Source organism: Beta vulgaris, chromosome 2 (assembly GCF_026745355.1).
Source record: "Beta vulgaris subsp. vulgaris cultivar EL10 chromosome 2, EL10.2, whole genome shotgun sequence".
Classification (NCBI taxonomy): domain Eukaryota; kingdom Viridiplantae; phylum Streptophyta; class Magnoliopsida; order Caryophyllales; family Amaranthaceae; genus Beta; species Beta vulgaris.
This window is the reverse complement of record NC_079203.1, coordinates 21815549-21887637: the sequence shown is the minus strand read 5'-3', so window position 1 is coordinate 21887637 and position 72089 is coordinate 21815549. Positions and strand designations below refer to the sequence as shown.

Sequence of the window (72089 nt, the reverse complement as noted above, 5' to 3'; positions counted from 1 at the left end):
TATTGGGAGAATTTGGCGGAACATGAGAGAAAAATGTCTTATCAAATGAACCCAATGAGCTTGCAACAAATTTATAGAGATCAACTGAAAGATTGATATACCTGGGGCGACTAGGTAAGTATGAAAAATTATATTTTCCTATAATCGTCCCAAGTCCTAAAGAACTATAAGCGGTCTATATGATGCCGAAAGAATCACATATATTCATGATCACCATCTGCTCATCTCCAAAGCTTAACTAAGAAAACCATACCTAAAAGAATGATGCAAAATACAAATCAACAGAGCTTATAAGCAGTAAAAATAATGTGCCTCAGTTCATGTTCTGGAGGGTACTCTTGCTACCACAGGTACTATCTGTGAGAAAAGCTGGAAAAGAAAGACGATAACAACATACCCTAAAATTGCAGTAAACTAATACTACATAGGCATGCATATCTCTACCCAACCTCAGCCATCCCCATCAGTCTGTCTGAGCGTGTGAGTTAAGGTACAATAACACAAATTATGTAAGCTAAATTGGTGTGCTCTTCCTCGCAACTTATATAACTTGGTTGTACTCTATGAAGTGGTTGCACAATCCTTTGCAATCTAATCGTTAATTATTGAGCAAACATTTACTAAGATTGTGGAAAACATTTTACTAATTAAACTAAATTAAGGACTTATAATCACAAATCTTTTCCGAAACCAACTTTACACCAACTTAATTTATCACTTAAGTAAAGGGCTTTCTCCAATCTAAATTCACCACCAACAATTTAGAATAATTCAGTAGTGCCCTATTTATGAAATCAACCAACACAAAGACAAGTCATTTCTTAACATATTAATTCATAATCAATGATAATTCAACATCATCAATATCACACAACTAGCAAACACATTCCACAATCAATAATTTATTAACCAATTCTTCATCAACATTTGAATTTAGAAAAGACCGAAGCAAGATGAAGAAAGGAGAAAAAAGGAGGTATATTATCTTTAATAGTTTTCCGGAATCAATGAGAGGAGTGAGAGAAATGTGAGCATGGGACAGAAGGAGGGCAGCATGATAAACAACAACAGAGAACAATGCAAACAACAAACATCACAATAATAAACAGCACGAACCCATCAACGGCAGCAGCACCGGGGGGAGGAAAACGGTGCGATGCCTGGTAGAAGGAGCGACATGATTTCCACAGTTATGAACAAAGACGGGAAGGTGGTGTTGGTAGAAGAAATGGAAGGTTTCCTCTAATTAACGAAGAGGAAGACAAGCTTTGAAGGTATATGTGGAGGCTTTGAGGAGTACTGATTGGAAGACATTAGGAGAACTTAGATCTGAATAAGAAACCGCAAAAATGTTAAAAGTTCCTATAAAAAATGAAAAATAAAATAAAATAAACTGATTATTAGCTAGCAATGATATACGTTAACTGAAAAGAAAACTAAAATTACGGGAAAATGAAAACTTAAAAATGTATTTTAATTTTTTTTTTCAAATAATAGAATAGCAAATATAACAGTTATGCAATATTACAGTTAAGTGGGAGAAAGTAAAGTTTATCGTAAGAAGTAAAGAACTAAAGATAACACATAAATTATGAATTGTCAAGTCTATTTAATGTATGCACCATTTTTCCAACTTAAGATAACAACTCTTTTGATAAAGTGTTAACTTATATCAAAGATAACACTTGTTAATTTACCCGTTATTATACTTATGTTATCTTTTCCCAAATTTGTAGTACTGCAAAGTTCCTTCCCATTCTGGGGAACTCTAATACCATCAGGAGTTCCTTCACAGTTCAGTGGGTTTATTGGCTTTACTCCTTTCTCCTTTGGTTCCACTAGTGAAGGAATTAAAGCAAAAGGTTCAATGCAAGAAGTTCATGGTTCCTAGAGGAGCGTAGATGCTATTAAGTGTAGGTGTGATTTTATTTCGCTTATCTTGTGTGAGCGCTTAATTGACAACCCCATTGTTAAGGTTTTATTAATAGGTTTTCGAAAAGTCCAGAGGAAGACTCATAAACCTAATTGGATATTGGGAAATTGTAGAGACATCTTAGGGACTTATCTAATGTAGATTTCCCCGTCTTGACTCCATATATGGCCAATGAACCATAAATCAAGTTTGGGGTATTAGTATTCATTGGGTACTCAAATGGGGAGACACGATTATGTATCTATAGAAGCCCCTACTTTGACCGAGGTTTGTAAAAATCGAAAGTCAAAGCGTTCGTGTCAGAACAGAGAATGATTATAAATACTTTTTAATATAAAATCACTTTTTTACATCAGAACCTGCAAAACAAGCAAAAGTTGTTGAAACAGACATATATGAAAACATTTGCTAAATAAACATACGATTGCAAAATGAAAGGATATGTGAAAAGCATATCAGGAGCTACTATATTCAACTCATAATAGTATAGAGTTGCATCCCGCTTCATGGGCGATATATGGGCTATTGGCCGATTCACGGCAGTGTATAGCTTTTGTCTTGCTCCAGGGCTATATGTAGGCTATTGGCCGGCTCACGAAGGTGTAGAGCTTTTGTCCTACTCCAGGCTATATGTAGGCTATTGGCCGGCTTAAGACGGTGTAGAGAGTTTTTTCCTGCTCGAACGCTGATATATGACTGAAGACTAGCGGTGGACTTAACCATTGTGTTTGTCTTCAGAAACACGGACCATATTAACGCTGGACATTCCATTATATAGACTCGTAGCTATCCTCGGAACTAGCGCTTGACTGTTACCGCTGTCGATGTTCTTCAAATATTTGGAGCTTCATCCTACTCCAGGCTGGTAACTATGGATTTCCTGTTGTCTCGGACCTTGGATGTCCTCGGAAATAATGTTGGATTTGCTTCTTTCTATATCCTTGGAATCAATGTCCTTGGAACTAACACTGGATTTGCCGATGTCGATGTTCTTTTGAAATAACATTGTCAACGAGATGTGCAAATGATATTCCCGACAATCTTTTCATATAAGGTCCGCACACCTTGGCGGAACATAACTCTTATAGAGTTGTTCCACGCTAGATACATGTAAATTCAAAGGATAAACATATATGAAGATGAACGATTAGGGGACATGCAAATGACTTGACCTATAAAGGGTGACTTCTAATACTCTGAGCTTAAAGGTGCCATAGTGTGTGCATATGGGTGTGCGTACGTGTGTGTGTGTGTGTATGGGTGTGTGATTCCATAACTAATGTTAGGATCCTATGACTAAGGATGAAGGATGCATGCAATGCTTGACACAATATTCAGATGATGCAGATATGTAATGCAAATGCAGAGATATGACATTAATGCAGAGATATGATATTAATGTAGATAATAAGATATGATGCTAATGCAGTGGTACGATGCTTTATCGTTCATTTAGAAGCTCAATGTTTCTTTCAGTAAATAATATTCAAAAAAGAAGAAATGGGAAGCCCCCCAAGGATGATCCATGTAGGTTATGTTTGATCCAAAATGTGTTATAGAACGATTCTTCGATTTTAGTTTGTTACGGGACTAAGTGAGCCCATAAAATAGTTAGGATCTCGTATGGGTCTGGAGACCATAATCTTTTGTATGGAATCGTAATGAAGTCCTTATCAAGGTACACATGGAGCTATGAAATACATTGTAGAAGGAGTCTCTGTAACGATTGAATTTTATATGCTTCATGTTTCTATAAATAGGTGTGATCTTGTGTTCATGCGGGTTTAAAACCCATTCTTTCATGTATGGACTCGTAACGAAGTCCTTATCACAATAGGTCTGGACTTGGAGCCTATAATATTCTGTGTAGATCAGTGATGAAGCCCCCAACAAGATGGAGTTGATGAAGTATCCAATTTGATTGCTTAATTTTGAAGATATCTCGTCATGCTTAATGAACATTTTGACCAAAGATTCCATGTAGGGTTTCTAGGTGAAAAAGAGAAGAGAATATGGCCAAGATAACGGAACACTCAAAGGATGAGGCACAGTCGTAGCGCTGAGTGTTGAAAGGTTATTCTAAGGTTGGCTTATACGGTGATAATGTAGTTAAGAAAACGACAATGGATCAGAATAAGAAAAGGGAGAGTCCTTGTGAATCAACTCGCACAATGAGGTAGGCTAATGATGCAGGTTCGGATCCCAGTCTAGTTCTAAAGGTAGGGATGACCATTTAAAATTCATGATTTGGGTTATCACACTTTTCTCATGAGCCCAGACGAGCCCTTAAAAAAATATGTTTTGGATTAAAATGGTCGGGCCTCAAAAGAGGTTGCCTACATATCCATAATGTAATCAGTCTAGTTTTAGCTCTTAAAAATTTTAATTGGTGGCCCAGCATTTTGCTTGGAGCCATTTGCACAGGATTAGGCATTATTTTGGGAAAGGTCTTTGGCAATGGTGGATAATGATGTTTGGTTTGGTTTTAAAGCGGTCGAACCTCAATTTGAGGTTTCCTACGTATTTTTAGCATAATCAGACCATTTATAGTTCAGGCTAATGAATAAGAAAATGCCCTGACTTTTGCCCTTTTCCCCAAGTCTCCCTCATGGGTTTTCTACCTAGAAAGCTTTGGTTTGTCTTTTTAGGGCTTATTGGGATGTGATATGCATTCTTGTCCGAGAAGGTTTATTACATATGTATGATTTGGCTTGTAATGATTTTTGGTTAAGGAGGTCAAAGCTATTGGTTGAAGTTGGAGTTTTGGGTTGTTCAAAGGTTTTGAAAGAAGTAGATTTGGAATTTTTCGATATTTTGCACCTTTTTTTGTTTTTGCTTTTTTTTCGCTTTAATTTTTTTGCTTTTGTTTTTTTGTTTTTTGCTTTGATTTTTTGCTTTAACTTTTGTTGTTGCTCTCTTTTTTCCGCTTGCCCTTTACATTGAATGATTGTCAAATGTACTTCCCATGAGGTAGGTTAAGAGGAGAGGGAGATTATGTGTTTAGATTACAATGAATGATAAGGATTGGAAAAATGGTTGTGGTTAAAGGAGGAATGCCTCTTTATCTATGTCAATTTGTTCATTGCATTTATTTAGAAAATCATGAGAATGAGAAATTCATTTCTTTTAAGGCGACAATCGTGATTTCCATTGATTCTCATTAATGCAAGGTTAGAAAATAAATAATCATTTATTAGTTGAAAATTATTATTACATGCTAAAAAGAAAAATCCTATATTAAACTGGGCAGATAAATGAAAGGAGACAAAAAAATGAAATCCTAAGTCTAGACTTCCACATCACATAATGAGAGATCTCAAGTCTTGGGCATCTTTGTAGCAGTAGGGACTGTAAGCCTGCCATTGTCTATCATATCTTGGATAAGCTCTTTTAATATGTAGTAGTAAGCAGTCTTATGTTCATTACCTCTATGGTATTTGCAATAGGCGTTTTTGTCTTATTTTGATCCCTTTCGATTTTCCTGGAGATCTGGAGTATGTCCTATAGGATGGAAGAAATTTCTCGAATGAAGGTATTAAAATACAACGTCATAGCTTATATCAAGGGGTGTGAATTCTCTTTTAGGATTTTTCTTTGGCATGATGGTATTAAATGTAGGTCCATGTGAGACAACGACATGAAGGTGCTTTGAAAGTATCCTAATTGGAGTAACAATGGAGTCGGACTTGACTGAAGGCCTTAGAAATGAGCTATGTGGTATGATGTCGTGCAATTTCTAGATTCTTCGTGGGTCAGGTACCATTGCATCGAAAGTATCTAGTGCCTTATAATCAGCACATTGATTCTCTTAAAGAATAGTGTAGTTTGCATGTAGTATGACAACACGTGCTACAAGATCTACTAGATACTCTTCATCTCATCAATATGTTCTTGGAGTGTACTTGACATGTTGCATATTTCCTATAATGAATCATCAAGCAGGAGATTAGAAATGGAATGATGGTGGGGAGAGAGAAATGGAATGAAGGAGTGTATATTTATTTAAAAGTGTAGCTTCGAGGAATGAACTTGAGTATCCTAAATGAATGGCGATTTTTTTAAAAATTTTGTTTTTGGATGCACGTAGACCTAATGCATGAATGCATGACTTTTTTGGATGCACATAAACCCAATGTATGTATGACTCTATCTATGCGTTCGAACATGTAAAGGTTGCCTACATATCCCAAAAGATGGAATCGGATCAGTTGTAGATCGGGATTACTAAATGCGGAATGCATGAAATGAAATGGAGAGTATGGATGCAATCAGACTCATATGTACTCTAGTTATGCATGAACTATATGAAAGATGGACTATGCAATACAGGGGGATTCTAGTATGAATGCAGTCCTAATGGATATGGAATTCTACGACCTTTAGAATCCTAAACATAATAGACATCTAATGACTTTAGAATTCTAAATTTAATAGACTTCTAATGTAATCCCCTTAAATTTATGAGTTTTATAAATGTTTTAAATATGGATTTAAATATAATTAAATATATTTTAATATTCAAAAGATGTATTTCTTCAAAGGTTGACTATTTGAAAGTCAAAGGAACTATCTTAATTAAATAGAGAAGTTAAACATTTTGTCTAGTCATGCTTTGAAAAATATTTGAAAGGCTTAAAACACTTTTGGATTGTGAAAAGGATTTTTAATTGGGTATGGGGAACTCAAACACTCAATTCATCAATCATTAAATTCTAGTTTGAGCACAATCACCTTTTCCTAGCCCATAAGAAAAACCTATGAAAACCCCTAAAAACCCAAATAATTCCCATACAACTTTATTTTCTCTCTCCTTCTCCCAAAGTTTTAGGCCTCTTCTCCTCTTTATCCTCTCTTTCTTTTCTTCTCCTTCAATTCTCTCTTCCTTCGTGCTCGATCGAACCACCGCCACAACCGGACCACCACTAGCAGTAGCAGATCGACGCCGCCCGTCCTTCCCCTTCTTCTCCCTTCTCTCTTTTGTTTGGTTATATTTCTTCCTCCTTAAGTTTTTATTTTAATGGAAAGATTATATTTTTAGGGTTTGTTTTAATATGATTATTAGTGTTGTATTTTTATAAGGGATTGATTGTGAATTTATATTGGTTATTTTAGGCGGAGAATTCTCTTTATGCAACTTTTAAGGTTATGAAAGTGGTCTCTTGTTTTGTCTACACAAGGTACGTACATTCCTATATGTTTATTGGATTAGTATCATGATTCTAAGGATGAGAATTATTGTAGTATCATGTATAAGGAACTATTTTTTAGTTCATATGTGATTTCTATTAAAAATTGGATTGCATGTTTTATGTTGTTGTGTGAAACATGTTGGTTGTGATTTCATATTATGTTTGTATAAATGATGGATGCAAGCATATTAGATTTGGTAACTTTATTTTATTAATTCACATGAGGGATTAATATTTATGTTGGTATTGGATCATGATTGAATCATGTTGTTCCCTTTGGATTATTTAATTACTTCATGAGGACCAAAAGTCTTATTTGGTAAGTTGATTATTATACCTATGAAAGGTTGGTTGGTTGTTGACTTGGTTCGATAAATAAAGGAAGGTTATGGATTAAATATTGGAATTAATCTTGGGTTGTTAAGTTGATGATCACCTTATCTAATCCTAAGATAAAATTGAAAATTTATGATTGTTTGATGATTATATTATTTGTCCTACTTGTGAGTCATAACAACTGAATAATTTATTAATCATGTAAAGTAAACGTGGATAGCAATAACTTTAGACTTGTGCACGTCTGAAGTGTTGGAAAAGTATGAGTTGGAGTATATGGTGGTAGCCCATGGCTTTTCTTGGCACCGAATTGATCACCGTGTCCTATTTTTATTTTAAAAGTTCCTCGATTTCATAGGTTAGAGGAATACAGAGTCGTGCCCGTATTTCTTCTTCTAAATTAAAGGGTGGTTTTGATCTATTAGTTGTTAAGTTTACTTCAGTAGAAGTAGTCTGCAATGTTATTATATTTTTATTTATCACTGCTTATTATTTATTAGTATCATGTTAGGATTGTTTATCTATTTACTATGTAGTACTCAGCTTTCCTGATTACCTGTTTTGTGTGTATATGTTGACTATGGCTATGCCTTGTTGATCATGTGATGACGCATTTGGTGAGTAGTCTTTAGTGATCAAATAGTCCATCATAATTTACAGGTTTGAAGATGATGCATCATGGGTTCGGGATTTGGAGAGTTTGTGTAGATTATTTATCATACTTTAACTTTACACTTTTCTTAGTTGACTTTGAATATTGCCGTTGACTTTGACTTCAGAAGTTGACTTTGACTTTCTTTGGTTTGACTTTTGGAGCTGACTTTTTAGTTGACTAAATTTTATTTCTAAAGTTTATTTATTATGTTTTCCGCTGCAAAATTCTGAATAAGCCGATACGTTATCATACGTGCGATAATACTTTGATAATTCTCTAAGTTTATATTAAAAATATATTTTGGAAAATAGAGAATTTTCGGGGTGTTACAAAGCATGCCAGACTCCTAATATGCATGAGATTCTAGTGGATCTAGACTCCTAAAATGGACGGAATTCAAATGGATTTAGAGTCCTAACATTGGCGGACTCCTAACAGGTTTAGACTCTAATTATGCATGGATTTATATATGAATTATAGACTTCTAATATGAACAAAACTCTAACGAATTTAGACTCCTATTATGCATGGATTTCTATGGATTCTAGACTCTTAAGATGGACAAACCTTTAACGAATTTAGACTTCTTAAATGGATGAACTTAAACGAGGTTAAGACTTCTAACACGAATAAAGTTAGAAGAGGTTAAGAACTCTAAATGGAGTGAAAATGGATGAACCTAAACATATGTGCTAGATGGACTTCTAATAGAGTTGGAATTTCAAAATGGGTGAGATTTCGATAATAAGATCGACAGTAAAAGGAATCCTAAATGATGCACATGAAAAGAAGGAATGGGTGACCCATAACTGTATGACCTCACCTAAATGAGACTCAATGGTGATATGACAAAAAAAAAAGGATTGACTTATAACTTTAGGTTTAGGTGAGATTCATTTTAGACAAATGGACTCCTAAAACGATCATAGCTTTATATGAATGCAAACTGGAAAAAAATATGGAATCGACCACCACATCGACTAAATTGGTAAAAAAAATGAGACGCATAAGAACCATGCCATGCAAAATCGGTACGTGCGACGCGGGACCGTGCGTCTAGCGCGAGGGATGTGCGCCAGGCGCAACCTCATGCGTTTGGGGCACTGCTCGCAGACATACTTTTTTGGCGATTTAGTTGATGTTTTGGCTAATTCCACACAATTTTGGGACGCAACGACTAACATGATGACAGATTTTCGACAGACCATGACAAATTGACGAATCTATTGACATATTGTTTTAAAACTTTAAACAATAGCCGAATTGGCAATACCATGAGACAAATAGACTATGCGCCACATAAAATAGCACGCTGCGCGAAGTCTATGCGTCCAGCGTAAGGGCGATGCGCCAGGTGCAAGTTAATATGTTGAGCACACTACCCCTTGGCATGCATATTGTCAATTCGGCAAAAGTTTGGACTATAAGGAGGATCTTTTTAGATGCAAGTTTTAGGTGCAATGCAAATAAACGTTTTAACAGATTAGCAACAGACAAAAATCAGAATTACAAGCAAATGTCAAGTAATATGGATGCAAAAAGTTCTCAACCTAAAGTCCAGTTCTACGTTTCAACTATGGTCAGTTTTAGGTTAAGGATGAAAATGGTCCATGACTAAGAAATTAATCCCACGCTTCGTACCTTTACTTAAAAAGGTGGCCCTGTATAAGTCGTACTCCAGTTCTCAAGTCAGTAACAAGATAACAATGCGATGGTGGTTAGGTTTGCTTATGACTAAGATCAAACACTATCGCTCACGAAGCTTTTTGAAAGGACAAAGCGCAAATCCTCCCGGGGGTAGCCTCACGCATTACACATGCGCTAATGAGGCAAGGAATATTGTCCTTATGGTGGCCTAAACAAGATCCGTGCATATGCAAAACAATATGTTATTCAAAGGCATAAAAAGAGAGTAAATCGTATTTTTTTATATTTCACCCACTCATTTAAAAAAATAATATTTTTTAAAAAATCTGATCTATTGGAGTAGCCAAATTGTATGCGTGATTTTATTTCGCCAATGAGGTGTGAGCGCGTATTTGACTAACCATTGTTAAGGTTTTATTGAAATACATTTTCGAAGTTGCCAAAAAGTATTTAAAGGAAGACTCATAAACCTAATTGGATATTGAAAAACCGTAGGGACATCTTAGGCACTTATCCAATGTCGGATTTCCTGTCTTGACTTCATAGATGGTCAATGAACCAAAAATTAAGTTCAATGTATTAGTCATCATAGGGTACTCAAATGGGGAGACACGATTATGTGTCTACACTAAGATTCGTAATCTTTGGTCTATTGTGGATGGATTGGTCAAAGTAATCAAAGGACATCAACAAGCAGTCACCACTATTCAGCAGCAAGTAATAGAGAGCCAACAAACTATCCTCAAGCGCATTGAAGAAGCAACGTTTGAAGAAGTTTATGAAACTGATGTTCCTCCATCTCCACCTCCTCAAGCCTAAACCTCATCAGCCCTACCCCCTCCAAAAAATTGTTATTTTTTTTGGAGCAATTTCATTTTTATTTTGGCTTGTATCTTTCATTTTCTTCTAAGATACATTTTTATTGTTTTGCTGTTTTTTGTTCGCTTGTTAATGGGATTTCTGTTTATGAATCACTCTCTTATTTTTTTTGAAATAATTGTGCTTTTTAACCTTTGTGTGTTAACTAAAAAAACTTACTGACTTGCATTCTTACTTCAACCACCTAATTAGAGTGGTGTTGTGATTGGAAACTTCTTATATCTTTAGGTACAAACCTTTTTGTTGATGCCAACAAAGGAAGTAAAGTGTACACTTGTAACTAATTAAAAACTCAAGTTCCTTATCATCAAATTGTTTTCTCTTCGATTTTAAAAAAGGATAAGTCTTTAGATCATGATTTCTTTTTATCTTTAATCTTAATCTAATCTTGATTTTAGTTTAGTAGTTAGTTTTGATCTTAGTTTACTAAGTATTTTTAATTTCTCTGTTTTCTAAATTGTCTTACTTACTAAACTTATAGTTTTAGTATTTTTAGCAAAAATTTATTTAAGTTGGTTTAAATTTTTTTTATTCAAAGTTTGATTATGTTGTCAGCACCAAAAAGGGGGAGTATTGTTGCTGCCCCTTGGTGTTTTGATGATGACAGCATAACAAATAATCTAATGGTTTCATTTAAGTACATTTTAGAAAATAGCAATAGAAAAGATGTTATGAAATTTTTTATTACTTCTGCGCCAAACAAGAATATCACACGGTGCCTTGAGAATCTTTAACAGCACTATAAGAAAAATCGCATACACTACGTTGCCTCTAAAAACAAAAATGTTACCTCTAATTACTTTTTGAACCAAATTAGTGGTTGCCTCTAATTACTTTTTGAACCAAATTAGTGGTTGCCTCTACTAAGTCTGTCAATAATTAATGGGAGCCTTTAAAAGCCCCTTTTTGAGGCAACATTATTTGTTGTTTCCGAAAAACTCTACATTTAGAGGCAACCAAATATCCTTGCCTCAAAATATTATTAGCGGCAATATAAAAAAGATTTACTTCTAAAAACCTCATATATTTAGGGAAACAATATAATTTTGCCTCAAAATATAGTTAGAGGCAATCAAAAAGTTGTTTTTGCAAACCACATATATTTAGGGGCAACCATATGATTTTGCTCAATCAAAATTAGAGCAATATATACTACTATAATGCTAAAATATTTTGTGACGCATAACAACCTGAAATAACTCTAGACGCCTTTTGTTGTCAAGAATTTCATTTGCACCTTATATTATGTCAACGTACATTTATTTTGTGACGCATAACACCACCGAAATTATTATTTTTCCACAAAAAAAAATTGACAAATATATAATGAATAACAATTAAAGTTATAAATTTACGGTAACAAATCCATTGTATACAAATTATTTATACATATTATATAAAATATTTATAGATATTATACAAAAAAATCATAATTTCAAAAAATTGTTGGCAACACGGCTAACATTCTAGATTTGTCTTACAACTCAATTAATTTCACATCTCTTGAATTCAACGAAAATCTCACACTAACATAGAAAATCTAAGAAATGGTAAAATCTAAAAACAAAGGAGAGGTATAGTCACATTACATGTAGTTCCAACAAAGATTGATATTTCACAATGCAAAACAAGAATTATACCTCTAGAATTGAGAAAATATGGACAATCAACCCAAGAAAAAATAGAATATGGACATTACCTAAATTCAGGTTGCCGATCGAAGATATGAACGAGCGAATTCATATCCTCTCAGTCGAACATTATATCTAAATAAACCACAAAAGTCCAATGAATAAATGAAAATTTAATTTAAAAACTATCATAAAACGCTCGTCCTATTAGCATAAATCTAAGATTAGGTGAAAATAATTGTCTAATACTTCAATTTCCAAGCAAAAACTGATACAGAAGTAGTTGGTGCAAGTTTACTAGCTCTTGTTCATAAGAAGGCTTCAGTGGACCTTGGCTCAATTGATGTACAAGGAGGACTCTTCATGGGGATGACCACCAAGGTGGTATCATGTTTGCTAACCAACTTAGGTAGCATGGATTAGGCATGTTCATAACATGTCTATGAAAGTTCTAGTTCTGTTAGGACTCATACGATCTTTATTCCTTTCCTAGTTCTATGTGTATTAGGATTCATGATTTTGCCTACGTTCTTAAAACGATGGATTTTACATGATTCAAAGTATTAGGAGTCTCGGACTTAGGGAATTTTCCTAAGCCTACTAGGGTTAGCATGCACGTTTTCTTATAAATAGCTAAGATGTAGTTCGAATTTTCATTAGGTGATTGAATGAAAGTTTTGTGAATTTTCTTAAAACTTGAGTGTGCAAACACAAACAACCTTTATTGCTGGTGGCTTTGCCTTTACGCATCGAAATCCTTAGTTTGTTCATTGTGGTGGCTTTGCCTTTATCATTGAGCATCTAAGAACTATCTTGTTCTTGTTTCTTGATTAGTGTTTGAACCTACAATTGATTAATACACGTTTGTTGCACAATCATATTTGATCTTAGTAGATTAAACACATAAAAAACCCTAGAACCAAGCTAGTTTATTCATATGATTAGATCAAATGTTAGAGAAATAACGAAAACATAAACCACAGTTAAGTTATACTCATAAAGAATATCATGAATTGAATGTCGAAAAAATGTAGACTTCTATAGAGAAAGGATACGCAGATGAATCAAAATTGCAAAACGTTGCCAGTTTTAGATGAGAAAAACGTATGCTTTTTTCAATTTTCATAGGAGGAAGAAGGAGAGAGATAACAAAACAGGGGCTAGACCTGAGTAGTGGACTCGAATTTTTAAGTGAGATCGGAGAAGAACTATTGGACTAGTGGTGGTCGTGACCGGTTGGTGGCACGGTGTTTGAGTTTTCTGAATTAATTATGTCGATAAGTTTACATAAGTGTTATATACAGGAAAAAAAGGGTAAATACAATATCTAAAATTATGCCTAACTTAACCATGGTTAATTTTAATTTTTTTTAATAATAAAAAATAAATAAATCTCGTACGCAAGGGTGCAACAACGCAGCAAAATAAATTTATCATAAGTACTTGTGCACACAAGCCAACGTGTCACATTTATTTATAAAGTTGGATGCCTTAGGGTTGGGAAAAATTCTAAAATGGGCCTATCGCATTCCTCCTAACATAATAGTCGGCGCCTAAAGTTTTCGTGTCAGGTTATATTATATGTTTGACGCAGTAGGGACATGGCGGGAATTGGGTCATTTATCATAGATGACCCCTTATAGGGGGATCATTTGTCATAAATGACTCGCGTATAAGGGGGTCATTTGTCATATATGACCCCCCAAAGCGGGATCATTTGTCATAGATGACCCCCTGAAAGCGGGTCATTTATCATAGATGACCCACCTTAAAGCAGGTCATTTGTCATAGATGACCCCCCAAAAGGGTAGGTTAGTCTTTTAATATATTTTGCTGGATTTAGCCTTTAATAAGTCAAACTTTAAGCCATCCGCTAAAAATAAGTCAAATCTTTGATTATCCTTGAATAAGCCAACCTTTAATACCAATCGGATTTTAACAAGTCTTTGCCTATTATTAACTTATTTAATCGCTTTATGTGTAACTCTTTACAAGAATGAGAGAGAAAACAAAAATAAATTAAAAATTATAGAAAAAAAAAGAAAAAAGACAGATTATTTGTAATTAACTTGTTTAAAATTGATAAGTATTAAAGGTAGACTTATTCAGAAATTAATCAAAATATGACTTATTTTTAGCGGACGGGACAACGGTTAACTTATTATTGACAATTATTACTTTTTTTTTAAAAAAAAAGGAAAGTTACTTTTTCATGAAAATTTCGGATATTTTTGATATACAAAATGGATAAAATTTGATTCAAATCCAATACGAAAAATCCAATACTTGTAAATACAGAACGATTATTCGTTTTGCATCGACCAAATCACGAACGGAATCATTCACATCAGATTTCTTTGAACAAACTTATGATTCATTACCATAAAACCCCACAAAAATTCACTTCCCCTTATGAAATTAAAGAACCCTCATATAGCATTATAAATTTGGATCATTGATTCGATTTGGGTTGGGTTAAAATAGGTCCGATGAAAACAGGGTTGCCTAACATGTCGGCTTTAATCTAATTAGTTTTTGAAACTAGCACGTTGGTTCATCTTGTTATAAGCAATATCAATTGAAAAAATTGGGTTCCAATTAAACAGGTGTACCATTGGGAATTAATTCAATAACTAATATTGATAATAATGTATAAATGTTTATCATTTTATAAGATTATTAAGATTTCAATTACATTATATTGCACTCGTATAAGGTTACAATTAATTAAAACATTACAAGTTTATAACATATATAAGGGGCCTTCTCTTTAATCTTAAAAAGGAAAGATTTGAAGTATTTTAAAGTTGCTGGAATTTATTAGGAGTATTGATTTTGAGTTATGTATATTGGTTCTTCTAGGCAGAGATTACTCAATAGGCGATTTTTAAGGTGATTAAAGGTGGTCTACCAATTTATTTACACAAGGTACGTACATACCTATGTGCTATGTGATGTAGTATCATGATTTCAGGAAGGAAAAGTTGTAGTATCATATATAGGAACTTTGTAATTTTTTATGTGATTTCTATTATGATTAGATTTTACATGTTTTATGCTTGTATGCAAAGATGTTGATTATGAGGTGAATATCATGTTTGTATGGAATTTTGATACAAGCATGTTGATTGAAAACTTTGTTTATTAATTCACATGGGGGAATTAATATATTTATTGAGTTAGATCTTGTTGAATCATGTGCTCTCTTATATTATTATTTTCACTACTTTATGAGGATTGTGGGCCTTATTTGGTAAGTTGATAAATTAAGTTGGTTGTTGGCTAGGTTCAACAAATAAGAAAGATTGGAACAAAAAGAAAATAAATCTTGGGTTGTAAGTTGTGTGATCACCTATTTAATCCTAAGATAAAAAGAGTTAAGTTGTGAATGATTGATTATATGTGTCTGTATTGCTTGTATGTCATAACAAATAATAATTTGTAAATCATGTAAAGTGTAACTTCGATAGTAATAAACTTTAGTTTGGTGCACATCTGAAGTTGGACAATTAGGAGTTGGCGTACATGGTGAGCGTGCCATGACTCTTTTTCTGGGAATTGGATTGATCACGATTCCTATTTTATTCAAAGGTTCCTCGATATTGCAGGTCATTCTGGAATACGGAGTCGGGCACGTATTTCGTCTTCCTAGGTGAAGGCATGTTTTAGTTAGACAACTCGATCCAATAACTATTCCATTAAAGTAATAAAAGATAGTTAAAGTTTAGTTCAGTAAAAGTAATCCGCATAATGTTAGATTGTTACATTGTTATTAATCCCTCCTTATTATTTATTAGTATCATGTTAGGAATGTTTATTTATTATTATCATATTAAGTAGTACTCAACTTTGCATGTTTTTGTTTGTGTATGTTGATCATGGCTTTGCCTTATTGATCATGTGATGACCCATTTTGGTGAGCAGATTCTTTAGAGCATTGATATCTACAGGTTTGCAGATGTTGCATCATGGGGATCTGGGAATGGAGAGCTTGTGTAACATATTGATTTAATTATCTGTTTTTTTTAGTAGGAACATATTATTTAAGTTTGGTTTGAAGTTAACATTAATAGTGTGTTTGGTTTTAAGTACTTTGATTATTTATTATATTTCAAGTATGAAGTTTAGTTATATATTTTTCGCTGCAAAATTTTGAACAAGTCGATACGTTATCACACGGGCGATAATGCTTTGGTAATTCTCTAAATTTTATATTGAAAAGGTATTTTGTAAGAGAGAGAATTATTGGGGTATTACACTATATGCCTAGTTGCTAGGTTAATTTTTTTTTTGCCCGACCTAATAAGTTTGAGAACGTGCTTTTGTGTCAGGTCGTTTGATGAGTGATAATACCTTATTGTCACATGAGTTAGGGCATGTTCTCTTCGACATAAAATAACTGAACTGAACTGAACTGATCTGAATTGAACTGAACTGAACTGAATTGAACTGAACTGAAATGAACAGTGATATGTGAGAGTAAAAGCATTGTCAAGAGTTGAACTGAACTAAACTGAACTGGTCTGAACTGAACTAAACCGAGCTTAATTAACTGAACTGAATTGAACTGAAAATAAGTCGGGGAGAACAGACCCTTACTTCACTATATTAACCAAAAAAGGAAAGGGGGTAATACCTTTGATGCTGTAAAGATATATATGAGTAAAGCCTACGACAAGGTTCATTGGCTTTTTATTGTTAAGGTATTAAGAGTGTTTGGTTTTCCATAGTTATGGATTAATCTAATCTTTCAATGCATGTCTATTGTATCTTATACAATCCTCGGAAATGGAGGTCTGTCTAAACAGTTCAAACCTGCATGTGGTCTGCGCCAGGGAGATCCCTTATCCTCTTACCTCTTTCTTTTTTGTATGGAAATTTATCCAAGAATGTTACTTTTGGGTCCAGAGCTAAGTTTTTTTAAAAGTGTGAGCATCAATCGTAATTCTCCACAAATTTCACATCTTTTTTTTTTTTTTTCCGGATGACATACTTCTTTTTTCAAAACTAATACTAACTTGTGTCCAGCGATCAATCAAATTACACAACGTTTTTGCTAAATTTCCGGTCAATGTCTAAATCTCACTAAATCTGTCATCAAGTTTAGACCTAATACTTCCTTGGAGGATCAACAAGAGTTTAAAAGTATCCTAGATTTCTCTGTAATACTCCGTATTTTTAGTAGCAATTTCGTACTAATTATGAAAATATAAAGAATTAATGAAAAGGTATTTTAATTTATTTACAAATTAATAGGAATAAATTATTATTAATATGAAATTGTTAGACATTTTCGGAGTTTTAAAAGAGTAACCTAATCTTCACTTGACCTAGGGTTACTACCTTTTGAAGGGAGTATAAAAAGAAAAGGAGAGGGAATTTCAGAAAACCCTAAACCCTTTCTTCTCCCTCTCCTCAGCCGACCTTTCTTCTCCCTCTCTCTCTCCTTGGCCGACCTTCCTTTCTTTCTCTCTCTCAGAATTTTCTCTCTCTCTCTCTCGGATCTCTCTCTCCCTCAGATTTTTTCCCTCTCTCTCGCTGTTCTCTTCATTCCCTTCGTCTCCCTCGCCGTGTTCTTTCTCGGAGATCGTCGAGGGGTGCGAAGGAGGCTGTGGTTCGAGCGCGCGGAGGGTGCGCAGGCGAGGAGGGTCGAGAGATCGTGCGAGGATTGTCGAGGGTTTTGCTCGAGGTTTGTGCGCGAAGGATCGTGCGATTTCGGTGCGAAGGGTCGAAGGTTCGTGCGGGTGTGTCGAGATTTTCGTGCGGCGTGTGTGTGGTTCGGTGTTGCGACGAGGGTCGCGGTGTTCGAGGGTGTCGTGCGAAACCGTGCTGCGACGAGGGTCGCGTGGGTCGTGTGTGTGTTGTTGTGCGAGCGAGCGAAGGGGGTGCGTCGCTGCTGTGCGCGCCAGCGAACCGAAGAGGGCCTCGAGTGTGGCTGTGTGGCGAGCGAAGGCCACCGGAGTTTCATTGCCGGAGTTTGACGCCGGCGAGTCAGTGGTATAAACCTATTATGTACTTGACTTGTTTTATTATTTATATTTACTGTTTTCGTAATTAAGTAAGGTTTGTAATTAATAATTAGTAATTAGAGTGTTTAGTAATTTATTAGATTGTTAACTAGTTAAGTTATTGTTCTGTTTTAAGTAAAAATTCTGGTTAGGTTTGTAATTGGAATAAGTTGAAAGTAGGAAAAGTGTGTCTATTATTAGTTACAGTTATTATCGTTTCATGAGTAACTGTTTCATGAAATCTGACTTGGGACATATGACTTACCCTTTGGACATGGAACTTACCTTTTGGACATGGAACTTACCTTTTTGGACATATGACTTACTTTGGACATATGACTTAACTTCTGGACATAAGACAGGTTGGACTTATGACATTTTTGGATTGGTAAAATAGTGGACTAATGTTACTAACTAACTTAGTTACTCACTAACTCTGACTTCTAAAAGACGTTAAATTCACTAGATTAGAATTATAACGAAAGTTCTGGAATAAGGTTTTAACTATTGTTAATTCGAATCGTTAGATTGTTATGGTCTTAGTACGTAGAGTTGTTAGTGTTATCAAGGACGTAACACTAAAGCTTTGTTTTAACGATTTAGGTCCCAATTTCATAAGCGGCTCGTTCTATTAAGTCAGCGAAAATTCTCCGCTACAAGGTACGTACGCGTACCAGTTTACTTTCAAAGCTTAGTATCATGATTAGGTTGCAGTTCATGTTATTGGAACCTAGTACCATGATAGGGAACATTTGATTGTGATTGTTTGGTTAGACGTTTATAACGTGAAATCAATATGATGCATTGAAATATGTTGCATTGAAATGCGAAGTTCTATCGTAGTGTAACATCAGCATTATTAATCTGATCTATAGAGTAACAAGAGTGTTACCAGAGATAAGATTGAGTTTGGTAATTAAGAGAGCATGTAAATGACTCCTTAAAGTTATAAAAAGAATGATTGGTAGTAAAAGAAGATTATGGCGATACTTGTAGTTGGATTCCCTACAAGTATAGAACAATGGGGGGAGTGTGGGACTTGTCCTACACTCCTACGCAGGCCTACTGTGACGACAGTAGTGTCCTTATATTTTGATAACTCAAGTAGGCGGAAGGTTCCGTTCGATCTTGGGGGTATGCATACTAAGGTGATGGGTGTGAGACGGAACAAAACCGTATTTGCATTTCATCTAATAGACCAAGTTGTCTATTAAGGATTCAGTAGCCCGTATGATTCTAGTAAGATGACGGTGCCCGTTCGATGCCAAATAATGAAAGATTAAAGGATGTGAGATAACGTAGGTTCATATACAGTTGTAATGATGCATCATTTATGTTCATATAGTTTCAATGGTTCATTACGTACTCAGCATAGCTGACCTGTGTGTTATTATGTGTTTGTTGTCCTGTGATGAACTATTGACACTTCAATGGGGAGCAGACTAGGTGAGCTGGTGCTGCTGCATGATATCAAGCATAAGGGGGCTAGTCTGTAGTTTGAAGTTAAACTTTTGGTTTAAGTATTACTGAATTTTATAGAACATTGTTACTGGTTTGAGTTTGAATAAAGAGGGGTCATCTATGATTCCCGAGTTGTATTTACATTTTCTATTCCGCTGCAATTTGGTTTTGAGACAATGAATTTGAGTTACCGTATTTCTAATTATGCCTTGCGTTCCATCGCGGCGGTAACACTCCCAAAGTCGATGCGACGTAGCATTAGACGTGTATGGATTTTGGGGGTGTTACATTCTCTTAGGTACATAATTTTGGTACACATCGAGGAGTTTCCATTGACATAACTAAAAAAAATCTTCCCAAGCCCCCTTGTTGATAACGTGGCAAAAATATCACTTCTTGGAACTCCCTTACTTTGTCTTTTCCTACTAAAGTGATCTTCATAAACTCTATTCTAGTGGCTATGTCTACCTAGATTATGGCCTGTTTTTCCCTTTCCATGGGATTACCAATAAAATAGACTCCATTTTACATTCATTTCTTTGGTTTTGGAAAGGGGAAAAAGAGATACCTTGGGTTTAGAAAAAAATCTCTAGTTTGTCAAAAGGGTTAAGAGGTCTCGGTGTGCATGCGACCATAACCCTTAATACATGTCTTTTAATGAAACAAGTTTGGAGGATGCATAAAAATCCTTCCTTCTTACTAGCTAAAGTTTTCTTCTCCAAGAAGTATAAGTCCATCCTTTCGGATATTCCTTCTACTATAACTCCTTCTTCCTCTTGGGGCATGAAAGGTCTTAGGATGGCTGAACTTTGTCTGAGTAAAAGTTATTCATGGAAGATAGGTAATGGCAAGAAGATTCTTGCTTTTTCTCACAGATGGGTTAATAATGAACTTCCGGAGGTAGGATATGGTCCGACGTTTTTTTAGTTTTAAAGATGCTCATTCCATCCTTGCAATGGAGCTTCCTTCTAATGATGGTCACCATGATTTCTTTTACTAGAGTGCTCATGTGTGGCTAATCTAGATAAAGAGCGTCATGGTTCCACTAATCATATCATCCTGATTGATGGTGCTTGGGATCTTAAAACAACGCATATGGGTGTGGGCAGGTAACACCTCCACAATTCTCTATGTTCCAAAAATACCTTTTTAATGTAAAACTTAGAGAATCATCAAAGCATTATCAGCCGTATGATAGCCAAAGCAAAGGAAAGAGAGACACACGACACTAGGGGAGGACCGACGCAACACAACAGGGGCAAGGTTGGTGGTCGGCAAACGAGGGGAAACAGTCGGCCGGCGAGGAGGAGAGAGAAAAAGAAAATAGAGGAGAAAAGAATGAGGGCCAAAAATATGGGAGGAAGGAGGAGAGAGAAAATAATTGTGTGGGGAAAAATTTGGGTTTATGGGGGTTTGTATAGGTTTCCCCTCGTGGGCTTAGGAAAAGGTGGTCCCCATACCCAACTATGAGTCCTTCTTCGAATCCAATAGTGTTTGGGTTCCTCATACCCTCTTAGAAATCCTTTAAATCCAGAAAGTTTTTTAAGCTTTTCAAATATTTTTCAAAGCATGCCTAAATAAAATATTCTAACTTCTTTAAATCATTAAAATAATTCATTTGGCTTTCAAATAGTCAACTTTTAAAGACATGAATAATTTAAATACTAAATTATATTTAAATATAAATAACTATACATTAAAATATATCTATGAAATTCATAAATTTACGGGGGATTACAGTTGGTGTCTTTTATCTCGCAATCATACTGTCGCGCCAGGCCTACAAGGAGGGGGACTTCTGGTTCTGCTATTTCTGCTTTACAAGCGGAGGCTTTAGCGTGTTTGAAAGCTTTAAAATGGGCTCATCAAAACCATTTGCAACATATTGACCTCTTCACTGACTCAACTATATTGGTTCATGTTATGCAAAGTAGTCTTCCTCCACAGGTACAACTCATTTGGACTTTTTCCAAGATCAGGGAAATTACTGGTGATTTCACTTCATGTTGCCTCACGAAGATGCCCCGCCAGGAGGTAGTAAATACGGACAAAATTGCTAACTATCCGCAATAACTTTTTTTTTTTACTATTATGTCTTAGTTTTCTTTTCTTTCAACTGGTGTAAAAAACAAAAATCACCACGGATCTCATCTCAAGATCAGACCAAAGGATGATTTATGAAAGCTTCCACTACTTCCCAATCTCCACATACTGACTCACCCAATCTCCTAAAAAAAAGTCTCTCAAATATGAAGTGAGTAGACAGTAGGCGCCAACCCAACCATTCTCCCAAAAACGCCTTTGGCGCTCTAAAACAACCCCCCAAAAACTCGAAAAAACCTCCTCCCTCGCTCTCTACTTCCCGTTACCAAAAATCCCTCCACTCTCACCCAAATCCTCCATTAATCTACCCCTCAAAAGAACCCATCCCCCCAAAATTCCCAATGTCGCAACTCCCAATTAATCCACCTCCAGACTCTACTCTTCCTTCGTCGTCAAATGGCGTAATTCTCGGCGGTGTCGCCCCTTGCCAGGTGCGCTGTGCCGGGTGTCGCCTCATTTTAACCGTTGCGGCTGGCGTTGCGGAGTTTGTTTGCCCGACTTGCCGGCTTCCGCAGATGCTCCCTCCTGAGCTGTTGAAGAATTTTAGGCCTAGACCACCTCCGATTCTCCCACCTCTACCACCGCCAAACCCTAACCCTAACCCTAACCCTAATTCGGTGGGGCCTACTCCGCCACCTGTTCAGGCTCAAGGTATTGATCCGTCTAAGATGCAGCTCCCTTGTGCTAACTGTAAGGCTATACTTAATGTCCCTCATGGCCTGTCTCGCTTCAAATGTCCTCAGTGCGATATCGACCTCGCCGTCGATGTATCGAAAATTAAGCAGTTTCTCCCTCTTCCGCCTCCTCCTGTCGAAGAAGTCAATGAGGTTCCATCTATTATCACTTTTTAGTTCTATTTTCCGTCGTTTGAGTGTGTGTTCTATTTTATTCTATTGCTTATTTATGTTTGAATTGGATCACGTCCAAGTTTTCGTATACAATTATGCTTGCTGCAATGTTGGTGGTAATTAATGTTTAGCTGATATGCTAAGTTGAATCCAATTTAATTGTTTTCATCAGTAGGATAGACACAGAGCATAGCTCTGGAGTTTATCTTGTTTCCCATGTTTGGAATTAAGAAGCGGACTCAACATTAAGGTTATATTACCCCATCTTCGAGACTCAAGGTGGGGAAATTTGACATATCTTCTCTCACACATGAATCAAATATTAATGGTTGGATGGATGTATTTTTCATTTAGTTTTGAACTTACAATATAGCGTCGATATAATTTGTTATACTCCCTGAGGGGGTGATGAGCAAAGTTTTACCCATCACCGGAGATGGATGTATGAGTTCTCCTCAACATTTGGACTACTTTTTTCTCATTAAAGCAAATTACTTAGTGTTTTGGTCATCATGGTTTTTTCTTATATTAGAAGGATAGAACGTATTTTTGGAGGTTTTTCTTCCATGTTTGGGAGATCTCTATGGGTAAGGCAAAGAGTTGACTCAATATCCAGATGTCTGTCTCACAAAAGCAAAGTTCGTTAAGAGTTTTGGATATTAAGGTCAGATCTACGGTGTGGCTAAAATAGTAAGTAGTCAGATTAAAGTTGCATACATTGATTTTTGTAGTTTTCAATTTCAAATACCTTACATGCATGGAGACTTATGACTCCACGTGAAATACTCTAAAGTTTCAACGATTATATTGCCAAAAGCCACTCTGTTCCCTCGCTGTAGAAGGATGTCTGCATTATAAATCTGGCATCACAATTGATCAGTGTTCTCAATTGGTATCTCTTGGAAGATCTTTAGTGTAAGCTTTGCCTCTATATTAGGAGAGATTTCCTGCTGCAGTTGGACAAATATCTGTCATGTTCAGCATCTCTGCTAAATTTCCTTTTATATTTTCTCACATAAATTTCTCCTTGGTTTATTTTCTTAGACTTTTTTTTTTGAATTTTGTTTTTGTCTTCTTTGGCTACACATCCTGATCATCTTTGTGTTCTTATTTAGATTTTTAATTGCTCAATTTTGAATATTTTGCTACTGCAACTGGAGATGTTTTGGTAGACTTTCTCTTCTGTGTAAATATATCTCATGTTTTTCCTGGCTGAGGAGACAGCTCACCCTCAAGCTCAATCTGATTTTTACAAGCGAAGCATGCTCTTTTAAGGAGGCTGCAAAGCGTGAATGATCCCTAAGTAGCTTCTAATCTAGGCCCTACAATACCAAAATGACTGAGATTAGTGCCAGATAGATCTTTATGATTAAGAAGAGCAAGTCGTGTTGCATTAGACAACATCTTTGTTATGACTGTATGTGTTGGGGGCCGAAGCTTGAAAAATTGTGGCACAATCGTTCTAAATGGCATGGCAGCTGTGCAAGAGTTGCATGACTACTTTTGCTATTTCACATGGCTCCTCTTGCTGTTTCGTGGGTCTTCTTTGACCATCTCATTTTAAAAATAACTATGTCTCCCTCATTTCTTATTAGTCTTGCACATATGACCGATTGTTAGAAGGCTTTTAGATTCTACTTTCATCCCCCAGTGCTTTCACCTTCAAATTATTCTTAGACTATGATGTTGCTCCTCGAAGTTGGCCCATGAATGGAGATGCAAGCGATTGATTTTAGCTTTAAACTTTTGCATCTACCATGCTATAACTCCATCTACATATTCAAACCTCCAAGCCATTGGAAGATTCATTACTCATTCTAAATCTACTCAAGCAGTCAAGCCACACTATTGATAGAGGAAATAAATCCAATTTACCCTTTTCAATTCTATAATTCACCAAGTCAAAGCTGAGATGAGACTCCTAAATAAGCCTTAGTGGGCATAGATGCTCCCGGCATCGCCATCTTTTTTTAGGATTTTGTATTCCCTTTTTGGGCTTAGGGGAGGCTTGTTGGTGGCTGTGGGGAATTATGTTGTGACTTTAAGTTTATATCCTTTTATTCATTCTTGATCAATTTTTTTTTGGTTGATTAGGTATAAATTTTTTGTTTATTTATTGTTTCAGGTAGCTATTGATGTCGAACAAGAGGAAGGTGAAGGTGGAATGGCGGGGGAGACGTTTACAGACTATGTGAGTTCCTTGTTGAATAACTGACTTCATATCGTGAGTTAGACTTGATCGTTACAATATACAGCATGCAGCTTCTTCTCTAGGCTCTCTCAGGCAGTCTTGTAATTAGAACCTTTGAAAATAATGGTTTAAACTTCAGTGTGTTCAATGTGCAGCGACCTCCTAAATTGTCGATAGGCCCTCCTCACCCTGATCCAATTGTGGAGACATCATCCTTATCTGCGGTTCAACCACCTGAACCTACTTATGATTTGGCAATTAAAGAGGAAATTGTGCAGTCGAAGATGCTGTCTTGCTTGCAGCTTGAAACATTGGTCTATGCTTCTCAGGTTGTTCTTGTCACGTATTCTATATGTATCATGGTTATGTGTTGCTCCTTTGCTGATTAGATACTTCTACTTCATCAACAGAGACACATGCAGCATCTTCCAAATGGTGAAAGGGCAGGATTCTTTGTTGGTGATGGTGCTGGTGTGGGCAAAGGTCGTACTATTGCAGGTTTAATATGGGAGAACTGGCAACATAGAAGAAGAAAAGCATTGTAAGTTTAAGGTTGATTTATAATGTGGTGATTATTGCTTTTTTCAGGCCGTAGGAGAGACATAATTTTTTTTGGGGGATGGGGGTTTGGGAGATGTTGAGCTTTGCATTAATTGTGAAGCCGTACAATATCTACGATAAATGGAATTCTTGGTCATGTAGATGTAAAATATCTCGAGTTTTGCTTTTATGACAGTGGCAAAAGTCATACACAAGCACTGCTCTTAAAATCTTACTCTGGCACTGTTCAATCTTCGCCATCTTTCCCTATTCAAGAAAGATATCAACATGATGTGGTTGACCTTATTGGTGCTGGATCATATCCCTACAGTGTAATCATATTACTAAGAAAAGTATTTCCATCAGCAAGAACAGAACCTGCATGAAAAGCAGAGGACAAATTCTACATAAGGAGAGAGTCCCACATGTCCACATTGGGAAACCCAATGCAAAATATAGAAAGTATTAAAAATCCTAAAACAATGGCCTTAGTTTAAGCAAAATAGAACATGGCAGTCTTTTTAAAAGAAAGGAGAGAAAGAAAAAGGAACTAAAGCTTCATGTGTTTCCTTTAACATTCTCACTTTTAGAAGAACGTGATGTCTTTTTTTATAATTAAATTTAGGGGGGGAGTGGGTGGTCTGGGGGGGGATGGGGACCAGTTACAGTGACTCATAGCTTTCTTCTTGTAAGCTTTTCTGGTCTTGAGTGTTTGCTTCTCAGTTTCAAATATGCTTTCTGGGACAAACTATCATATTCTGCTTATCTCCTGTATTCGTTTCCTCTGGATTGACCAAATGTAGGTGGATATCTGTTGGTTCAGACTTAAAGTTTGATGCACGAAGAGACTTGGATGATGTAGGTGCAACAAGTGTTGAAGGTAAAAAAGTTAAATTTGATGCTGTTGGAGCCTTTTTATTTCTGAATAGTAAAAGGCGTGGCTAAATTAAATTATTGTGCATAGATATAAACATGCAAAAGTACAAAACAGAGCGCATTTATATCTGATGATAAAGAGGATCCAACGTAATGTTTGTCCGTTGTGAAAATGATCAATTATGACCAGGGATCTTTTTAATTAACATAAGCGTTGAGAGTTTATTTTAGTCTGTTGTTGCTCTTCCACATCAGTGTGATATTTGGATTTGTTTACCTAGTTTTACATGTATTTGCATCTTTATCTGAGTGTTAAATTAAATCAAATGATATTTGAATTATTAGAACTTTGATACTAGCAATAAGAACTTGTATCCTATCACAAAAACAAGCCCGCACAACCTTTCGACGGTCTCTGAAGCTGAACCGTGAAAGCCATCTTTTCGTCATTTCATTTAGTAACTCTTTTAGGAATACATGTTAAGATAATCTTTTACTTCTTTGGTTTTCAAATAAGTGCAACATAGAGAAGTGACACACAGACCAAGGCACATAGAGAAGAAAGTTGGGGCCACACTTAAAAGAAGGATTAGGTAACTTAAGTAAATACATTGTTGTTAAAATCCCGATCCGGATCTTACGATTCTACGATTTTACGATCCTGAATGACCTCACCGATCCCGATCCTATGTAAGATCTTAATTTTGTAGGATCTTTCGATCCTGTCCAACCACAAAAAAACCCCTTGGTAGGATCTTAACACGATTCTACGATCCTACGATCCGATCCTACCGTATAAAAATCATAACATGTTACTTCAATCTTATAGAAATTGAAAAACTATCATCATTTGCTAATTAAAAAATTCATTATTAATATGTGTACATTTTTAACATGAGGTTCTCACCATATTTTAGTATAATTATCTCTGTTTCATCAAATTGTAGGATCTTACGATCCTACGATCCGATCCTATCGATTCGATTCTACCAACCCCTACGATCCAAAGTAGGATCCCGATCCTGATAACATTGAGTAAATAAAAAATCTACACTAATTACCAAACAACTTTATCCTCGATACCTTCCACCTGCCATCCACCAAAACACCGCCACCATTGGCCACCACTACCACTTTTCCCGCACCCCTGCCCACCGAAAACCCCCTCTCCTACCCCTAGCCATCAAAAACCACCCCCTTTCCCCTCCCCTTTTGAACCCAACCACAAACAACACTTACCAACAACCACTACCAACCACATTTTCCACCGCAGCAACGCATCTACCATCACCATCACCACCGCCACCACCAACATCGTAGCAATACCCCACAACCACCGACATTTTCGAAAGTTTGCAATCGAAACCCTCCTACACCGCTGGATATTCGAAAGTTTGCAATCGAATGTTGTGATTCAGATTTGCGATACTCTCTCCCACACCGCCAAATTTTTGAAATCGAACGCACACACCTCTCTCATTCCAGATCTACAATTGTTGGAGATGGAGAAGGGAGTGATGAAGGAGGTGAGAGAAGGCGAGGAGGAGGAGATGGAGAAAAAGGAGAAGAGAAACAAAGGAAAGGAGGACAGAGAAGGGCGTGGCATTGTTGGGCTTGTATGGTGTCTTGGCGGTGTCAGACTGGTGGTGGTGTTGAGTTGGTAGTGGTGGTGGTGATGTCGGTTGGTGGGTTGAGTTGAGAAGAGGAGTGGGCTGGGTTGGTTGGTTTGAGGAGATAGGGGTGGGTTGAGGTGAGGAGAGAGAGGGGTGGGTTGGGTTGAGGAGAAGAGAGAGAGGGGTGGGTTAATGTTGTTTAGGCTGGTAGATGATAAATTAATAAGTAATGACATTTCTGTAAATAAAAGGGAAAAACTTTTTATTTTGAGCTATGTTGCGCTTATTATTATATGTCCTAAAATGAAAAATGTTGCACTTATTTAGAAACAGAGGTTAGTATTTGGTGTTTACTTATTGGTGAATCATCTTAAGTCTTGCAAAAGTGGTCAAATTCCTAAACTAATAAGGAAATCGACTGTTTTATTTCGTGGGATGATGAAGTAGCCGTTATGTAGCATGGGTACTTCTTCTAGGTCACGTATGCGTACTCGTATACGTACCCTATATGACAAGTTTCCTATATGGGTATGCGTACCCATTCCTAAAATATTTCGAAATCTTGCCGTTTTTCGTCCCAATGGCCAAATTGAACCCCGTATCCGTCTCTGTGCAACTTACTTACTTACCGTCATGCAAATGATGAGTATTTTTTTAATTTTTTTTTTATCAAAGTCGAATGATGACATTTGTGGATATTGTGAGTTTTCTAGGGTCATGTTGATTTATCTGTGTCATGTCAGTTCTGTTTTCTGCAAATGTATCATGGGTAAATTGTTTTTTAGTGCCAAATTGTTTGTGTGAATAGTGTGGACATTGCATGTGGTGGTTCAGTTGTTTCACTGTATTTTTTAATATAATTTTCAGTAGATTTTAAAGCTTTGTTGACTTGTTGCAAGCCTCATGTTCCTGTTTTTCGTCTGTTTACATACCTATGATGCCTCCTAGATCAAGCTAAGGACAATCTAGAAATATCTTTCTATCAATATCATTAAGAAAAAATTGATTATTTGGCATATTTTGCTTTCATTATGGCATCCCTATGATGCCTCCTTGGTTCAATGAAAGGCCAGTCGAAGAACATCTCAATCTTATTAATTTCAAACTAGAGCTGATCATTTTGTCCCGGCCCGACCCGCTTTTGGGTATATATTTTTGGCCCGCAGTCGGGCCTGGCCCGATTTTTTTTTGCTCTGGGTGGGTTTTGGACAAGCCAAAAATGACTTTTAGTCTATTTTTTTGACCCAGCCTGAAATAGCCCGCTCATTTTGGCTCGAAATAGCGGGCTTTGGGCATAAATTTTGGCCCTGCTTGGTCGATGGGTAAATTTTTAAGGCCCGGCCCGAACACTCCCCGGCCCACCCCATGATCACCTCTATGTCAAACGAAGAATTATTGGGATATCTCATGTCATCAGAAAATGAAAATGTGAATGCACCCCTATTTCCTGCCTCTATAATGGGATATCTCATTACAGTTGTGTATTAATTGTTGTATGTTTTATATCTGAACAAGCTAAGCAATAACCTGTGCATATTTTTGCAGTCCATGCTCTGAATAAGTTGCCTTATGGAAAGCTTGATTCAAAGTCTGTGGGAATTAGAGAGGGTGTTCTGTTTTCGACATATAGCAGTCTTATTGCGTCTTCCGAAAAGGGGAAGTCTCGCTTGAGCCAACTTGTTCAGTGGTGTGGTGGAAGAGATTTTGACGGTCTTGTCATATTTGACGAGGTATCAGTTTGTCACCCTTGCCAAAAATTGAAATGATGTAGGAAATTGATATGACTGCCTTTTAGCTTATAATGCTATCTTTTTCATAACAGTGTCACAAGGCTAAAAATCTGGTTCCTGAAGCTGGGGGGCAGCCTACACGTACGGGTGAAGCAGTTTTAGAACTTCAGGTGCATTCCATAAGTTGAAATTAGATCTCTACTCCAGTAGTTGATTTCTTTTCACTTCGCCTTATTGGGGATTTCTAGCAAAGAGTATCATAGACAAATATTATTTGTATCTTTTCCTCTTAATGTGTTGAAAGAGATATAGAGGCCTAGATGTTGTGTCATGTGTGATTACAATTAGTTGAGTAATAGCTCTTTGTCTCTCCTATCTTTGCTAATATCTTTGTTGATTTGGTCAGAGGTTGATGCTGGGATCTGATTTCACCTAAGTATGACCCTAATTGTTTTGGTTTATTATGTTTGTTCTTTCAATTCTAGTATTGGCCTGGTTCGAATATGTTGCCGCACATTAGTATATTTATTGAATTATGAGGGAAAAGCTTCAATTGTGGAGCAAAGTGCTTCGTTGTGAGCACTAGTTTGCTTGCGTGTTTTAACATTGTCATTTGGAAAAGCCCAAATATACATTTAGTCGTGAGCATGAGGTGCATTATTTGAACTTAATTATCTATTGTGTAAAAACAGCTTGCAGTGATAGGACTCTAGGGAAATTAATGCTGCCACTGCGTCTTAGTGCTCATCTCCAAAAATGAATAGCAAATCTTGCTAGAGCGCTTGAGTAGCAATGCTGAGGCGTGCTTTTCAGACATTGGTGGGCCCTTAGGATAAACTGATTTAAGAAAATTGTGGGGAAACGTACTCACCTACTGCTACTTGTAAAACATACTATGATAACAAAGAGAAATATCACATTTTGGATTCCCCTCCCCCCTAACTTCAAATTTCTCTCTTCCCCTGTCTTTCTTGCCTCAATAAAAGCCGTACCTTTCACATGTTCTTTCTCCTTCTCCAAGTCTCACCACCACAACACATCTTTGTTTTCTTATTTGAATTTGTGAGTTTCTCTTATTTGCAGCATGGTTTGGTTTCCACAGTTTAGGGGATTCAGGATGGATAGTTTGGCTGAATATGGCATTGGGCATTTTAGTTTACAGTAGGATTAGGGCGAGGGTTTCATAGTCTTTTTTCCCCCTTATATTTTGTCTCCCTGATGTTGTATTCTCATCTGTATGGATCATTCAAGTTGAGCTTCGTGGTTTTATTTCTTAATTTGTAAAATAATGGGTATTGATTACTTTTACTTCAATTATATATGCGTTTTTGTAATTTCATTTTTCCTTTTCTAAAAAGATGTTCATGCTATGTGCTTTGCGAGACTAGAAGTCAGCTTATTTCAGCTCTGTGAGCTGGCTATCTTCTCATAGTAGAACCTCTTTGAGAGGCTGTTTGATCAGTGCACTAATTTTGCCTAAGAGATTCCTCAATTGTACATTTCTTTTTCGTGATTTAATGATACTCTTTTCTAAATGAAGTGCATAAGCTTTGCGAATATGTTTAGTGGATTTAGTTTTGTAATGAGCAGCCATTCTGTTGATTCTTTCATAATGTAGGCGGATCTCTTAACTATGGCTGTTATAATTTGCAATTTGAATATAACAGGACAAACTTCCTGAAGCACGAGTAGTCTATTGCTCAGCTACTGGTGCATCTGAGCCACGCAATATGGGTTACATGGTTCGTCTTGGTCTTTGGGGTGATGGTACATCTTTTTTGAATTTCAAGGATTTTCTGGGTTGGTATTCTCACTTTAAACTGTTTTTCATTTCTCTTAATTATTATGGGTTGACGGTACATTCTTTTTGCGTTATTAGTTTGCCTGCGAACATATATGACACCTTCTGAACTCTAATTGGAAGGGTTATCTTACAATTCTATATATACATATGACTCACAACTTTTCTTTATATATACATAAATACATATACATATACATATACATATATATAGAAGTGAGTTCATATGAGAATGCATACTTACATGAGAATGAGAATGAATTTTACGCGTTATAATTCTTATGAATAAGTGATGTAACTCTAATGAAAAAGTGATGTAACTCCAGATCAAAGAATATTAGAAAAAAAATCAAAATTTGAATTTTTATTTTTGGGCTCAAATTTTTTTAGGTGGGTATATGAACAAGTGTTGTAACTCTAATCCAATCGTGTGATTGAGATTCATTCTCATTTCTCATGTAAGGAGAATTATCATGTGATCTTACCCCTATATATATATAATATATTATATATTATATATATATATATATATATATATATATATATATATATATATGTGAGTTAAATTTCAAGTGAGAACAATTCTTATGTGAGATCGTGGAACAGTGGAATAGTAATTATATGGTAATCCTTTCTCTTGAAAATGTATTCCTTTTGGAAAATTGGTCTTGTAAGGGATAAAATGGTTACATTTAACCATAATGGAATACTTATTGGTTAAAAAGAATTAATATAAACCGTTCTTAAATTCTCATACAAAAAATACTTTTATTCTTGAAAATGTAAAAAATGGTTACTTTTTAACCAAAATGGAATACTAATTGGTTAAAAAGGATTAATGCAAATTGGTATCATGTCCTCATATAAAAACTGCTCTCAACGGAACCCAACCGTATATAGATTTAGGGTCAGATGAGAAGGATGCTTAAAATGAAAAGGGTGAGAAGTAATCTTGACCATCTATTTTTAATTTAACAGCTGCGATTGAGATATAAAACTGATAGCTGTATGTGCATATTTTTGGAACTAATGGTGCATAATTTTCCAACTATATGTGCAAATTTCTGAAGTCAATGTGCATGTTTTTTTTATTTTAATATGCATAACTTTTTGATCGAATGTGCATAATATTTGAACTTAATGTGTATAAGATGATTGGAAAGGAAAAAATATACTTTGCTAAGGCAGGTGAACTTCGAGGAGAGAAAATCGGTGTTGCTCTTAGTGCGAAGTTTAACATCGGGAAGCACATAAGTGTTGGAGCATTTTCCGGCGAGGGAGATTCTGTCATAAAGTGCCGTGGAAAGTGAGGAGAGGAGAATAAAGGGAGAGAGAGCGAGTGAGAAGAAGTGGGTTGGCGAGGTGAGATTGGAGAGAGATGAGTTTAGCTTTGATTAACGACCATTTTCCTTTGAAGTGATGGATGTGAGGGAGGTGGTTTTTGAGGAGAGTGGTTTTCGAGGAGAGTGGTTTTCGAGGAGAGTGGTTATTCTTTGAGTTGAGAGATGGAGAAGGTTGTCTATTTGAGGTGGTGTTGAAGCTCCTTTCTTGGCGGAAATGGAGGTTGGGGAGAGAGAAAGAGAGTGGTTGGAGAATTGAGATGAGTAGAGGTTGATTTCTAGCATGCCGAAACAGAGCGGAAATGTTTTGGAAATGGGAAAATCTAATGTTTTAGCCACTTCCAGGCTTCATTAGCATGGTATTAAATGGAGTTCCGGGATAGGAAATGTTTCAGAAACCTCATGCTTCATAGGCAAGTGTTGGGACTTTGGGAGGCATGAGGTATTTTAAATCGAGTCCACACTTTTTATAGAGTTGACACCCCATGGTGCCCCCTTTAATATCATTCTTTGTAATCTGTCTCTCCTCCCATGCCCATGAAAATAAGGTAACAGAATTCCTTATTGCAAGAGTACAGTTTTTCTTATTGGCTTTTCTTTGCTAGAGCTTTTTTTTTGGGGGGATGTTTGTTAAACATGCTTTACTTATTATTGCCGCTTAGCTGGAGTGTATCATATGGTTCTCTATGTTATGCACATGTAGGTGCTCTAGAGAAAGGTGGAGTTGGAGCTCTGGAACTTGTTGCCATGGACATGAAAGCAAGGTAATGTGTCTAACGATTTTGTAGTGTATATATCATGCAAATGATTTTGACACTGCCTCTTTCTACCTTTCAGAGGCATGTTTGTTTGTCGAACACTTAGCTACAAGGGGGCTGAGTTTGAAGTTGTTGAGGCACCGTTGGATCCCAAGATGACGGTATGCAGAATTGTTCTTATTCATCAACTTAATAATTCTAAAATAGTAAAATGCGTATTTTAGATCCCCTCTATTGTAAGAGATTGCTTCTAATATGATTGAATAATACTTATACTTCAGCTCTGTTTTTTTATTTCTTTTCTTTTTCATCTTGGGGGGTGGGGGGTAGTAAACTAACAATTGTTTATGGCAAGGAGAAGATATTGAATCAGTACTTTCTGGTGAGATGACTGATTGACTGCTGTGCTTTTGAGCTAAGAAAGAGTAGAGACCATAGATTATAGGCTGGGGAGTTGTTACACGAGAGTTAATTGTGCTTTATCCTTGCATCCTTTATGTCATGTGAATAATGGTTGAAGCTCTACTGGAGTTTGAATTTTACGAAGATTTATGATAGGGTCAGTTGGGGTTCTTTAGATAGAGTGATGGAAGGGGTTTGGTTGTAGGCAAAAGAGACCATTTTGAGGGTGTTTGTCTTCGGCTTATTTCTCAATGTAGTGGTTGGATGGGCTAGGAGAATGTTGCATGGAAGCAGGGTAGGGGAGCGTAAATAGGCAAGTGAGGGGAATGAAGTTAAAAATTTGAACATATGGGCACGGAAAGGAAAGGAAAGAAAATGACAATATAATTATAAAAACTTAGAAAAATCATAAGAAAAACCAGTATCTTGACATGAAAATGCTGAGATGAAGCTACATGTGCTAATAGCTACAAATGAGAATGAATGAAGAGCTACATTTTAATGACTTGCGTATAGGCCGGTGGTGCCTTTGGAAAGAAAAAAACAACATATTTTTGAGGGTTGAGCTTCCACTCGTCAAGATTTCAGGTTCAAAAATTTAAGGCTTCGGTATATTTGGAGTCAAGAATTAGTCTATGAGCCTCACTCCACCTTTTCTTGATTTTCTTGATGAATTTCTTTATGATTAGCTTGAGGAATGAGCCTTTTTGAGATTAATATTCATGTACGAGGAAAGTGTCACAAGAAACTCAAGTTATGTAATCTCTAGACTTTTAGCCATGGTTTGGTTTTCTTGCATATCGGTGTCTGGGAGGTGAGCCAATCTGTCAAGTTAGAAGAAATTAGTGGCTTGAAGTGGATGGGCTAATTGACTTGGATATCATGGTGAAACTGAAATCCTAGATATGCATTGGAGACCGTGAAAAAGCATATTGCATTTATTTGTGAATAGAGAAAGTAATGTTTAGGTGGTGATTATGGTGTTGCAGAAGGCACAGAACCTTTTCACCTTTTCCCTTCTATCTTCTGTTTGGAGGCATAAATGCGCCAAACCAGGGGGGGGGGGGGGTTGATTGGATTTGAAACTATATTACAGGTGGTGTTGGGTTGCATTTTGATCATCCCGGTATATGTTTCAAACCAGTCCTTCCCTTACATTTTTTTTTTGTTTTAGTTATAGCAAGAGCCAAGATGTATCTTAATTTACATGGAACTTTTTGATGAAATATGTAGCACTCATCAATCAATGATAATCCTTTATTGATTATCATTTGGAAATCTCTTATCCTTCTTTTATTACTATTTCTATCAATCATGTAAATTACTGCCAAAGGAATATTAAGAAAGATATTGATTTGTGGGAAAAAACCCAACTTTGCTAACTCTTGTGACTTGTTTGTATTCTTTGGGAGTTCTCCTCAAGTATCCTACTGTAGCGATCTTTATCCTGTCCATGCTTATAAGGCCATATATGCTGGATAAATTGTTTTTGGCTGATTAGATAACATTCTTGCAGGAAACATATAAGAAGGCAGCAGAGTTTTGGGCTGAACTGCGTGTAGAGTTACTGACAGCAAGTGCATTTCATAATGAAGAGAAACCTACTTCTAGCCAGCTGTGGCGATTGTATTGGGCCAGCCATCAGGTCTCGGTCACAATCTATTATTTGGTGGTTTAATAGTTTTTTATAGGGATCTTTGATTGTAATTCTCACTTTTACTTTCTGCTTATTCGGTGTTTGCTTGGCTACTGTAGCGATTCTTTAGACACCTGTGCATGTCAGCTAAAGTCCCAACAGTTGTAAAACTTGCTAAGCAAGCATTGGGAGAGAGTAAATGTGTGGTTGTTGGCCTTCAGAGTACGGGAGAGGCACGAACAGAGGAAGCTGTTACAAAATATGTGTGTATTTTTGTGTGGCTTTTTCTTCTTTGTAGTGTCATGTGACTCGATTTCCAACTGTCTAATTGTATTCACCTCTCTATTCATTTTGGAATAGGGCCTTGAACTTGATGACTTTGTTTCTGGGCCTCGTGAGCTGCTACTGAAATTTGTTGAAGAAAATTATCCTCTACCTGAAAAGCCTGAACCTATTCCAGGTCTACAAATATATGTTTTTTTTAACTGGTTTGCCTTGTTTTCTTGTCTTCCTCTTAAGTTTCTGAGTGGTCGTATTTGATTATTTAACTGTGAATCATATTTAGCAGATGATGAAGGTGAGAAGGAACTTCCGCGGAAGCGACGCTCAGCAAATCCTGATATTTCATTCAAAGGGCGAGTGAGAAAAGTTGCTAAATGGAAGGCTGAAAGTGATGAAGAAAGCTTTGATGAATCGGAATGTGAGCTTCTTAAACCTAGTACTTGAATTCATTCATGCCAAAATTTGTATGGAATGTTCTTACCTCTTTACACATTGGCCTTGTTTCATACGTTGACAGTTTGGCTTGATTATACCCTTCCTATAAATAGAAAATTTAAATGCAAAACCAGTGTTACCTAATTCCCTAATTCCCCCGCGAATCGCGAATTGAGAAAAGCAAGTTATGGTCGATTTTGGTTTATTTTTTGCTCATTTTGGGCAAATTGGCGAATTCAAAAGGCGAATTAGAATTAGATAGCGAATTTGGTAACACTGTGCAAAACAATAGTTTGCACATTGTATAAACTATAAACTGCTGAGTGATGTCCTTGTTATCCCACATTTGACTCATGAGGCTTTGTAATAAATTTTGTGTGAGGGAGGTGTCGATATTACTTTTAGCTGTAGAACACTTATGGTCAAAGCCTATGGGTAGAATTGCTCTTGGTTTTTTCCCCCTATTTGGGGTGTTGCATCTAGGACTCTTATTGTTTGCTACAACTAAGTTTTAAATAAATTCCTTGTTGATTGTAGGGTGTAGCAATTCATTTCTTTAGCAATTAAACCAAGTTTTTAACTCCACCAATTTTGATCTTCATGCAATGTATCGCATTGGTTGTTATTGTCATATCTTGTGTGAGTAATTTTCAAGTTTTACATTTAACATATGTGGTGATCTCAATCAAGATGATCTCTTCCACATTTTAGTGACTTGTATTAAGATAAGTTTTAATAGTTATCAATCATATACTCCATCCGTAGCCTTTGTTCCGAGTTGCTTTCTCAAAGTTTCCAACGCGTAGCTTTTTTGACCATTAGTATATGTAATTACATATTACTCCCTCCATCCTATAATATAGTGCTTTTATTCCTTTTTGGGTGTCCCAAACTTAGGTTCAAAAAGTGCGCTAGAGGGCCAAGTGAGTAGAGGCGCGGGCCAAAACGCCTCCCAACAAACCAATTGCAGCGCAAAACGAGAGGGAATGAAGGCACACGCCTATTGGAGACGAGGCGAGGGAAAAAGGAGATATGAGCTTAAATCATACAAAAACCTTTTTTTCAAAGTAAATCTTACCGAGTCTTTATCATGCAAAGACAAATAAAACCCCTTAGTTAGCTGCATGAATTTACCTCATTTGAACTCCCAAATTATATAGAACCCTAATTCGTGAATTGGGAAGGAATACCACCAAATTGGTGCTTGTGGATAGGACAAAAGTGGCTGGTGACAAGTCTACTTAAGCACTCTTGCTTAACCTCTCCACGTCTACTTAAGTTTGTGTTGTGCTCTTTCTTTTCTCCTTTCCCTTTGTTCACGTGGCTCACAAAGGTACCCACTACCCACCCTCTATTATATAGCTAGTCACGTGATTCCCCCCCTTCCCTCTTATTCTTTTGATTTTTAAACCTTGTTTATTTTATGCTTATATTTGAGCCCTTTCACCAAAAAATTAATACCAAAAATGAAAATGGAATAAGAATAAATAAGAAACTATGTTTGCTTTTCTTTCTACCTTTTTTTTGTTTGTAGACTTTGTACTTTTCAACTTTTGCGGTAGTTCAGTGATGAATTATACTTTCTTAAGTCCTTTTATGCATCTTTAATAATAGTTATTATGTTTCTTTATAATAGAAATTGTTATATAAATGATTTGTAAGGGTTTTCGCATCAAAGGTGCGCCTCGACTACGAGATGCATGTGCCTTTCACCTTGCGCCGTGGTGTGCCTTGCCCTTTTAAAACTAAGGCCCCAAAATGTTTTTCTTGTTTCCTTTTTTCATTCTATGTTTTCCTTAACTTGCTTGAAAAAACGTGCCAACATCATCTATTTGCTTCTTAGAATTAGTTCTTTTTCTTTCTTAAGGGTTCAATTAGTCATAAATATAATGGTCTTTCATCCATAATTCTCCATTCTCTCTCCTGAAATCAGTTTTTCCCCCCAAATTATTAATTGCTTATTATTTCATGTACCACTTACATTAATTTCCATGCAAAATGAGAAATAAACACTATATAATGGGATGGAGGGAGTAATGATCACCAATTCATAATGTAATTGCGTATATAATGATGATAATTTATAGTCGTTGGTAAAATCTTCCCTCTTCAAACATAAAAAGATAGGGAGTGTTGGTTTTATAAAACTCGGTAGAGTTAATACATTGTGTCTAGTTTAGATGAGACCACTTTACACCTTGCATTTTTGCCTTCGCTAAGTTGTTTGTTAATTTATTATATATATTTAGAATGAAGTTCACATGAGAACAACTCTTAGATGAGAATGTGAGAACAGGGAATTATAATCCATTTTCGTAAAATTTCGATTCTCTTTAAGATATTGTATGGTAATCATTTTTCCTGAAAATTGTATTTCTTTTGAAAGTGATGTAAGTCTAAGACAACTCCAAAGTGTTATCTAAACTTAAGGAGTATAGAACACTCACAAGAGCACTTGAAATCATTCAAAAACAAGGATAGGACCAAATCACAAGGACTAACTCAATGATTTGAGGTTTTAGGCTGGAGGCAAGACCCACTCAACCTCTCCTAAGCTTATCACTCAAGAACTCACTCCAAGTAATAACTAATGAGAGTAAGTTTTTACTTAGACACACTCAAAGCTTAAACTTGAATATTCTAGGTTTTTTTTTTTTATAATCACTCAAAATCTCATCTTTCTCATATCATAAGCTCTCCTTACATATGATATAGGAGCAGCAAGGACAGCAAAAACACTCCAAAAAAACACCCTAAAAATCGTCCAACTTGGACAGCCTTTGGGAGTTACAAAACCCCCTTAAATCATGCTTTAATTGATGCTTAATCAATGTGCTGTTACAAAGCTTGTTAAACCAGCATATGATGAGCCTAAATACCTCCCAATCACACGCCTAACATACTAACACCTGCCTAAATATTACAAGTAATCTCTACGCTTCATTATATGCTTAAAATAAAACAACAAAAGCAAATAGAAAAATAGAAACCCAAACAAAACTTGGGCTTTTGTTTACAACCATGCTTGATACCCAAACAAAACTTGGGCTCTTCAAATGGTGATGCATGTCTCTCTTTCAATCCACCATCCTTAAACAAGTAACATATTCGGGCTTATGAACATATGGAGAAAAACCAAGAGCTTGTAAAACAAGAGCCACTACTTTATGAGCCAAATAAAGTTTAGAGGGACTCAAATTTGGTTCAGAAAGACTGCCTTGCAAGGGATAATTGGTTACCCTTTAGCCAAAAAGGATTACATATTGGCTAAAATTTAAAAAAGATTAGTACAAAGTGTTCTCACGTTCTCATGTTACGATTGCTCTCAATGGAACGGAACCCTATAGATTTATGTTAATATTCACGTTGAAAAAACAACTCCAGATATAAGTAACAATCTTAATTGTGAATGACTAACAAGGTATATTATAATTTAATTGATAGTTGATACATAATATTATAATAATATAATATTCTTTCATTTTCTTTTCATTAATATTTTGAAACTTGATCTATTATTTATATTTATGCTAGTACTCCCTCCGTTTCCTAAAGATCTTCCTTGTTACTATTCCTACAGATACCAAGGAGGATCCATTTGTGTGGGGTGGCTAAAGTAGGAGAGAGAAAGGGGCTAAGATAAATAAACAAATAAAAAGGGATTAAAGTAGGAGAGAGAAAGGGAGTAAAATTGAATTAATAATGTAATGGTGGACCATATGATAGGGACATGAGAGGGTGAAAAGGGGAAAAAAAAAATTCCAAATAAGGAATAAAGTATAAGAGGGAAGATTTTTTGGAAACGCACTTAAACGGAAAGAGGGAAGATCTTTAGGAAACGGAGGGAGTATGACATTAATAAATCTCGTCTTGAAATAGATTAAGAACAAATCAAATGGTATTTATATTATTTTTTTAATAATTTTTATTTAAATTACTTTCCACTACGAAAATCATGTTTATATGAATATTTGTTATATTTAAACTCTCATATTATCTTTCTCCTAATACTCTAGGACTTATTAGATAATTGTATAAATGAAAAATATCAAATGTAATTTGTGATTCTTATATAATTTGATTCATTATATTAAAACTATTTAAATATTCTGTGAATAAATCTTGTTTTAGGATATATTTCAATACTAATCTAACTGTATAAAAATTACAAATTCATAGATATTTTCATATCTAAGTGTAAAATATGAGAAGTTATTTACTAATATCAGTAGTGTAGTCCTTTGTGTTAGTAAATAGAACTCTACTCTAGTATCATTGATAGTTGTGACACATTCGGTTATCTCTTACTCCAATGTCCAATGTTGTCTGCTTTGGCACATGCAGCTGATATTGGCAATGAATCTACTGAATCTGATGATGAGTTTCAGATCTGTGACATTTGTAATGGAGAAGAGGTAAATTACTTTGAATCTTTACATAATATGCAATCTTTTGATTATTATTTACTTCTTTACATTATTGCAACAGGATAGAAAGAAATTGCTCAAATGTGCCTGTTGTGGCCAATTACTCCACCCTTCTTGTCTAGAACCACCTGTAGCAGATGTAGCAGATGTATCTGAGGGATGGACATGTAATTCATGCCAGCAAAAGACAGAAGAGTATCTACAAGCAAGGCGTGTCTACATAGAAGAACTCACAAAGAGGTTTTGAAACCTCCCTGCTTCTCTTGTCTATTGTGCTTCTTTGGTCGTTTTTTTGTATTTGTTTCTGGTGGTTCCCCTTCCATTTGGAGATGTCATTTAAAATTTGGATTTAGGTATGAAGGAGCTGTGGAACGGAAAACGAAGATTATGGAGATTATTCGGTCCTTGGATCTTCCGAACAATCCACTAGATGACATTATTGATCAGGTAATCTTATCATATTGCACTTTCTCCTCTCAGGAGTTGTTCTCTTCTTTGTTGTTATCATTTGATGTTTGGTTTGTGGTATTTCTTGAGACCTTGAATTGATGAGTCAAGGCTTAATATATATATATATATATATATATATATATATATATATATATATATATATATATATATATATATATATATATATGCAATCCATTTTAGCTAAATGATAACCATTTTTTCCCTCGCGGGGTCAATCTTACAGAAGAATTATATTGCCGGCCTTTACTAAATACAATTCATATATCTAGTTTTATTCAATTAAATAACCAAACAATATATATCAAGCACCCTAAAAATTAATATACGTTGGTTCATTAAACACAAAAGACTAATTTTTGACAGTATCAAATTACTAGGTTCCCGAATCAATTGTCCAAATTATCTAACTTAGATATTAGAATATTTATTTATGTCTTGATTAGCAAAAATAAACAAGGTAGAAAAATAATCGAATGATCATTAAAAAATTATATCTGAAAAAGAAAATATGTGCAGGGATTTAGTATAATACATTTATATATTTACAATCGCATGAATTCGTTAACAATCTACCCAGTGATACAAGGAATGCGAGACGGAGCCACGTTTTCCGATTTGGATCGTTCGTTCCAGATCGCGAAACAAACGCGACCCGATTGCACGAAGTCGCGCATCAAATCAGTGATGACCGCGTTCCAATTTTTGAGGCCCCACGCCGATACAATCTGCCTGCTTTGAAAACCTGTGCCACCCGAAAAAAAATATAGTCTTGTTTTATTCTAGTCAGCATTGGTAGTACAGGTCCATCCGTCGATTGAACTCGCTTCGAGTTGTCTTTTTTTTTATTGGCTGATTTGTACCCAGGTACATCATGAACTCCCCCGTCTTTCCGGGGAAATGTAATCAAGAGAGCTAGCTTCAAGCAACTCGGCCTTACCTTAGCACTAAACCAGTCAATTGCCCCTCATTTGCACCAGGATGCACTTGTTTTGTTCATATTCTTTGGCAGTTAAGAGAGAAATTGCCGGAGAGGTATGATTTTGTTGGTGTAAACGTCGTCGGCTAATCCTTCGACCACTATAGATAGAGGAGAGAAATAGCAAAGAGAGAGAATATGGAAGACAAAGACAGAGTAGTAGTTGCTTTTTCTTTTAGAAAGAAAATTATTTCAGCATGTGATATTGTAGTACAGTTGTATTCTTTCTTTCCCTTAAATCATTGATGAAAGATTTTATGATTTTATCATAACTCAAAAGTCACGTGGACTTATATTTTATTGAGGTTTTTCAAAATTTTTAGTTCTTTCTACTTTTTTTTTGGTAGTGTATTCTATCTACTTATTAACACTTCTTTTCAACTAGATACTTTTAGAATTTTAAATCAGATAAAAGGTTTTATTGGACATTGGTCCACAATCATTAAAAAATAATATAACATAAAAAGTACTATAATATTTTTGTACCCATCGGACCGATTCACCCAAGGTAGCGTTTCCCGTACCTGTTTCCGTACCACGTTTCTCGTCGACTTTCGTTCCTTGTATCATTGAATCTACCTTATGAAAAGAATATTAGTACCTTCAATAAAAAAGAATAAAATTAATTAAAGGACCCTTAAAAATTTATACCTCCGTGGGTTGATTATTTGCATGGATCTTAGATCGAATTGCTTACGAGCCTATTAAAATATGTATTGCGTTTGCGTTATATGGCGTTGGATTATGAGAATGAAGTGGTGATGTAACGTGATGGTGATACTGATAATGATGCGCAAGAATTGTTTTAAGTGTAGTATACATATATATGTGAGGGAATGTTATACAAAGGTAGAAAAATGGGTTGAATGAGAAGTAGATGTATTAGTGTATGTAGTGTGAGATGCGCAATGATTGGTGAGGAGGGTTAGGCAATGATTATTAGGAGTTGAGAGAGAGAGGAGTCGGCGTGAGATCTTTGTTATTATATTATGGTGAACGTAGATGTGGATTTTTATCTTGGTAAATAATAATAGGTGAGATAAGAATTAGGAAGAAGTGTTAGGTGTCTTTGGATTGATATGAGCTTCTATCTGTTGTGGGATTAGAATAGGAGAGAGAGTAGTATTAGCAGGATGAAAATGTAGTGTTAGGCGTGTATGAGGTAAGGAGATTAGTATAAGTGATAAATTATGAGGTGTGAGTCATATGTGAATGAGAGTTGAAAAATCAAGTTGCCAAAACCAAGCGATGCATATATACATATGCAAAGGCTAAATCTGGCATAAAAAATGGATTCTTATAAAAGATATTTTGAAAATATTTCAGATAATTATAAAACTAACTTATAGAAAAAGAATTTTAGAAAACAGGCTTTTGTAAAACTATATTTAAAAAGGTTTTCAAAAGCGAGGTTAGGAAAATAGGTTAGAGGCTTAAAATATTTTATTCTAGACTCGTTCTTTATTATCATCGGGTAATAAAATAGTGAGAAAGACTTACGTGTTTATAGAAGCTCCCACTTTGATGTTTGAAAAACCGAAAGTCAAAATATACGAGGTTGGGTAGGAGAACAATCATATGTTTTGCAATCTACATTGTTCTTTTATCATACAAACCTGCAAAACAAGCTTAAGTCGCTAGACCATAAATACAATCAATTCAAATTATCCTAGATGGAGACGTGTTAGCAATATATAAACACGTTTAAGAAATCCGTTTATTGTAAAAATGAAAACTTAGGAAATTCGTTTATCCTACCGAAAATGATTTTTAGAAATGCGTTTATCCTATGAAATAATTTTAGGAAATGAGTTTATCGTATGAAATTGATTTTAGGAAATGCGTTTATCCTATGAAATGTACTTTTAGGAAATGCGTTTATCCTATGGAAGATGATTTTAGGAATCTCATCTATCTTGTAAATAGATTTTAGGAAATTCGTTCATCCCATGAAATAACTTAAACAATTCATTTACTATAAGAAAAAATACAAGAAATTTGTTTAATCTGCTGTCGTCTAGATTGCGCGCTTGATTTGTCCGATGGTTGTCTCATTTAGAACCCTTGCTCATCTGTGGAAGATACCCCGTATATAGTCCTTCACTAGTTGGTGGAATAATCTTTGGAATGCTCGCTCGCTTCCTTCTATGGTCATCTCGTATAAAGCTCTTGTTCATCTGCGGAATGTAATCCATATAGCGTTTTTCACTCGGTGGAATGATCAGACCTTTAGAACGCAAACATGCCTATAAAGTAATTAATAGGACTTGCCTATAAAGTAATTAAGAGGACATGCCTATACCCCAAGGTGTGAGTGCTAGTGTATGGAAAATAAATGATTTGACCTATAAGCTGTCGGCTTAAAAGCGCATATGACTCAATGACTAATGGTAGGATCCCGTGTCTAAGGATGTGAAATGATATGTATGCAACGCTACATGCACTGTAAATATGATGTAGCCTATAATTCATGTAATGTAAAGAATGATGTATGTATATGTAGTCATACGCCTAGAAGTATATATCAATATATGTAATGCGATGCAAGGTAAGTTTATGCAAGGCTTTGAGATAGTTTGACTTGTGAAGATTGATTTCGAAAATATTAGGGTCCAGGGTAGAGTTCGGAGATCACAACTTTTAGGGGTTTGATTTGGATATAGGAGAAATGGATGCAGGAAGCCCGACTTTGAGAAAAATTAACCTGGGCCAGTGTGATTAATGAAAAAAAATTTCTTGCTTTCGAATGATCTGTGACTCAAAGATCGCATTGGACTCCAGTTGCTTGTTTTCAAAAACAAATTTCTAAAATAGAAGTTGGGTTAAGGATTTGGATTCATTGGAATTTGGAAGAGGATTTGGATATATGCAAGTGCATAAATGTATGGATGCATGTACTCAACTAGACAGTGGACTAGATTGGGTATACATGGATGCATGTGAGATCTATCAATTAGATTGGATAGGATAGCCTGGATGATTGGATGATGGGCTTAACCTTACATGGATGCATGATGGGTCTCTATTGATTTTGATTGGGCTTAGAAGTTTTTGAAATCCATTTGTTTTTTTTCATTTAATATTGAAAATTGAAAATGAAAGATGAAGAATGAAAGTGTTGGAGGATGGATAGAATTGTGTGTGTAGATGGATTGCGCAACACAATGGAATGCCTATATGAATGTAGTTCTAAAGAAAGTATTTGTTTTACAGAAAGTATACTTTTAAGTTATGATCTAAAGAATGTTTTACAGAATGCTCAAATGATGCTGACAAAGCGGATATTGATAATTTTTTTAATCACACCGCAATGGATGCAAAATATGGTTTTATAATGATAAAGTGGATTTTCTCAATATGTTACCGCAATAGCTGTTAGGCGTGTCGTAAACACCGGCGAGATGTTGCTATTACTACACCGTATATGCAACCATCACTTTCTCTACGCGGCATATACAAAAGAGACCTATTAGAAATGAAGGAATGGCAGGATTACGTAAATCTTCTATGTTATCACCATGCTTATGTTACAAAACGTAAATCTTCTTTCATACCTTCAATTTGCTGAACATTATAGTCTTATTCCACGTGTCTTCAGTAACTAATTGTCAGATTCCTTGTTTTCCTTCTCTCGTCTCCCTACCCCTAATGCGTTGCCGTTAATATTGGCTGAACAGCCTTATATCGTTTGCATGTTGTTTAGTTTAGGAAAACTGTCTCCTTCTGTGCACATTCCCGCAGATCCGCACGACCGGTCGTGTACAGGTGCGCAACCGGTTGTGAACAACTCTGTTTTTGCTCTTAATTTAAATTTCATCTTCTGTAAGCGCTTCTTTATTGCCTAAATGTCTAAATGATTTGTAACATCTAATTTAAGATGCTTGTTGAGGTGTTTATTTGCTTTGGAGTTACAATGAGGTCTTGAATTACTTATTCTATTTGATGATTGCCATAAGCGCTGTAATTACATTTATTATGTAGCTGTTGCGACACTCCATTTGTCGCTACTTTTTCAGTCTTTATGGACTGAAAGTGTACACAAGATCAATTTCCTTCATTCTCTTATGTTCTCCTCCTTCTGATTTGTGCATAAGTTTGTGGCTCTAAACATTCATCCAGAAGTGCATTCGAGTCAATGTGTCAGTGTTAACTTTGGGGAACAGATCGGTGGCCACAATTTAGCATCCAAGTCGCATTAGCTATCTTATTCAGGGCAGTGGTAAGTGGTATTTGCCAGGGCACGACATTACTATTTCTCTTGTTGTTGTTGCAGCCATAAACCCTCTCGTCCAGCACCCCCCCCCTCCCCCCCAAAATTGAAAAAAAACTAGTTGAAGTTCATAAACAAATTTGACCACATTATGCAAACTTATCTGATTGACATCGGGGAGGGTTGCTAACTAATAGGACTGAGTAAAAACATCAACAGTTTACTACAAATTGTATGCTGGTTTCATGTGCCCAAAGTTAAGAACTGGTGTTAAACAACTTTTTCTCTCAAAAAATGTCTAGATTCTACTTTATTGTCATATCGTTCTTCCGTGTGAATTTATAGGCTCTCTTCCTCTCTCCCTCTCTCTGTACTCTCTTGTGATTGTGGAATCATTTCAAATGTTGATCTATAGCCAGAGCCATTATTAGTTATTTTAAGGGATATGGGTTTACTTTTGACTTAATGTGCAGCTGGGTGGACCTGATAATGTTGCAGAAATAACAGGAAGGCGGGGCATGCTTGTTCGGGCCTCGTGTGGTAAAGGTGTCACCTATCAGGCACGGAATACGTAAGTGTGCATAGACCTTAGTTTCATCTGGAAACCCATTCTCTTTAAATACTTATAAATATCCTCATATAAAACCAAGCAAATGTCCTCTTTTTAGGGGGCTTGTTGCCCAGTATCCATTATATGGATGGAATGAATTACACTAAAAAATATTGTTTATCTCGAAGGGGTGTATTTCGTGTCTCCCCAATGTAATTTAATAATCCATAAAATATGTAATTTAATAATACACAAGCTGGTAATGACCTTGCAATCAATCTTGCAAGCTTTTGTTTTATCGCGATAGAATTAACGCATCTCACCTAAACTCATTCTAGGAAGAAGAATGCTAATTGGAAACCAAGAAATCAAAGCCTGGATGCTTCTATGTCTGTTTCTAAGGACCTTTGCTCTTCCTCTTTAGTCTTTATTCTGATTAGAACTTCTCCGTGTTTTAATGTTGGAAAATAAGATCGATATTTTGAATGTTTCATCTTGTTATTCATACGTCTCTCTAGTGGGGCAGGAGACGCGAAGAATGTGAACCAGCTCTTGCTTATGGTATCTTCTCTGTTGCTTGCTGGGATTGCTATGTTTTTTAATTTTTAAGGATAGTTTTGTTTTTATGCTCAAGTTGAGGACTCTAGTTTGTAACTCTTCTACTAATTGCTAGTGAAGTTTCATTTGTAAGTTCTCCAAATAAGATTCAAACATGTATATTTTGTTGATGCAACTCATCATCCTTAGAGCCCTAAAATGTTCGTCACTTACTATAATTTCATTTGGCAATCTGGCAAGAGAAGAGGTTATTTTCTATATTTGTGCATTTGCTAAAATCCATGTGCAACAGAATTCTGGGTTAAAAGAGGCTTGTCTTGAATTGTAATTTCTCTCTCTTTTTCTTTTGCTTTAGGAAAGACGTGTCCATGGAGATGGTGAATATGCATGAGAAGCAGCTTTTCATGGATGGTAAAAAGTTTGTGGCTATCATATCTGAAGCTGGGTCAGCTGGTGTTTCTCTGCAAGCAGATAGGAGGGCTATAAATCAGGTATACAACTGAGTATGCATAATAGTCTTGTATTTTATGTGTTTGATGAACACCTGCAATGCTAAATAAATAACAGTGGCATCCTTGTTTGACTTTTACTGAGATGTGACATGTCAGATAATGGATCATAGCTAACAATTCCGGTTCATAACCTTTTTTTGTGTCAGAGGAGGAGGGTTCACTTAACGTTAGAACTCCCATGGAGTGCTGACAGAGCAATTCAGCAGTTTGGCAGGACCCATCGATCAAATCAAGCCTCTGCTCCTGAATACAGGTATTAATTCATTTTTTTTTAATATCTTCATATGTTATCCTTTCAGATTTAAGAAAAGGTCTAATGTTGCTGAAAGATTAAGAGCCTATTCGATCTGTTTTTATGTTATAGTAACTGGTTGTGTGTGAAAAGGACATGGTTGATAATAAATACTTTATCAGGGATTAGAAGGACCTGAGTAGGGGTGGATTTGAGATGTAGAATCGTGCAGTATGAGTGACGTATATATCTGTCTTTTGTTTTCAACACCTCCCTTAAAATGGCAGGTTCTACGTTCTCCGTTCTCCGTATCAGTGTTTTCCTATTCGTTAATGCTGCAAAGATTATACTGTTATGGGTTTCGGTCTCCTGCTATTCCAAGACAGGCACCAATGATGAAATTGGAGAAGGGTTATCTCTAGATGTAATGGTAGACGTCCAAGTCCATGCCCAATATGGCAATATGTATACAGTTTAGCTAAGATTTCCTGCATTAGATTTCACTTAGCAGCTGATAAGTAACCAAATACATATCCATCTAGCTTATTATGGGGAAGAATTTTTAGATAAAAGAAAGTCTTCTTGAGAGGTATGAGTAGGATAATGCATTTCGAGGACAAAAAGTCCTTGAACAAAACTAAGTCGACAAGAAGGGAAGCCTTGTTCTCGACAATTAGATAAGATTTCAAAATTGTGAATAAACCTATCCCAGTTGTTACCAAATTAAATATGGGAAAGGAAATCTATTGTTTTTTTTTTTTTTTGAGTTTTTGATATATTTTATAATCTCAGTCGAATAATTCGAAACATATGGTTCGTTGAGCAATTGTACGGGCCTAGCTTTTGATTTTACTAATTAATCATGAAGTGGGCCAAAATTGATCTCACTTGACACCTTCTTGAGGTTTTACATAGTTTTAAAAGCATTCTTAGACGAGCCTAATTGAGGCGCAGGCTCTATCATATCGGACACTCCCTTCATCTGGTGATTTTGATATCTCAGGAACGCCACCACTGTATATCTTTTGGGGAAGAGGAAAAAAAATAAAATATACACTTGGTGGTGAACCACATAAACCTTGTTTTTTTGCTCAAAAAGTTCATTTGCGTGCATATATTCTCATTCTAATTTTTGTAATTTAAAACTTCTGCCTTCTTATCTTGGTCATTACTAAGTCTGGGACAATGTAATTTGTTCTTCATGTATTAATTTCATTGAAGATTTTGGAGTTATATACTTCTAATTTTTGTTGCGATAGAATTTATGATTTGGGTACTCTTTGAAATTTTGTTAGTCCAAAGAAAATGATGAAGTGCACTTCACCTTGCATATAGGCTCCAAAGGACCTTCAGCGTTTTGCGTCCAAGTTTGTTACTGAAATTGTGCCCTATGCTGCATTTGAAGGTTAGCTTTAGATAGTTATAGTCCTGCTTCCTTTATCAAGCCTCGTGTGGTTTGTTGAAGTGCATATCATACCGTCAGTTGATGTTGGGACTTGGGAGTTTCAAGATATGAGGCTTCTTCTCCCGTCATTTACCTCAATATCTCATCATTTCTTTTTGATGCTAGAAATGTGATTAAGGTCGGATGCACTTGGACAGATGATTGATTTACCTATTTAAGATAATATAAGGACTTAAAAAAAAATACTAGATAATCATTTCCCTCGAAGGAATTTGTTTCATTGTCTAAGCTACCGACATTGTCTTTCTTTCCCTTGTCAGCAGGACCACCTTCTGAACTAGTTTTTGAGCTAACAACTACACAGAATGTAGTACCATCAGGCCTCAATTTTCACCTAAACCATCTGAAACCATTCCTTACCCCAGCACCACTGACATTACACTTGTTTGTTATTGCGGAGGTGGCTTGTAGTGGATGTGATAGAATGTATCATGGCTTATATCCATGAATTTCTTTGAAAACTCACGTCAGTGGTGCTTAAGTCGTATTTACATATTAATTATTTTTAACGAAGTAGACTTGTGACATAGTATGGCCAATCTTCCATAATATGGCCAAATCTTCCATAATATGATTGTGCTATGTATTTGATGCTGTGTCACCAATTTACCCTCCCCCGCATTCTCGAGAATCTCGTATTTGTCCGCACGTTGCAAATTACAATTTCAATGCATTTTAATCCGCAGTGGTGCACGATCTGCATTGATAACCTCCACATTCCAACTTTAACTACAACCTTTTAAAAATGGATTTTTTTTAGGATTTGGGTGTTGCGACTGAAGCCCTATATCTAGAAATTGAAGTGTATACCTATTAAGAAAAATTGAAGCTTAAATAGATGGTGTGAAGAAGAGAGATTTTTGGGCTTTTGCTAGTAAAGGGAAGGCGTTTTTAATGAAATGGTACCCGCTTCAGCCATGTCTGCTCAGGTAAGCAAAAGGTTTCATGATTATTCGATAGGCAAGAGTGGGGAAGGCGGTAAGAGGTTTGACAAACCTCTTTCTTTCTAGATTGGGGCTTATATGTTGTGCAAACTACTCTTGTGCAATTTCTTTAATTATTAAGTTTTAGTGCTATAAAGTGATAGATAAAGCTTTAGTAGTCAACTCTTTGTGGCTTTCTATCAGGCTATGTTCTCTTCACCTTAAATAAGATGACTTAGTCTCGTCTGAATCTTTCTGATCAAGTTTGGTGTAAGTTCTCGTAATAAGGTGAAGGTGAACATAGCCTTAGTTGCCTGTTGACTTTCAGTTGCACAGTAGTAAGATAGTGAAGAGATAAAGCACTTCTTCTATTTGATAATTTAGTTTTCTTCTTTTGTCCTTCCTCAGACTAAATTTATAGTTAACACCAGAATGATAATGCACTATTGATAGTCAATTATTTCTGTTAGCAATCAAAGTTGTATATTATAACGAGATATGCTCTCGAATTTTTTCTCATTAAAATAAACTCCCTAACGATTTGAAATCAACAATATATTATGAACTTCCATCAAGTAGTTGAAAGAACTAATTCACCTGTGTTTTATTGCTTGCAGACTCCTCTTTACTGATCTTGGTGGTGAAAGACGATTTGCATCTATCGTGGCAAAGAGGCTAGAATCTCTTGGGGCATTAACACAAGGGGACCGCAGGTATATGGAATTTCTGATCTGTAGTCTCAGACTCTCAGTGAGCTTAATGTCTTCTTATACCCCAGCTTCATCTTGCAGGGCAGGTCTTTCATTGAGCTCCTATAACTATGACAGTGCCTATGGGAAAAAGGCGCTGATGGTGTTGTATAGAGGAATCCTGGAGCAGGTTTTTGTTGCCTCATTCATCTGTGTGGCTATACTTTATGTTCAACTTGATCTGATTTGCTACCTTATTACTTTGGGTTTATTTCGTAATAACAGGATTCCTTGCCAGTTGTCCCCCCTGGATGTTCGACTGAAAATCCAGAATCAATCCAAGACTTCATATCCAAGGCAAAAGCTGCTCTGGTGTCTGTTGGCATTGTTAGGGACTCAGGTAATATGTACCTCTTTTAGTTAATTTTTTTTTGTTTCTCCTTTCGTTTTCCATCCTGCATGCTGATCCATGCAGATCAAAATTAATTAGGAAGAATTCAGGGCCTATTGCTTGTTCGTTATTGATCCTTCTCTTGGGAATTTTTTTTTTTGCTTCCGCTGAACCTAATAAGGGCATTATGCTGTTGATGGAGCATTTTTCGGGGTAAAGAGTGGGATTCTCATGGAGTTAAATGGATGATGGTCTTTACATATGAGTCAACTTTGAGATAACATATTAGGATCTATTGTGGCTAAGAGGCTAGAATTTCATGGAGCATTGAGACAAGGTGAACTAGGTATATGGGATCCCTGTTCTGTTGTCCCAATGAGCTAAACATCTTGTACAGTAGCTTCATCTTGCAGGAATGGACTTATGTTAATCTCCTATAACTATGATATTGCCTATCGGAAAAAGGTGCTGATGCATAGAGGAATCTTGGAGCCGGTTTATGTTGCCTCATATATCTGCGGGGTTATACTTTTGGGCATTACATAGTTCTAGACTATAATCCCTTGAACTAGCTTTTTGTGTGCACTGGCCTCACTTTAGTTGGGTCCTTGTAGAAGGAGATATGACTGATTATAGGCAGTTGAGTCTCAGGCACTCAGGCTAGCAACATGGGCAGATAATGTTCGGGTTCTATGTCGTCGTCTAGATCAAGGAAACCTTAGATGGGAGACCAAGAAGAGGCTTTTCAGAATCTAGATGCTGTTGTCGTAAAAATGAATTGTCTTATCCCTTCAAAAAAAATGGTTTGTCTTTCACCGACATGCTTAGCCTAGTTGCATCTATTTCTTGTTAGTTTGCATTTTGGTCATCAATGTTAATATGCTGTAGGCTTAGTTATAGAAACTTAAAGCATGCTTGGACGTGGAGATTCAAGAAAATCATAACCAACTCACAGGCAGAACGTCCGACAATAGGTGGTGAGATGCGCTTGCTTCCAGCAAGGCGCAAGGAACTATGGCTTGGCCTCTTTCAGTAGAGAGGTGTGGGGGAGAGAAAGGGAGAGAGTGTGTATATACAAGTTGAAAAGCTGATTTACTAATGTTTCTTCAAATCATAACTTACAGAAGCTTTTAAAAATTAGTTTGGAGAGAAAGCCTTTTCTGTGAAATATCATAAAATGTTGTCAATATGAACCCCAATTTAAGATCCCTAATGGTGTCAAAACAAGGCCGCAGCGTATCATATCACCCGTGTCATGAAGGTTTTCAAATCTACCAAAGCGATATTACCCGCATCGTAAAGATGTAGAGCGGTTCTAGGGATATTTCATTTTAAGCCGATATTTGGCGGTACGACAACCGCATCATCCCGTTTCCCGCATTTCTGTGATCGTTACCACGATCATGACCGAAACCGCATTTTCGAACTATGGGAGACAACCCCGAATCGTGATTTGGTAGCAATTATGTTTCTCAACTCGCATGATGACAATGAATGTTGTAGGGGCATCTCATGTATGTTTCTATATCGTAGCTCTAGTGGCCGTGATTTACAAGTGTTGTTCAGGGGGGTGGTGTTGTTGGTTGGAAAGTGGTTGATTTTGAATAGGCTGTATGCATAATTCACAGATCTCTTTTACGAAACCATTTCGTGCTCTTTCATTGTTATGCTAGTGTAAGAATTACTGGTTATGACTTGCATTACCGTAACTCTGTATACGTCCATAGTTGCGATAGTGGTTAATGGCCTCGAGTACCTGCACACTTGTTGTAAACCATGACTTGTTGCTGGTCACTATATTGTCTAACAATCTTGTCAATTTCTCTGACTCCAATTTGGAAATATTTGAGTGGAGCTTACTATGTCAAGTAGGTGAATGGAAGGTTTTAAATTGTACTTTAATTTTGTTGACTTGGTTTTATCCTTCTGAAGGTAGTGCAAAAGAATCTGGAAAGGTTTCTGCTCGTATAATTGACTCAGACATGAATGATGTTGGTCGTTTTCTCAATCGGTTGTTAGGCTTGCCTCCTGAGATCCAGAACAGGTCTTGGCTCCATCCTAAAGATTGTTCTGAATAGCTGTAGTCTGATTATATTTGGGTTATGATATTGTAATATTCTCAATGCAGGCTTTTTGAGTTATTTATCAACATCCTTGATGTAATTATTCAAAATGCGCGAACTGAAGGGAATCTGGACTCTGGAATTGTTGACATAAAAGCTAATATTATTGAACTACAAGGGAAACCAAAGGTTTGCTCTCTTCCATTAGTCACGGTCACCTTTTTACTTTGATTTATCTGTTGACTTTTGTTGCTTTCAGACTGTGCATGTGGATCAAATGTCCGGTGCACCAACAGTATTGTTTACATTCACTCTTGATCGTGGGGTCACTTGGGAGGTAACTTTGACTATATATATATATGATATGTGGTCTATTTGTTTTATTAATAATTGTTGATGTCTCATCTAACCATGTTGAAAGCAGTTTGCTTCTAGTTTGCTCAATGAGAAGCAAAAGGGAAGTCTTGGCTCAGCGCATGATGGATTCTACGAGTCTAAGAGGGAATGGCTTGGAAGACGTCACTTCCTTTTGGCTTTTGAAGGGTATGGACCTTAATCTTATTGGATTTTCTGAGTAACATGACTCTTGATTTAGTGGGGGTATTTGTTAAGTGATTCAATGAACAGCTGGAATTGGATTTGACACTTACTCTTGCAAAAAATGAGGCCATTTAGCTGACTTAGGAAAAGGGACTATGAACAGGAAGTGGCAAAAGAAAAGCAAGAGGATATATTAAGGATCAGAAAGATAAATGACCCTCTTGCATGTTCTCGACAGATGAATGAACGAATCAAAATGAAACTGAAAATTGTCAGTTTAGCTGTACCTAAGAATCTTGTATGTGGAATAGGGCATTTGGTAATGCTTTAAATTTATTCCTAATTTAGTGGCAATGAAAATAGATAAAGAAAAACCAAATAAGTATTTCTGAAGTGCAAATTTTCTTATGTGCCTTCTGATTGTATTTTCTTTGCCTCACAGGTAAAACCAATTAGACTTATATCCACCATCCAGCATTACCAATCTTACAAGTTTAATATAATATGGTTGCTAATGGAGATGTCTTACTGTTTATGACCCCAGGAAATAAAGTAGAAAGATCTCATTCTTGAATGAGATCTTCAATCTGCAAAATCATGATAAGTTGTGATGTTTCTTTTTCTTATTTTCCCTTTCCCTCAATATAATTTTTTGAAAATCAATAACATGTTTTTGGGGTAATTTTCAAATTGAAGTAGAGACACAAACACAATAAAAAATGTGTAGCCAAATATAACCAAAGGATAAAGTGAGTTCTTAACTTATTATTAGATTTCATTCTGGTTCTCATTACCCCATACAGATAGGGTCAAAGTGTGATCGACAGTCTGATGTGAGTTTAGTGACCCCTTTGCTTCACTATGATTATCATAAGCGATTTTTCACACATACTAATTAGTAAGTGGAAAAACAAGCCGATAGAAATAAGCTTTAGTTAATACAGTAACTGCGCAAATAGAAATAGAAGACAATCGACAATGGTATTAAAATATCCTAAAGGTAGTGTATGACAATCATAGTGTGGAGAGGTCATATTATTTCCCGTAGCTGTTATGCTGAAAAATTAGTGTTAATAAAATAGATTTATCTTCAGCTGTTTATTAGTCTGAGACTCTGAGCTGCTTCAACAAAACTTGGATTATAATTATTGTACAATGAAACTGCTTAACTTCTTTGTATTTCAGCTCTACCTCTGGCTTTTTTAAGATAGTTCGTCCTGCTGTTGGGGAGGCAATAAGGTATATTTCGAATCTGTACATGTGTTTTACACGGCACCTTGACAATTATGCACCAATGTCAATTTTTTTTTGTTCCAGGGAAATGCCTTTAAGTGAACTTAGAAACAAGTATAGGAAAATCTCTTCTCTGGATAAGGCTCGTAGTGGATGGGAAGACGAGTATGAAGTTTCATCTAGACAGGTGAAAATTTAGCATGTCCATATTCATTAGGAATACTTATTGTGTTAACTTCCTCCGCTTCTATTTAATTGCAACACTTCGAGTCTTGGCACTACTCACAATCACCCATAAAACTAGTTTTTCTGTTTCATATGTATGGAAAAATAGTCATGTGGTATCTTGTTGTATTCGTCTCAATATGTACTTTATTAATATCAAAGTTTTATAATTTTTACTAAAACATAACTAACGATGTTAATAGTGTAAATTGTGCATTGGTAATCGTGAAACTGAAAGTGTTGCAATTAAATGGGAGCGGAGGAAGTATATATAGGATCAAATGAGAAGACTCTCAAAAGGAGAAGGATTTGTTTGCATTTTTTTGTAACTAAATGTGCATATTTTTTGTACTAATTATGCACCTTTTTTTCATGTGCATTTTGCTGAACTGAATGTGCATCCTAGTTTTCAAAAGCATATCCTTGTTGACCCTAGCCTTTTAATGTTTGATGATGGATCTAAGTTAAAACTTGCTAAGATCCATACCCGTCTCGGATACTCATACTTGAGTGCGAGATCACAGTGTAAGAGGGTGTTTGGTTGTAGAATACTTTGATCAGAGGGTTTGGTGTAACACTTTCTGACCATGTCTATTATGACTTCTTTTCCACTTTACAGTTTTCTGGAAAGGTAAAATTCTGGGAAATTTTAGGCATTTATTGGACTCCATATTTCAATAAACTTACACTAGAAAATTACTGAAACAGAAACCTAATGTTGTCCTAGTGTATTTTCCTTGTCTTTATAGCAGGTAAGACAATCTATGATGCTTTTATTTTTTTTTGGGATGTGCAATGTCTGTTATGAATCATCTCCAGGTGTATTCATTTTATAAGGAGTCATAAGAAGAAAATCTTTGTTAGGCTGCTGGTAAGGCAATCCTTTGGGTATTGTGGATGAGAAGAAATGACTGGAGTTCTAGAGGCATTTTCAAGTTTGGAGTCCATACAAATAGAGTGATGTTTCTTGGTCTGTTATGATGTTCTCGTTGTAGTGTTTCTTTGTCGAAGCCAAATTGATTTGTGTAATTGACACAGTTTGTTACAATTGTTAGTTGCAAATGCTAGTTGGCATGGTTTCATTCCTTAATCACTATTTTATATATGCATGTTTACTTTGTGTTACTTCTTTATATTCCTGCAATCTGTGTTTCATGGACACGGGTACGAGTACCGAATACGGGTACGGATCCGAGTGTCCGATACAGCTTTGTAAAAAATATGGATACGGATCATCCTAATTCTGGACGCGGTTATGGGGAGTGATTTACACATTTACCTGTGATAAGGAGTGATGAATGGTGAAGCTGCTGCATGTGTTTTTATTATTTTTTTTTTTCCTTTGTGTTGCAGTGTATGCATGGCCCCAATTGCAAGGTTGGTAGCTATTGTACTGTGGGGAGAAGACTGCAAGAAGTTAATGTTTTAGGTGGCCTGGTCCTCCCAATCTGGAATGCGATTGAAAAAGCCCTATCAAAACAGGTAACATGGGATCATATTGGATCTTTCAACTCCCTTCTGAACCCTCTTCTGGTGAATGAAATTTGTATCATTATGCAGTAAGTCCACAAAATAGCAAGCTTGACTGATAGTTTTCTAACAGTAACTTACTGTGTATAGTAACTTATTTTTTTGCTTATAAGCTCTTGATGATTCTGTTTGTCTCAATGCGCACCCTCTTGAATGTGTTTAACTGGATGAGCAATATCATTCTTTTGTATGTAATACCTTTTCTTTTGGTGAGAACCAGAATGCTTTACGAATATGGGCTCCATCTGCCTTTGCTGTAGTGGTTTTGTCTTCTTTTTTGGTCTGATGTTCAAATCTTCCTATTACTTGGGATCTTTTTTTTGGTTTGTTGGCTAGTATGGCTAGCCTGACTTTTTGGCTACTGCTCTAATGTGATGAGTCAAGCCAAGCCATCCATTTAGCACGTGTATTGCAGGCGCCACAAGAGGGGAAAGGAAAAGGATCTTCTGGAAGATAATAATTAGTGGCTGTCAGAATTTGTTAGGGAGGGAAAAGATGAGGTCAGAGTTAGTGAGTGAGTGGGAGTATAAATTGGGTAGGGAAAGAGAGGGGGTGGAAGAATTTTATAAGGAGTAATTAGTAGTGGGAGAGCACTGGGTCTCTCGAATACGCAACTTATCTTTCACGTTGCTTTCAATCAAACCCCATTACCTTGTGGGCAGACCTTCTGGTGTACTTGTTTGTTGTTGCTGTTTTGCTGTGTAATATTGATTTTCACTTTTGAGTGCAGGGAGTCCATTACATAATGCTATTGAGGTCCTAGGTTCAAGCCTCTTCTTGAGCATATGAGTCTATGAGGAAATTATCCCCACTTCATAGCCCAACCCCTCCCCCCTTCTCGTAAACCAGGGTCTACTTCAACCTACTGGGAAGCATGTGATAGGCCTAGCTCTGTAAGGGACCCCATCACTTTGCTTTCCTCCCAGAAAACAACAATCAACCAAGACTCTACTCCAAATTTCTTTGTCTTCTGTTTATTACAATCAAAGATATCTATTTAGAAGGCCATTAGTAGTCCTGCATTGTGGAGTTTTATTGTTTAGGGGAATTACAATTTGAGCCTGTTTTCTGTCCAGCAAGGTAGAAAATGCAGTACTTTCAGTCTTTCTAAATTGTTGCAGCCTTTATCTATTCACATTATTTGGCTCTCGGCCTCCTAAAAAATCGAATACAATCCCCTTGCTAAGAAAACATTTCTGCTTGTGTTGGTGAAACTGGGCAATGAAGCATTTGGGATGCGTTTGATTCCAATTTAACCCTATTCAAGTACTTGAAAAGTCAAGAACAGCACAATGAGAATCTCTCTTTAGTAACATATATGTTACACATGTATGAAGAGAAGTGTAATCGTAAATGAATCCCTAATGAAGCTCTAGCTTATAATATGAAAAGCTGGGCTGAAATGTAGCAAATCTGGATCAGTAGAAGAATAAGTGGTACGTGTTTTTGGTGGGGCGAGAGTTGAACGGCTTCATTGCTGCTTTGACTTGCATTGACACATTCCACCTAGGCCCTTTGTGCTACTTTGCGAAATTCATCTGCCTTTATGGGTCCAATCGTCTTGTCTCATGACCAGATTGCAAGTTCTCCGTCATCAAAAGTGCTCTATAATTGAGAACATTCACAGTATCAACCATGTTTTCAGTTTCCATTGTGAGTTTTGGTCATAGCAATACTACTTTTGCATAAGAATCCACCCTGGTAACAGTAAATATGTATTTTCAATTACTCAAAAACAATGACACGATTATTCTTCTACCTTCAAGACAAGCCTATCTATGAATAAAAGGCTTTTTTTACAAAATTTGATGTGTGCGAAGTCCTTGTGAATCTGAATCATTCAGAAAAATACTAAAAAATGATAGGGAATGTGAGCTTTGGTTAAATTTTAAATTCATTACGCAATTTAATAAAAAAAACTTTCTCTGAGACCAATAACTTACTAATTGGAAAGTAAAATACTCCCTCCGTCCCAAAATATAGTTCCCATTTCCCTTTTTTCACGGTAATTTATGCAAGTAGAATATAAGAGGGATATTAAAGATTTTTTGTTTATTTATATAAATATGGTATGTGAAAAGATGATTTTAGGAGAGAATGGAGAATAATTGGTGAAAGAGTATTAATTGTAACATTTTGGTTGAATAAACAAAGGAAAAAATAAAATTTAAGAACCAAATAAATGACGGTACAAGGTAATTCTAGAGAAATTACGGAACATTGTGGAACTAAATATGGAAATGAGAACTATATCTTGCGGCACCCAAAATGGAAATGGGAACTATATTTTGGGACGGAGGGAGTAGTAGATTTAAGAGTGTCGGAAAGACTTTATGCTTTTGATCCACAATGGATAACAATTTGAAAACAAAAATGTTTCTTTCAACTCTAAAGGTGTCAACATAAGATAGTGAGAGTCTCCCGATAAAAACATATTCTCTTGCTAATTAAATAGTGGTTACCAAGAAAATATAGCCCAAATGAACATTTTAATCTTGGCCCTGGATTTCTTTGTGAAATTCTGGGATGGAATTTTAAGAAAGAGGATTATAAAAAGTAAAAAGGGCATGTGGTAGATCCATGGCGCATGGGCATAAGCACAAGCTTTGCGTAAGAATGGTCTGCCTTGATGCTGCTTCTAGTTCAGATACAATGGCATGCCACGGTACACGAGATGTGTGCCTACTTTTTTCCCGCGATGCAGATATTTAATCAACCTGGATGCCAGTTGCCTCACAAATTCAAGGTTACAAGCACTTCATAGGAAAATGTACCTTTAAAAACGAAGACCAAAGAGAGTCAAAGTAGCCATTGATAGTGCTTTTTAACCTGTTATGTTATGATTTACTCTGATTTTCATGAATAATTTGAGGGGCATTGCAAACAAGGACTCTATCACATCTTGATGCACCAAGACACATTGCACAAGTGTATGTACAAATGTGACTTAGTTGCGCCTAAGGCACTGAGACAAAAGGCTCAAATTATGACCATCTTGTAACGGAATATGTGGTAGCACAAGATAGAATAGAGAGTGCAAGAGAAATAGAGAGGAAAGATAGAGTTTTTGATAGATATTAAAGGAAAGTTTCAGACTAAGAAAGCATTGGAGTGGCTTTCACACTCCCACAACCAGAGATTTCTAATACAATTTTCATAACCTGCTTATTCTACTACTTCACTAGTAATTATACTACTTGATTGTACTATTCTCTCTCTACTAGATCTTTTTCTCTCTTTCATACATGCTCCTAATGGTACTATTCTTCCGCCTTGGTGAGGTGTCCCTTTGAGCTTTCAACAGCAGTCACTCTCTCCTAAGAATTCCCCAATTATTGGATCTTCTAGGAGGCTGCCCAGGTGTCCTCTTGCGCCTGACATACTTGACTTTAATTGGGGGCCTCTCACTATTTTCTGTTACTTACCTGCCTCCCAAAGTCTCACCTTGTCCTCAAAGGTGAAAAGTGGGGAACTGTTATTTGACAACTTCAACTTCCTTGCATGTGGCTTCCTCTGGTAGGTTCTTCCATTGTATCAATACCTCCCTGGGGTTGGTGCCACGGACTCTGAAGGGCCTCAGGCTCAGTATGCAGCTCCATGTCAACTGTCAGTTCAGGGGGAAGGTCAACCTCAGTAGGAAAGGACCTTTGGATGCGCTTGAGTAGAGATACATGAAAAACCTGGTGGATCTTGGCTTGTGCAGGTAACTCCAGTTTGTAAGTTACACTTCCTACCTTCGGTATTATCTGGAATGGCCCATAGAATTGGGGAGCAAGCTTCTCAAAGCGTCTTCTAGCCAAGGATTATTGTCGGCAGGGCTGCAGCTTCAAAAGTACCCATTCTCCTACATGGAATTCCTCTTCTGTCCTCCTGAGGTCTGCCCATTTCTTCTGCCTCTGTTCTGCTCTTATGAGATCAAGCTTCAATTCCCCCAGCATAGCATCACGAAGCTGCAACTGTTCATCCAATGAGTCCATTGGATTACTCAACCAGACAACTATTTTTCCCATTGGCATGGATGCCCATATAACACTGCATATATGTCTCCAAACTCTTGTTAACTATCTTCATTTGCCCGTTTGAGGGTGGTAGGTTTTTGATCTATTCAATTGAGTGCCATGTAGTCGAAATAATTCCCTCCAAAAAATACTTAGGAACACCTTGTTCCAATCCGACACAATCAAGGTTGGGAACCCATGTAACCTCATCACTTCCTTGACAAATTCTTTGGCCACTGTGATGGCGGTAAACGGGTGTTTGAGCCCAATGAAATTCGCATAGTCGGTCCACCACAACAAGCACTAAGTTGTAAGTTGTAGCCATGTGAGAAGGGGAGCCCTTCTATGAAATCCATGGAGATTTCATCCCACACTTGGCTGGAATTTTGAGCGGCTACAACAACCTAGCTGGTATTCAACGCCTTTTGTTGTTGCCATATAGAGCAGTTTTGAATGTATTTTGCCACCTCTTTTCGCATGCCAACCCAATGTCACTGTGTTGCGAGCCGAAGGTAGGTCTTTTGTAGGAGAGCCTTAGTGATTGCAGAAGAAGCTGGAACAAGGACTTGTCCTTTGTACAACACCTTTTCTCCCACTAGCGTGAAACCCGGGTGTGAGTGCCCTTCCATGATCTCCTTTCTTAGGCGTTGAATGAGAGTATCCTTTGGAGTTCTTTTATGAGATACCACAAATACTCTCCACATTACCCAACTCACTTTATGTTCACTTGCGAGTCAAAGCATCCGCCACTTTGTTGGATGCTCCCAGGTTGTATTTAATATCAAATTCAAACCCCAAAAGTTTACTTAGCCACTTTTGATATTCTTCCCCTACTACCCGTTGCTCCATGAGGAACTTTAGGCTCTTTTGGTCGGTTCGAATCAGAAATTTCTTTCGTGTCAAATAGTATCACCATTTTTTAACAACAAATACAATTGCCATTAATTCTTTTTCGTAAAATCAACTTCATCCTTGCCCTTACTCCCAATACATGAAGAAGGCAATTGGGGGTTAATTTTGTAACAACACTATCCTAGCCCGTGACCAGATGCGTCGGTCTCCCGCACAAATGGTTGTTGGAAGTTTGGCATAGCCAAAATAAGGCTGTTGTCATGGCCCTTTTCAGCTCGTTAAAGGCCACACAGGCTTCCTCCCCCAATCAAAAGCATTTCTCCTGAGTTGGGCGGTTAAGGGCAATGCCATTTTCACATAGTTGGCGACAAACATGCGATAATACCCCGTGAGTCCAAGGAACCCTCAAAACCCCTAAAGGTTTTTTGGTTGGGTCTAATCGAGCATGCTTCTCACCTTGTCCCAATCCGTAGCTACATCCTTGGCCGAGATCACATGGCCTAGGTATGCTACTTGAGTTTTCCCAGCTCACACTTCCCCTCATTGGCATAAAGTTCATGGTTTGCCAGAAGTTGCAACACCATCCCTAAGTGTTCAATGTGGGTTTTCTCATCTTGGCTATACACAAGGATATTGTCAAAAAAGACTAACACAAATTTACGAAGGAAAGGTTTAAATACCTCGTTCATGAGTGCTTGAAATGTAGAGGGGGGGATACTAAGCCGAAAAGGCATGATGAGGAACTCGTAATGGCCTTCATGGGTTCAAAAAGCCGTCTTTGAGATGTCCTCCCTCACCCGCATTTTATGATTTCCTGATTTCAAGTCTAATTCAGAAAAAATCCTCAACCCATGTAGCTTATCCAACAACTCTTCAATTACAGGAATGGGAACAGTAGCTCGATTTAGGGCCCGATAATCTACGCAAAGCCTCCACAACCCGTCCTCCTTCTTAACCAACAAAACTGGGCTTGAAAAGGGGCTGATAGAAAGTCGAATTATATTGACCATGAGCATGTCTTGAATCAGCCTTTTTATTTCATCTTTTTGGTTTTGTGGGTGTCTATATGGTTGCACTGAAATGGGATCTTGGCCCTACTTCAGTGTGATGGCGTGTTCTCTGCCCTTTTTGGATGGCAAAATGAAAAAAAAAACCTCCGCATAATGGGAGAATATTGGTGCCAAGAATTCTGGAACCTCCATTCCTGCCTGCTGTCGTGCTAATATCCCTTCTTATAAGTGATTGAGCTCGACGAAATAAACCCCGCCTTCAATCTGTAAAGTCTGGATCATAGCTCGTAGGGAGATTTATGACCGTTCCAACGAAGGATCTCCTTGCCAAGTCACCATTCTTTCACCCTCCTTGAACCTCATCAACTGAAGTTTCCAATTTCTCTCCACCGTGGTTAGAAAACCAGTGCACCCCGAAAATGATGTCGGAGTTCCCAAGCTGAATTGGTAAAAAATCCTCACACCCCTCACCTCTTGGACCTCAATTTTGACCCCTTTGTACTCTTTTATGCCCTAGATGGCTTCCCCCGTCGCCTACAGAAACTCCGTCGCCTATAGAAACTCCGAACCCCCAAGCTCACTGAAATACCCAATCTTTCCACTGCTGTCAAGGACACGAAATTGTGTGTCGTTCTGGGATCTACCATCATCACTACTTTGTGGCCCTTCAAAACTACGACCAGCTTCATGGTCTGTGGATTCAAAATTCCTTCCATCAAGTTCAAGGAGATTTCGGTTGGAATCGGGGGGGGGGGGTTCTCTTCGAAGTCCTCCGCTGCGGTCTCTTTCCTGTCTACTTCCTTTTCCTCTTGCATCACTAGAACGCTCATCTCCTTGCTCCTGCATCGGTGGCCTGCCGCCCATTTGTCATCGCAATGGAAGCACAACCCTCTCTCTCGTTCAAATGACAGCTCCTTGTCCGTCAATCTTTGTATTTCTCTAGTGCCTTGGGTGGGTGTTAGGAAATTTTGTGGGTTTTGTGTTTTAGGTGGGTTCGGGTTAGGTTGGGCTTCCTTTTTTTCCAAAGGATGGGTTATAGTAGTTGGATTGGGCTTTGAAAGAGGCTATGGAAACATTTGGGTTCTTTCCCATGGTCAAATATTTTCCCTTGGACCTATTCTTTTGTTTGGCCTCAATTTGACCTGCTACGTCCATAGCATGATCAAGAATGATAGGGTACATCACTCTCATCTCATCTTTAATTTCATCACTCAATCCATTGATAAAGGTCCCATGGCAATATCATCCACAGAAGCGGCGAGTTTGATGATGCTTCGACAGTAGTCCACCAGTGACTCCTTTTCTTTTCCGGCAACCCACAAGTTCGTTGTCTCAACATTAGAGATTTCAACTCCTCTCACCTTCTTATCGGCTTCCTTCAGTGTTTCCACCGATACCAAAGGAGTGCATCCTCGTCCATTTCAACTACCGCCGCTTCCAGGCTTTCCTCCTCGGGTAGCCCATAGAACTTAAAGTATCTTTCCGCCCTTAAGATCTAGCCGTCGGGGTTACTTCCTTCAAAGATGGGCATATCAAGCTTTTGATACTTCCAGTTACCCCTTCCCCGCCGGAGTAGTACCCATCTTCCCCATCAGTCCTTGATCGCCTCACCATTGCGCCCACTCCGCGCATAAATCCTCTCCCCTTGGTTCCCTCCTGAACCCTGATCTTCGAGGTTTTTGGAAGTCAGGCTCTTCTTCATGGTTTCGTTCTCCTTCCAGATGAAGCAGGGAAACCCTGATCTCTCAATGGAGTTTTGCATCTCCTGGTGGAACTTTGTTTCCCCCTCTTGAACAGTTGCAACCAAAGCTGCGTGGTTCTCCCTTCTGCGAGTGATTCTTCCCTCTAGTCTCACTAAGAGGGCGTCCAAATCACAAAGAAGTTTGGGGAAGGGTAAGGTGCATCTTTTCTATGGCGACGCTTACCGCTGCAGCCACCTTTGTGGAGATGTTGCTGCGAATGGCAACGTACTGCTCTTCTAGCTGCTCGACTCTTTTGCTTGTGGTGGGTGCCATGATTGGGCTCTGATACCACTGTAATGGAATATGTGGTAGCACAAGATAGAATAGAGAGGAAAATAGAGTTTTTGATAGATATTAAAGGAAAGTTTCCCAGACTAAGAAAGCATTTGAGTGGCCTTCTACTACACTATTTATACTACTGGATTGTACTATTCTCTCTCTTCCATAGACCCTCCTATTTAAGTTAATTCCTTTTAATGTTCTTTTAGAAACGTGAAAATTGTGAATCTTAGCATTGTTGAGATAATATGGGAATAGGATGCGCATTATGGAATCCAGAAGCTTAGTCTATTTATAAAATCTGAAATCATGGTGGCTATAGTCGACTATAAAAATAAATGATAAATCCCGGAAAAATGCCTCTCTCCTTTTGCATTGGCTCAAGGCTAGTCGGGTTTCCTATTTTGCTTCAATCTGCATGATGCCTTCTACTTTGTGTCAACAATGGTCCTTATGTCCCTTTATTTTCTTTGTATCTAATTCACTGAAAAATATAAAATTGTTAGATTGGTGAATGAAGGCGATTGTGAAGATCCAGTGTAGAAAGATATCTTCAAGATCACTCACATGTTATAAACAATTGGAGCTCTGTAACTTGAGCTTTAGGGTTCTTAGTTTACTAAATGTATTCACGGTCTGGCTTCTGGTTTTTTATCAAGCTAAATGTTTCTAATTTACAGTTTGATGTCATGTGAAGGACTGGATAGTTTCTGCCATATTGGCTTATGTCTTTCCACTGCTCTACTTGTTGTGCAAATGCTTTCTTAACTGTTCCATCTCAATCAACAGGCCCGTCAGAGTCATAGACGGATTCGTGTTGTGCGTATAGAGACAACAACAGATAGCCAACGAATTGTGGGGCTCCTGATTCCAAATGCAGCTGTTGAAGTTGTACTTGAAGGTAAATTTTGCACCTTGTCACCAATGTGTTGAACCCCTTCCCTCTCCACTAGATCAATTAGATGGATCATCACCTCAATCACTGGACTTACAATTCTCTTATATCTATTAGACGAGAATGCTTGTATACGAAAGTGATTGTGGCTAAGAGTAATGCAAATAAATGATAAATCCCGGAATTAAACTCATGTCATATCGTGAGAGTGGTATATTAGTTCTTGTGGGTGGTATGAATTGTGTGTCATTGCTTTGTGAGACTAAGTGTCAAGGAGTGTGCTTTCACCTAGGTGCACCAATGGGCTCCCAAATGCACACGGCAATGACTTCAGACCCTGAAAGTGTTTCAATTTAATCTACACTGTTTGACTTTAACGCTTGCCAATGCAGAACTTTGACCATTAATATCTTTAATTATTTATAAGTAAAAATTATAATAAGTTGATATTTATAAAATATATGTGGAGACGAATAGTGTCAAAGTATAAAGTGTTTAGATTAAAAAGAAATGGAGGTAGAACTATATTACCAGACTACGTGCACTGGATATTCCCACTTTATCTTGTCTTTAAAATGCCTTTCCTTCTCTTCCCAATTTTCTTTTGACGTCATTTTTATCCTTTACCTTCTCTTTATTCCATTTTGTATTCTAACTTTGCCAAAACTATATGTCTGTAGTCTTATCCATTTTGAATTCTCTCTTAGCGCCTGCAAGATCGACTTTCTTGACTACCAATCTCTGCTGTTTTTCTTTCCCTTAAAGGTCTCTTCAGCTTAGATAACATGGAGAAAGGTTTTAAAGCTCTATATATTATTTTTTAAAGTCACTCCATCACCTGCTTTTCTTTTTGCATATTTACTTCCGAAGGGAACTAGTTTAGTCATTGACGGCTAGCATATAGTTTATACTTTCTTTTGGATGAAAAGTTTGTGTACTTCATTTCTTAATTTTACAATATAACTTTGAAAACTTTACATCAATGGTTGCTATACATAAAGAACCATTATTACCTGTTTCGGGGTACAAGAATGGGTATGGGAATACAATTCGCTATGTAGTTTTGTTAAATTAGCCCAAAAGTATAACACTTGAATTTACCAATTAGCGTTTTCGGCTCGCAGTTCATGGGGGTTGAATAGAGTAGGTTGACGTACTTTATAACTTGTTTTGCTTAAGTGCCTTGTGCTAAGACTCCGCCTCTGTGCACATTTGGTTAAGCATCAAGGCTAAATATTTTACTTGAAAGTGTTTTCCTAAAATACACGGAGTGTCTTAAAAGACCTACTTTTAGGGCTCAAATAGATGGTACATTTGCAAGCAAGCCTAGCATGAACACGGTATATTGTTTGACTCGTTTATGTTTGTCAAGAACTAAGTAAGATACTCCCTCCAGTTTTTTATTGGTTTACCCACTTTCGTGTTTTGGTTTGTCATTTAGAGTATTAGGTTATCCACTACTTTTTTAATTTCTATTTTTTGTTTATGGAATGGTCCTACCAATTTTACAATATTATCTTTAATATAACTTTTTCTCATTCTACTTCTCTTGGTCTAATGTATACTCTCTTTCCTTCCATGACTCACATACCTATTTCTCCTAAAATTATGTGCTCAAAGAAGTGGGTAAATTAATAAAAACCGGTGGGAGTACTATGCTAATATTAATAATTATTTGTGGGAATCAATACACCGTTCGGTTAATATATGCTTGAAAAGTAGTTAAATCAGGCGGAAATATTATAGCTACACTATTTTCTTTTACTAATTGTAGATTCATATTTTACATTCTTACTGATGAACTGCAGATTTGGCATGGGTTCAAGAAATTGATGACTAATGCATACCTAGCAAGCTATTGTCCTCCATCCCGCGACAGAACATTTCCTGTCAGCAGAACCGTGGGTAGCCAGAAATTCACATTGTGATGTACGTCGTGAAAAATATTCAGGAGTTGTATATAGATGCGCCAATTTTTAGTCAAATCTGTATTATCATTTTTCAACGCATGCTGTGCGATCTCATCATTCTTGTAAAGCTTCGGTGTAATTATAGAGCACAGAACGCTGGCCTCACTGATGAACTAGGCTCAGTGATTTTGGCTTCTGATTATCAATGATATAGTAAGCTTCTTCAAGCAGTTACATTTCATAAGCAGGAGTTACAGCTTTCTTTCAATCATTTTAAAATTATATCACCACCTCTCGTAGTTTGAGATTCTTGGGTCTAAATCTAATCCGCATTAATTTTTTTATTTATTGTGATTTTTTAATGTTGTTTTTAATTTGGAGGTTTTGTGCAAGTCGGGCCAATACCCTGAGTAGGATGAGCAATTGCAGTGGGTTTCAAAAACTATAAGGGTCCAATTAATGTGTTGATTACCCAAAATAAACATTGAAAAATTCTCACGTGTAAAACTTACCGACCACAATTCACCCTTTCCTAATTCCCATTTTCCATTAATAACTCCACCTCTTCAGTTCTTTCGGTTCTCCATAAAAAATTAATGGCTCCAAAAATCATTAATGGTCCCTCCAAAATCTATTAATGCTGTTGTAATGTCCTGTTTTTAAGAGCGTTTATTAAATGCTTATTATATTCATTAAGGTAATTATGTTTCGAAAATTCTTATGTTATTTGAGTTGGAGTATGAATTATATTGTTGTATTTGTAATCTATTTATAATTAATTTTATGAAATTATTATTATTATTAAGGTATATTATGGATTATAAGCATAATTAGTTGCGGATTATGCCCAAAATGGAAACCAAAACCAAAATCATCTTTGTCGGTTATTTTGCAAAATAACAAAGCCAGTCTACACTTCCCATTTTCCTTGGTCGGCCAATTGAAGATAAAACTCAAAAACCCCAACCAAAACCCTTTCTATCACTCCGGATGAAACCAAAAAATCCAAAACCCCTTACTTCTCTCTTTCCTCTTGCGCGACGGTGTTGATGTTGCAGGTCGACCACGATGTCGCTTGGCCTAGCTCTTCGTCGCTGCTCGTTCTTGCCTATCAGAGCCACGACGCAGCTGTGCAGACTTTTCTTTTCCCTCTGCTCGCACCGTTGCTGCGCTGGTTGCTATTGCGTCCAATTGAGGGCGCCCCGATCTGTTTTTTATCCATATGTGAAATGGCCAGTTCCTACAAATCCTAGTTCTATTAGGATTGGTGTTTTTCCTAGTTCTAGTAGGAATGATACTCTTAAAATCCTAACCTAGTAGGATTAAAACTCCTAGTTATGTTAGAAAACTTTGTATTTTAGTTGCTTTATCATTCTTTAATTTAGGTGTTTGAGTGATAAAGAAATCCTATTATGTTTAGGAGTCTAATTCCTTTGTCATTGAGTCTTGTTAGGAGTCTAAGTTAGCTAGGATATGTTTATAATTATCCTAGGCGTGGCTATACTTATCTTAGGAGTGTGAAGCTTAAGTTAAGGTTAGATAGGAGTCTTATGGTTGATCTTCTTAGTTGTTGTTTATGTTATTAGTGTCAGTGTGTGTTAGGACTTTAATGTGTGGTAGGATTTGTTATGTTAGGCGTGTAGTATCTATATTGCACGAATCATATTAAAAAAAAAGAAGAGTTGTGGTTTTGCTTTTGATTAAAGAACGTCAAGTGCATGTTTGCATTGATTATTGGTTGTCGTACCAAGAACACATAAATCGTGATTTTTGTGCATCTCCTAATCGAGGTTAGGTAGAGATAATCTAGTTCCCGAGGCAACATATATAGCCTATCCCTATAAAGTTTCAATCTTTAAGTGTTTTTATATTGTTTTTATTTTGAAGCTTCCGCAATCACATCAGTTTTCCCCTTCCCTGCTCGCTGTTATTGATTGCTGGAGGTTGGTCGTGCAACCCTTGTTGATGGTTCGCGTTATCTCTCTCTCCTTCACTGCTGCTCTCGCCGCCGCGCGTTGCAGCCGTTGTTGATGTTGTTGGTGGTGGTCTTCGATGGGGGTCACCGGTATTCTCTTCCTCCCTTCTTGTTGTTGTGCGTTGTTGGTAGTTCTTGTTCTATTGTTGTTCTTGAATTGTTGTTGATGCTGTTATGTTGTTGATCCTGATGGTCGTTGTTATACTGTTGTTGTTGGGGTTGTTGTGGTGTAGTTGTTGCGTCACTGCCATTGGATGGTTGTTGTTTTGTTGTAGTGGTTACTGTTGTATTAATGTTTCTGTTGGTATTACTATTGTTGTTGATTCGACGTCATCGTTGTGATGCGTTGTTGCTAGTTGTAGTTAGTAAATACGTAGGAGTAGTTTGTAGTTGATTGGCGAGTTTAGTTAGTGTTTGTTTGTTTTTGGAAAAGAGTTATGTTTTATGAATTCTTATGTGAGTTAGTATAATTTATTAGTATTTGTTACAAATATTAAGATGTTTGATGTGTGAATTTGCTAAATTAGTTTCTCATTTTTTTAATTTAGCTTCTTAGCTAAGTTGAGTTAGTTTCGTTCAATAAGTTAGTTTTATGATTTTAAGATACGTAGAATCAGTTTACAAAACTTAGGATTATAAGTTTGGAATTATGGTTGTAAAGGATTTCTATACTGAGAATTGGTTATTGATTATCATTATAATTGTGAGGTGATTCTGGGAGGATGATTTTGGACTGAAGTATCATTCAGAATTATGAAGGAGGTTGTGTTGTTGGAATTGGATTGCAGTTCCGGTAACTTTTATGTTCAGTAAAATCATTTACTTGTGCCCATGTGTGCGTGGATTTCTTTATTCTGTTTTTGATATATAAGTTCGTACTATGGCCATAATTATGAATGTGTTGATTGTGAAAACATTGTTCGATAATATGAATACGCAACTGTTTTGCCGGCTTAGTTTATGAACTGAATTTAGAAACTAGGTAAGGTATGAGTGGATGATGGTTACTCTTTTGACCTGATACGGTCGGCTACGCTCCATAACGAACCTTGGGGGTAGTATTCCTGGGCTCCATAACGAACCTTGGAGGCAGCTATTACATAGTGTTAGACTTGTAAATATTTTGCTATACCCACAACAGGTTCTTTAAATAGAGACTTGTGCAATAACAATGCCTTGATCAAAATATCGCGAACTTGAGCTTCGCTCCCGGACCTGCAAAAAGGGACTCACCCTGGAGCTTTGGGTGGTATTTCTCCCTCCGAAGCTTAAGTCAGGTATCAGGAGTAGTAAAGAAAACTTTTAGAGAGGGAAAGTAGAGAGAGAGAGAATTATGACAGAGTAACAGTACACTGCTCTGAAAAAGTACCTTTTCCTGATCTCAAAGACTATTTATAGTGTTTGGGATAATTATTGTGCCCTGAGGTCACCCTAGTTTTGGAGCACCTGATTGGCTAAGCAATGAAATCATAACACGTGGCAAGCATTTATTGGAGGGTACATCTCATCCAACCTTATACAGGTGCCTTTTTGGGACTCTGGGCCCAAGTACAAGCCAGGCCAGATTGGTGGGCTGGTACTTCCCCAAATTGGGATTTGTAGTTTTGTACTTCAACAATCCTCCTTTTTGCCCTATACTTTCTTCAATAGGAAAAAGACACGTGGTTGATCTAGACGAATCCACGTGTCTTACTTAGAGCCGTCGATTTTTAGGCTGCAACATTTTGCCCCTAAAAGAGGTTTTTTTGCCGTTTGGGCGTCAAGACGGTTAAAATTCTCTTTTAACTTAAGGGAACTGCCCTAACTTTTCAAAAATGGTGAAGGCGCCATCTTGCCGGTTTCAACCAGTAAACATTCAAGTGGTTTTTTTGGGTGCAACAGTCATTTTCACCGGAAGGGGAGGTCATTTTTACCTCCCTATAAATATGATCTTTTGTCCTTTCTTGGATCATTTCACATCTTGAGAGATTTTTTTCTAGAGAGAGACTCTGCGCTTTTCCTGAATTTCTAGAGACAGAGTGCGCTCGTCCAGAACTTGTTAATATCAACGACCATCCGAGTAACTCAACAAGTATCCCCCTCCTTCTTTCTCTCAATTCTTTACTTTTTCTTTCATTTTTCAAAAGAATGGATTCCTCT

General features: G+C 36.7%; 1 protein-coding gene across 1 annotated transcript; it reads left to right on the top strand.

Moving 5' to 3' along the window:
* Window positions 1-21946: 21946 nt before the first annotated feature.
* LOC104887121 (protein FORGETTER 1) lies at window positions 21947-68219 on the top strand. Its single transcript, XM_010671715.4, has 32 exons — window positions 21947-22669; window positions 24816-24881; window positions 25037-25210; window positions 25292-25422; window positions 26225-26301; window positions 29456-29640; window positions 29733-29810; window positions 31308-31440; window positions 33485-33545; window positions 33619-33700; window positions 35458-35586; window positions 35697-35840; window positions 35938-36037; window positions 36146-36277; window positions 40639-40709; window positions 40783-40961; window positions 41075-41168; window positions 46852-46949; window positions 47842-47977; window positions 48145-48251; window positions 51236-51331; window positions 51410-51497; window positions 51593-51707; window positions 53631-53742; window positions 53827-53950; window positions 54021-54098; window positions 54186-54304; window positions 55487-55540; window positions 55619-55721; window positions 57113-57241; window positions 65960-66071; window positions 67874-68219. Exons 1-32 carry the CDS (start codon window positions 22184-22186, stop codon window positions 67903-67905), a joined length of 3825 nt encoding a protein of 1274 aa, XP_010670017.2. The 5' UTR covers window positions 21947-22183; the 3' UTR covers window positions 67906-68219.
* Window positions 68220-72089: the final 3870 nt, after the last annotated feature.

Bases quoted from the DNA above. Each gene is read 5' to 3' on its own strand.
- LOC104887121 (XM_010671715.4), top strand. From the start codon at position 22,184: ATGTCGCAACTCCCAATTAATCCACCTCCAGACTCTACTCTTCCTTCG. The intron at 25,423-26,224 runs GTAAGTTTAAGG...GACCAAATGTAG, and splicing joins CATAGAAGAAGAAAAGCATT to GTGGATATCTGTTGGTTCAG. The intron at 35,587-35,696 runs GTCTCGGTCACA...TGGCTACTGTAG, and splicing joins TGTATTGGGCCAGCCATCAG to CGATTCTTTAGACACCTGTG.